General features: G+C 41.9%; 1 protein-coding gene across 1 annotated transcript; it reads right to left on the reverse strand.

Annotated features, from left to right (window-relative positions):
* Positions 1-4,531: 4,531 nt before the first annotated feature.
* DSG2 (desmoglein 2) lies at positions 4,532-54,824 on the reverse strand. The gene is made up of 15 exons (XM_057503982.1): positions 54,639-54,824; positions 35,736-35,771; positions 34,380-34,514; positions 31,973-32,134; positions 31,707-31,851; positions 30,776-30,942; positions 28,800-28,937; positions 28,497-28,682; positions 24,535-24,800; positions 15,511-15,653; positions 14,985-15,212; positions 11,129-11,356; positions 10,074-10,195; positions 8,662-8,979; positions 4,532-7,267 (listed from the first exon to the last, which is right to left on the reverse strand). The coding sequence occupies exons 1-15, from the start codon at positions 54,702-54,704 to the stop codon at positions 6,326-6,328; spliced, it is 3,282 nt and encodes a 1,093-aa protein (XP_057359965.1). The 5' UTR covers positions 54,705-54,824; the 3' UTR covers positions 4,532-6,325.
* Between the last annotated feature and the right edge of the window lie 12,043 nt (positions 54,825-66,867).

Here is a 66,867-nt window from a genome sequence, read left to right on the forward strand (position 1 = left end):
TTTTGTTGGATTTTCAGAATTCACAATTATTTATGTGATTATGTCATGAGAAGACAAAGATCAAAGAGCCATTCCTGCCCTCAGTGATCTCAATTCCTAATGAGGGTAAGAAGAAGAAACAGGAATAGGACATAGCAAGCAATGACAGAAATAGAGAAAATAACTTGCTTTTTCTTCTTTAATCTATATTTTGCCTTTTTCCAACAAAACATAAAATAAAATGCTATGGCAAAATAGTACTTTAAAAGTAAGGAAATTGGAGTGAAACAAAGGGGTTGAACCCAGGCAAGCACATCTTACAAGAAAATGAATTAAATTAAATACACTATTGCTACGTTTCCTAAACCATGTGTCCATTAAGCAATTGACTACTTTAAAAATTTAAAAATATTGATAATTTCTGCTAGTTAGAGATGTACAGGGGCTATACCAGATGTTTATTATGAAGGAAGCAAATATTAAACCAATTCCACTAAACGTACAAATATTTATTAGCAGACAGACATAAGAACAGCCATACAACCTGCTTTTGTAACTCAGGACATTTCCGATCTCTGCCCTACTCCCTTCCGACTGGCGGCTGACCAACACTGCAGGTGGGCAGATGGCAGGATGCTCCAGGAACCAGAAGGATGTGTGAGAACGCTGGACCACACGCGTTCCCAGGAGCTGTTGGGCTGGGTGCACCGGCGGCACTGTACCCAGTGCTTAAGCAGTCGCAGTCTCAAAACCATTCAATTTCTGATTAGAATTCTTCAGACACTAACCTCTCCTAGGGAATAAGTTAGAAATACCCTGTACACAAGTTTATCACACACCTTAATTTGATGACATTTTGAAGTCAATTACCTCATGGACATTATAGCAGAAGTTATAATGAAGAAGCAGATCAACATGTTTTATTTTAAGGTCTTTGTATCAACACTTTTTTTTTTTAACTAGAAGGAAAGATAGAGAATGAATAATTGGTACTGACTTGAAATTAGAATACGGAAGAAAGCCAGGAAAGGCCACTGGGTTTTTATGTATAGGAGCCTCAGAAACAGCTCAGAAAAACATCAGTCCTTAGCATGAGTTCCAAAGGTGGGCTCACGGTGTTCCGCTCAGCCCAGGTGAGGGCTCCTTCGTGGTGTGTGTGCTGCAGAAGCCTTGGAGGAAGTTAAAGAGTACACGGAGCACGTGGCTATTGCCTCTAAGCTGGGAAAGGTGCCCTGCCACCGGCCGATAGGTCCACGGCTTCCGAAGCCGTGCAGTGGGTGTGGGTTTGCTCTGTAAACCTTTGAGATGTCTCTGAAGCCCCAACAGATACTCCACAGTGTCCTCCTCGTTCAGGCTACTTCCAACACAGGTTTAAATTTTATTACTGTGACAGCCAATCTGTATTAATGTTTAACCAAACCACTGGATGAAGAAATTCATGGATTTGAAGGGAAAAAGCTTCCCAAGTTCAGTCCGTTTGTTTACTGGGTGTTAGGGGCTGACTTGTGTTCACTCCAAATTCACATGCTGAAATTCCAACCCCTAGTACCTCGAATGTGACTGTATTCGGGGATCTTTACAGAGGTAATTAACTTAACACGAGGCCACCAGGACGGCTCCTGCTTGGAAGCAACCAGGGCTCTCGTGGGGTCAGGATTAGGACGAGGGTCAGGATTAGCACTAGGATCAGAAGGAGGGCGTGTGAAGGTCCGGAGGCCACTCAGAGGGGCCTCGGGAGGCCCCGGCCCTGCCAGCACCTTGGCCTCGGACGTGTAGCCTCTGGAAGAGCGGGGGAACAAGGTCTGCTCTCTAAGCCCCCCAAGCTGGCCAATGTAACGGGATTTTGGAAATGGGAATTTCTTATGACTTTAAAAATGAGCTATGACTTAGCGGCTGACGGGTCAGTGGATGTCCAGGGAGGCAGGTGGGAGCCGAAGTTCAGCGGGTCACACACAGAAGGTGGGCAGGTGAGCCTGCAAGAGCCGGATGGGGCAGTTGCCCCCAAAGGCACAGAAGGGGGGTGGGGGGTCTGGCCTCCAACGGGGATTTCCGCAGGGAGACGCCCTGGGGACCTGACCTCGCTTCCCCCTTTCCGTGGGCAGGGGCCACCACGGGCAGAGAGAGCGCGCGGGGGCAGTGCAGAGGCGCGGGCAGTCTCCGGCCCGGGCCAGCTGGGGTGCTGGGAAAGGCGCACTGCCTTGCCTCACTTGCTCTGTCGGCTCGGGCGGTGGAGGCTCTGAGCCCGTGTTAGCTCACTCAGGGCCGGGGGTCGGGGCGCAGCGCGTCCGCGGCAGTCAGCGCGCCGCAGCCGCTGCCTTGGGCGCGGGTGGAGGAGTCGGCGCCCCAGGCGGCCCAGCGCAGGTCCGGCCAACGCGCACTGCGAGGCCGCGGGCGCCTGGAGGTGGGCTGGTGCGTCAGAGCGTGCTGTGATTTCTGGAGCTGTGCTGCCCCCAAACCCTCCCACAATGACAGAACGGTCTGTATGCGTGCTGCCTTGGGTGCCATTTGCCGCACACGCGCAGCTCTGGAATGTAAGGCTAAGTACAAATCTAAAAAGGAAACAATCGAATTTTTCCTAGTGCAGGAAGGGAGAGACTTTCTCCTCCCTCCCCCCTTCCTTAGGGCCCGCACTTGCCTAAACCTGCAGTTGTTAATTCTCCCTCTGCGCCTTTCAGATGGTGCAGAAATCCTTTAAAGCAAAACGACCTTTTTGTCAGCTCTACACGCAGGAATGTCTTCATCAAGGACCTGGGAGCTACCTCTCTGAATGACAAGGAAAATGGCTCCCCTATCCCCAGGCTCCAAGCTGCACCCAGCCGTCCTGTCGAAGATATGGGACATTTTCTTTGTTTGGAGAAAGGCAGTCCGCAAGCCGCAGCGGCCCCCTCAGGTAGCAGGTGACTTAGGAGGAGCTGTGTGGCCAATGGCACGGTAGGTGTTGCCTTGAGGACAAGCTCCCATCTGTCTGGTGGACACATATGCAATGGGTGGTGTGCACTGACTCTATGAAAAGTGAGTTTTCTTTCTGTCTCTGCAATTTCTTTACAGGTGGCCTGTGATGTACATCACATTCTGGCTTAATGTGTATTCAGTAACAAAGTAGTTTTCTCTTTTTCTACCTTTGTGGAGAGTTTTTCTTGGCTGGTAGGTTTTAAAAATTGTACTCTGCGACAAGAGCAACCAGTTAAAACATAAACATAAGGGGGGCATTATTAAAACGTCAGTAGAAGAGCTGCAGTGAGATCCCAGAACATGAAACACACGAGGGCGGGAAAGCAGCACAGGCGACGGAGCAGGTGGGGCCGTGGGGAGACACACGCCACAGTCCCCTCAGCGTCCACTGAGTGGTTGCTGTGCGCAGACTCAGAGTCTCCATTGGGGGTCAGACGTGTTTAAAATGGGTAAGAAAGCAAGACCTATATATTTACAAGAAACACATTATAAATATAAAGCATAGGCAGGTTAAGAGCAAAAAGGTAAAAAAAATACACCCCACAAACACGAAGCCTAAGAAAGCTTATGTGGCAATAGTAATGCTTAGCAGAGCAGATTTCAAGATAAGGAATATAATTAGGGATAAAGAGCCACTCCATATAGAAGGGTCAATATCCCAAATGTGTTTGTGCCGAATAACAGGCGAAACAGGTTTCATAAACAGGAAGCAGAGAGGAAAGATTAAAGAGGAAACAGCTAGAGCCACAATCAGCGGGAGATTGTAACATTGCTCTCAGCGAATAATAGGACAGTACATCCAAAAAAGTCAGACACAGATTTGCACCAAACTCGTGAAACCAGGAAATTTTGCGATGTTAACAAATTAAGATTTAATTATGTGAAACACCTCATTTCTAGGAGATATTTGATAAGCAACATCTTACTGTATAGTGGTGATTTTACGATCATTTTGATGCAGTGGTGATTGAAATATGGCTTGTAGGGATTTATGAAATCAAACAAAAATTGCTCCCATGGGCCACCTGGGTTGGGAGCCCTGGGGTCATGGGACTATGCAGTCTTCATGTTTTAGGACATCTGTGTGCCAGTGACGTGAAATATTCATTAATGTAACATTGTAGTATAGGCAGAAACTCTGATCTTTCCCCTTGTAACTGTGACAAGGGCCTAAACCGCCTCTCAACATTGGATGATTGTACATCTGGGTCAGAGATGCAAACCTTCTTCAGCCAAACCCAACAGACTCCTCCAGGGTCACTTTCTGGGCAGAGAGCAAACGACCATCCCTTAGGAACAAGGTAGCCAGACTTGGCAAAAAGGAATAGAGGCCAGCGACATTTGAATTTCTGATAAACAACAGATCATTTTTTAGTATGCGATATATTTACCCTAAAAAATATCTGAAATTAAACTTTCACCAGGCCTCCTGGAAATAATGCTCCTCTAAGGAGGCTGGCTGAGCTGGATGTAAGCAGTTCAAATTAAAATACCCCAGCCCGACGAATGCCTGCTCTTGGGGTCTCCCTCTGCCTCCAACACCCAGATGTATTGCTTATATGACAGGTGGGGGCAATGAAAAGATACGGGAAAGGGTTGCTCCGAAGGTCAACTTTTTATTTAAATATTTTATGATGATACACACACAGGTATGATCTCTCAAGGAACACATATAAAAACTAATACAATACTTTTCAGGTACAGAGAAAACCATTTAGAAAATGTGATTCCACTATACACAAGAGGCAGGTCTGGTTTCCAAGCCTGCCCAAGGAGGAATTTAAGATCAAATTTCGTTTGTCTAGAGTACTCAGGTCATACTAATATTTTCACACAGCAGTGATATTACTGTAACATGGTTGACAAAATATAACTACTAAGTCTACAGTGAAACAAACAAAAAAGCAACAATTACTAGTAGAGAGTAAAACATTTAGATCACAGAAGAGTGACCTTGGCCACAGACTTATGGTGTCTAAAAATATTTGCCTTTTACCCACATACAGTCAGTGGGAATGAAATGTATAAATCTTTTGTATAACACAATTCAAGTAAAAAGTATTTCTAAAAATGTGCTACAAAATGAACTGTTATTCATTTCCCTAGCAAAATATCTTGAAAAAAATCACAAAATTACATAGTGTTTAAAAGTTAAGAAAATTATTCTGTGGTGGGAATATTTATATAAATGATTACTGATGTGTACATCTTTGAAACATTAAATGCATTATTTTTTCAAGGAGCAATAAAAATACAACCTACTTAGGAGACAAAACAATTTTTCAAAAAGAAAAGGCAAAGATGTTATACAAAGATTCAGGTCCATTATGTGATATTTAATACTAACCAGTAAGTCAAGACTGGCCCATCAATGAATTGGTGACACAGAAAAAAAAATCATAATTTCAAACTCAAAATTATAGAAATTATAGGGTCTTTCAATATTATTTTGCAATTGTAGATAAGAGAATGGTTTTTAAAATTCAGTTTAATTCCACAAATATTTACTTGGCACCCATGTTAGGTAGTGACGATGTACAGCAGTGCAATAGGCACGTTTCTTTCCACAGTGGAGAGCAGAGCCTGGTGATGCATTTTGCTATCTTAAATTAGAACAGACTGTATCCTGAGTTTTGTTTTGTTCTTAATAGTATACTATTGCTATAAAAGTAAAGTGAGTTTCTATCTATGCATTTTGCCCTGGTGTGTTCAACTGAATCTGCAGTGTTCAATATTTTTATGATTATTCAGAGACAAAGAGAAGGTAATATTAGGCTGTTTTTAAGGCTGCACGACACACATACAGTCACATGCACAGAAACATACAGTGTGTATTCTTTACCATGTAAGTGTTCCAAAAGTCAACCACCCTGACACAGATGAAAAGGCCTCTAATCTTAAAGAAAATGAACAAAACTGGCCACCCAGCCTGCACAGGCACCTCTGGATGAATGAGTTGTTGATAACCTGCTAGGTGCAGTTGAGTGCAGAGTACAGGATGCAGCAAGGCTGAACATCAGCATGGGGTGCAGAGGCCCAAGCAGCTTCCTGGAGGCCCTCCTGCACAGCCGATGACCTGGATATTCTGTGCTAATGTGGCAAATTCTCAGAAGTCAGATCTACTGCCTACTTAACTTGCTTTGTGAATATTGTTTGGCCATGTCTCACTGAAAGGCACTTAGACGCAGAAGCATTAGGCCTCACTAAGTCCCAGGCATGTCTGAGGCCTGGGGCCTGAGACAGCGAGACCCATGTGTTCCTAGTGACTGGGAGAGACTTAAGTCCAGTGTGTATGTGTCTCCCATGTGCAAGGCTTATGGAAAGACAGGTCTCCTGAAAATATGAAACGGGTCACTGCTAGTTAAGCACGGGACAGAGTGTGGCTGACTGCTGGTTATGAGTAAGAATGCTGGACTGTGCTAAGCTTGGTGACCCTGGTGGACGATGTGGTTACTGCAGAGTTAGAATGACCAGACTCCTCTAACCCAAAATTTGGCAGAGGGTCAGGGATTCCGGCTCCAGAAACCAAGGTTTTTCTGGCCATCATGGAGGTTTCGGCGGGAATTTGGTAGCCGGACTGCAGAGAGGAAGCAGGTGTTAGCACATTTTCTGTCACTGTCACGTTCTGTCCTACTGCGCTGGGCACGACCAGCGAGGCCTGCACGCCTGAGCCAGGGGCCAGGAAACTCTCTCTTTCCCTCACTAGGACATAATGTGCCTCTGGCAGAGGGCCGGGTGCACCCCCGTTAGGCTGTATCAGTCTCTTGGTAACCGTGACGCGGCCCTCACTGGCGTAACGGTGGTCTAGCAGGGCGGAAGCTGGTGTGTACACCCGCTCCGTCACAATGAGGCCCTGTGGCTGACTGGGGCCCGGGGTCACAGCGCTTGGGGGCACGGAACCAGAGGCTGGTGTGGCTGCCTTCTGACTCTGCCTAGAAGTTACAGACCTTTCAGTAACCATTTCCTGTGTAACTCTCTCTGCGTTTGCTTCATGCAAAGTTTCTGGAACCTGAAAACTGCCAGAGGGGCAGGTCTTCTGTGACCTCCCCTCCGTTTGTTCCCACAGTGAATGTGAGGCTCCCTTCACACCTTCCCTCACAGGTCTTTGCCTCTGCTCAATTTCCACATCCATATCTATCTTTTGACCCAAGCAAACTTCAGCTAGTGTCTTAAATTTGAACCCCAAATCATCTAAGAAGCGGACATCTGGCTCCGCTTCAATAAAACTGCAACAGCCGATGGAACCATGCAGAGAATTGGTTTCTTCCTGAGAGTAAACCAGAAGGCAGTCTTTGGCTGTGTGCGTGTCATCTTCCTTGATGTAAGAGTCAGCTTTCTAAAATGGAAATAAACAGAGGTGTACCATTAGTGACACAACCTCACCTAGGGACAAGACTCTATTCCGGCCCCCAAATGCCTAATCTGAGTCCAATTACAAGGAAACATCAGGGAAACACAAACTGAAGGAGTCCTGCAGCACGACCGACCGGTGTCCCTAGAGCAGCGCCGGTATCGTGAGGGACAAGAAAGGCCGGACTCTGTACCGTCCCGGGCACAGTGGTGAGGAAAGGCGCTATGGTGAGGGCTGGTAATTGGAAATGTGGGGTATGTTGCTGTTAAATCTCTAAATTTGTTCACTGTACTGTGGTAATGTGAGAATCATGGGCGTGAGACAGAGAGAGAGAGAGAGAAAGAGAGGAAGGCAGGGAGGGAGGGAGGGAAAGGGAAATGGGAGGGCAGATAGGATAGGTGGCAAACTGTTAACGATTGGGTAACCTGGGCAAAGGGTATACAGTTTTCAAAATTTCTATTGCTCTTGCAAATTTTCTGGTAAGTTTGAAATGATTTCAGAATCACAAGTTGCACACACACACACACACAGCAACTGACTTGGGCTGGATCAGAGGACAGAGGGAAAGTGTCAGAATAAAACAAATGGCCCCGGAATGGAGCCTGACAGCGAGATGGGAAACAGACGAGGAGACGCGGCTGTAACCACGCCCGTTACACTGCACTTAGGGCGCGCAGACGGTCTGAAAGGAGGGTGGGAGGGGGCCCCGGGTGGGAGGGGGCCCAAAGCGGGCAAGCACCCCGTAACTGGCCGCAGGTGGGGGAGGGCGGGCAGAAACAGACTGGCCTCCGTGGAGCCCCTGCTCCGTCCCCTCGGAAGAGGATGCGGGGCCTGCCCAGCCGTGGCGGACACGCAGACCCTGTCCTCGAGCAGGCCGGCTGGCCTTGCTTCTCCTTCCCACTCCAGCGTGAGCCTGCTGCAATGTCCTCCCAGCTTTCTGTGAGCCCCTCAGGGGTGAGCCCAAGGGTGCTAGGGGACAGCACCTGACCGTGCACCACGGTTGGTTGGGGCCGTCCAGGCCCTCCGGCCTCGTGGGGGCCCTGGCGGGTCTGCCCTGCGGAGGGAGCGCACGGGCCGGCTGGCCGCGGACTCGCTCTCGGCAAGGCCCTGTGCCCCCTCGGCGCTGCCTGCTGTGCGGGCCCGCGCGGGGCAGAGCTGCCCGGCCGGCCAACACCCGCGTGTGGTGGGCAAGCCTTTGCGGGCAGTGCGAGGCTGGGGCCATAGCTGCTGCCACATGGCTAGTGGCCCGATGGTTCCCTGGGTCCCACCTCCCCTTCCTCACCACCTGTCAGCGTTCTTTTAAAAAAACAATTAAGTCCCATCTACATCTAATGCAACGACCCCCTAGCAAGCTTCCCCACACAGCGAGGCCAACCTACCTCCCGGAAGTAGCTCCCCAGGAACGCCTCGCTCAGCGCTGTGGCCACCCCTCTGGACGCCGTCGGGGCTCTTGCGGCCGCCCCGGCATCGGCGCCTCTCGTGGCTCCTGCCGACCCCGCAGCCCAGGCGGCCCCACCGGCCAGCAGGCTTCTGCGCTCTTCCCACCTGCCGTCCACCTGTGACACCTCGAGCCGCGCTCCGGTCAGCAAGGCGGAGCCGCTGCCCCGCACGCTGGTCTCCTCGGCTGCCATGCCTCCGGCCCCACTGCCCGTCGCCGCACTGGCTGCGTGACCTGCCACTAGGAGCGAGCGCACGGCCTGCGAGAGCGAGGAAGGGGGGAGCCGGGGCGTGGGAGGGGGTGGCCGGGGGTGGGGGTGTCTGAGCTATGCGGGCACGGCCAGGGAATGAGCTATTTCCAGACGCAGGTCAGAGTTTGGGTGGAGTGACTTCCTTCTGGTTCTGAAGACCTCCACGCCACCTTCGTGTTTGGGGAGCTCACTATGCCCCAGGGAGAAATGGCAGCCGGGGCACCTCAACTCTCCTGCAGTTTGATGCCTTCCCTCGCAGAACCCCCCCCCCACCATTTTTTCTCTAGCTGGACACACGGCCACCCACACAGAGACTACTTCGAAGCCTCCACCGTGACTAGGAGCCCCACCTACATTCTGGTTAGGGTGATTTAGGGCAGAAATGGGGTGGGGAACTTCTGGGGGGTGTTCTCAGATTCCTTCTTCAATTTTCTCCCCTCTGCCTGTTGGAAGGTGGGGGGCATGTGTGTGGAGCGCGAGACAGCATGGAGGCGGGCCTCATCCATGGGGGGGACCAGGAGGTGAATGGTCCTGGGGCCTGGACTGCTCGCAGATGTACTCAGGCCACAGTGACGCCGAGCTCCTGGACACGTGATGCTGACTCACATCCCACTAGACCCGATGCCCACTGCAGCCGGTGATGAAGCCCGGGGTGAAGGTGCCAGAGAGACAATGGGAGACAGCTACGCACTGGGAGGAGCGGGGATTCTGCAGCACCGCGCACCTGCTATGGGGCCGTGGGCTTATCTCCAGCCCTGTGTATCTCAGGCAGGGAAATGGAGAAGCAGCTGTTGTGAAGGCCTGCTTATCTGACACGGGGACAGAACTGCTCTCCTGAATCCCTTTGCCCTCTTGCTCTCTTTAACCCTTGTCCTACATTCCCTGTGTCACACATTCTCTGTGACACAGGACCTGTCACAGTAGGAGAAAACCATGTCAACCCTGTCCTGGCCACAAACACAAAATGTGTTGGCACTCAGATGCTCTGTTTAACAAAGGCATGTGAACGAATCTGAAATGACTGCTTTGCTCTCTCATGACCTAAAATATTAGAAACACCCCGAGGCCCCTTTAAAGTCAGAAGAGCAGACAGTCCCACTGACCTTGTCCTCAGGAGGCGCTCCTTCGTTGTTCCAGGGATGCAGCATCTCTATGGTGCCAGGGATGGGGGCAAAGCCTTTGGCACTCTCTCCACAGTGGCACATGAGCAGAGCAAGGGGTATAACTGCACAGGAGCGAGATGGCATACGGAGGTCAGCGCCCACAGGGCTAGGCTGATGCTGCATGATGCTGGAACTTGCCTGTCACCTCCTGGAGTCCAGCCTTCACTTATTTGCGGCCTCATTTTTCTATTTTTCTTGTCTTCATGCTGATCCAACCTTACCAGGCTTGTCTTGGGTGAGTTACACCAAAGCCTAAAGGTGGCCTGAGAGGGCCGCACAGATTCAGAGTATTCATTCCTCACCAACAGGCTGTGTGGGGCACCAAGCGGGGCGCCAAGACCAGATTCAATTCTATCCAGGTCATCAAAACCAATTTAAAGACTCAGATTTCTTGGTTGTTTTGTTAAACCCCTTCAATTTCAATATGAGATAATTCACTAGCCAGTAAAATACATGTGTTGAAAACATCAAAAGCTCTTAGGGATAGAAAAATTTTAGGATGTTCAAATATTCTAGAACACTGCAATGTCTATAATACTTCACCTGGAGTAGAATTTGGCAGAAGGCATGACTCACTGAGGTTCAAATTCATCAAATGTTGAATTACCTGAGTATTATTTTCTAAGATGATTCTACATTAAAAACCCTTAGGATACATACACCATTTCATCTAGAATTCAAAAAACATGCATGGCATGGCAAATCATACAATATCCCCCCAAAAAGAGCTTATCAAAATGGGGACACCCTAAGGTTTATGTTAAAAATTTGTTGAAAAGCATGTATAATAACCTTGGTTCTTTAAATCAGGAAAGGATGCATTTTATAAAACAAAATTTTGCAGAGTGCACAATAGCCTGGTAAGCGTATCAATGCTCCATTATCTCTCCTTACCTTTGAAAGAGCTCTAGTGTGACTAAAGAGTAACTGTAAAGAAGTCAACAGCTACTGCACTAAAATAATGAGAAGAGCTAGCGTGGCTGTCAGATACTCACGGAGCAAGAGCAGAAGGGCAAAAATTATCAGCGCAATCGCTGCAGGCCCCAGGCCGATGTAGGAGTCATGCAGAGCTTCCACACAGCCACTGCCGTCCAGACACTGGCAGACCGTGAGCTTAAGGACCTGATTCTCAGAGCAGCTGAAGCCCTGACTATCTGAAATCAGGAACTGGATCTCACTTCTCCCAAGCTGTCGCTCTCCCGGCTTCAGGAGCACACTGGTGCCTGTGAGGGTGGGAGGCAGAGGGGTAAAAACGAGTGATTACCACGGACACGGCCAGAGTAAATTACAGAAACATTAATTGCTAATAATTAGAAGCTAATAATGAAAAGGTTTCCCAGTTAGAAGCTTTATTCTTGCTTAACTTTTCTCTTGAATTCACACTGTGTGCTTATTACAATTAGTCCAGACACTCCAAATAGACAGGTTAACAGCATAGTGTTGGATCTGATATACCTTATTTTTATGATTAATTGTAACAAAAGAGTGTGGTCTAGCAAATGCAAGGGACTTCTGTGTAATGGGAACACAGTAACGAACGTGGCGGGTTAAGTGACCTTCCATTGAAATGACCTATATTTTACCATTTCCTAAAAAAACTTTATTAAGGTGATTTTCAAACAGACAATAATAGAAGAGCAAAATTAACCCCCCTGGTACCCATCCCTGGCTTTAATAATTTTCAACAATGAGCCAATCTTGTTTTATCTAGTCCCTTCTGTTTTTGTTTCCAACACTGTGTATTCAAAATTTTGAAAAATTTCAAATCTACAGAGTTGAAGGAATATTACAATGAATATCATCAACCCTTCATAAATTCTTTACATTTTGCAACATTACTTTCTCTCTCTGCACACACTTCTTTTTTTCTGAACTATGTGAAGGTAAGTGGCAGATATCATGACATTCCTTAGCATATACCTTCTAGGACCAAGGGTCATTAGCCCTCTTAAGAAATGTATTATTGATATAATAATACTGTCTAGTATATAACCCATAGTCAAACTTTTCAATTGTTATAATAAAGTCCTTCATAATTCTCTCTCTCTCTTTGGATCCAATCAATGATTATACACTGCATTATCCTACTGTCTGTTCAAAATTTAGGTCAGCCAGCCCCTCCTTTCTGACTTGTCAAGACCTAGCCTTTTTTAAAGGCCACTTATTTCAAAGGATGCTCCACAGTTTGAATGTGTCTGATTATTTTCTTATGATTGAAATCAGGTTATACATTTTTTGGCAAGAATATTACACAGGAAGTCTTGTGGGAATGATCTTTTTACCTTATTTTTAAAAAATATGACTGATGATTATTTAAAAGTTTTCTTTAACATGAATAAAAATAATGACCAGTTTTCACATTAAGTGAAAATAACAATAATAGCTTAAAATTTTTTCTGATGTATGCATAACATTTATGAAAAATAACTTGTAAGACATGTAAAGATAGATGAATACAAAGATAAAAATAAAGTCTTTTGTATTTTTTTTTGAAGTAAGACACAGCCTGTTCTCATTATAAGGTCCAAATTTTATAGAAGTTGATCTGCAATAGCTAGAAATAGACTTGTTAAATTATCCCCAAAGCTTTGGAGAAGTGAGGAAAGCATCTACCTAATCATTCATTTGAAGGAATAAGAGCTCATGAAAAACATCCATTTAAAGACAGCCTGGAAGAATACAACCAAACTTGTGATTGGTCCTGGGGGTGGGGTGGGGAGGGGAGGAGGGGAATAGTTTAATAATTGTCATAAAAAAGAAGCCTTACCCAAATATGACAAACTGTTAATATTCTTTTAATTCTGGGTCTGTAAAAGGGTGTCTGCCTTATTAGTCTGTGGGATTTTCTGTATTTTAAAATATTCCCAACTAAATCGAAACAGATAGGAGCAATTTATTATCATGGCCACTGGCTGATCATTTTACTATGTAACCAAGGAGAAGAAAGCCTGGATTATAAAATCCTCTCTCTCTAAATTGTCTAGATATGTAAAGTATAAATCTCAGTGATTCCTGTTATAATGCTCTAACATGCATGTCCTTAAGAGTTTTATGCTCCTAAGACTATGAAAAAGCCCATAGAATTCAAGAATGTTTTTATCTTTAGATAGAAAACCCATTTTTATACATGGAGAGGCAGGACAGCATAAAGGTTAGAAAGTAGAGGCTCCAGGCCAACTGCTTGGATCCAAATCCTAGTTCCAGCTCTTCATGAGCTGTGACCTTGAGAGGGTTGGTAAAACTCTCTGTGCATGTGTTTCCTCATCTGTAAAATGTTGGCAATAGTCATGCCAAACTTCCAGGGTTGTTAATATTAGCAAAGTGCTCAAAAAAGTGCTGGCATCTCTTAGAAGCCCAGCAAGTTCAATGCAAAACACATTTACACATGTTAGGCAAAGAAAGGAAAACTCCAGTTAAGCATTCAGCCTAGGCGGAGCCCCAGACTTCTGTGAGTCAGGAGTATATACTGTGAGCAGGGAGATCAACAACCTTACAAGTTTTGAAGCCCTTGACTTGATTACCTTAAGAATCATGTGGATGTCTGTCAGCTAGGGGTTCCTGCTAGCTGAATGCCTAATCTTTAAGTAAACTCAATTAATTGGGATGGGAAAATTGCTATTCTTAGTGGGGACACGCTACTTAAGTTAACAAAGGGTGTATCTATCTGTATCTATCTTCTGAAGTGGCCACATAAACCCTGAGATGATTTAGAATTAGATATGGGAATATCTGAGTAAATTAAAGACAATTTTAATATTTTTATATTGTAAGGAAATTATTTGTACTTGTTACTTATATAGTTGTAAGAGTTTTAAGAAAATTTGCCCCTATTACTGTGACAGCTTTGTAACTCCAACTTAACTATGTTACTTGTGCTTTTAGGTTGAAACATCACTGGTTTGTTCAGTACTGGACTAGGGTCCATGGATTTATAAGTTAAATCCACTTAACGTTTAGAATCTAGGGATCACAAGAAGGTTTTGTTAATTCAGATAACTGAAATACACAAAAAAGAAACCAAATATACTAAATTTATAAATATAATTTGAAATATTGAAGGTATTTATGTTGTAAATTGGATGAAACATTATTCAAAGCCCCTTAAAATGACTGCAAAAATTTTGTAGACTTTTAACAATGAATCTATAATTAGGAAAAGCTTGGGTATTATATTTGAAACTTTTCTGAAACAAAATAGTCTTCTGGATAGGTTTTTCAGCATTCAAAATACTCTGAAGGACACCCAAAAGCTCACATCAATGAGGGTTATGTCCAAGATAAGAGATATGCACACTGGCCATCTGGCATGGAGGGTCAGACAGATGCTTCTTCACGTTGTTATTGTTACTTACTAGTCTTGTGACTTTGAACAAGCCACTGAGCCCTAGTTAACCCAAGGTTTCCCCAGCTGTAGTTAAGGAATAACATTAAGTGGTAAGGATGAAATGAGATAAGATACCTGAAAGGCCAGCAGTGTCTGACACATGGTAAGCGAGTAATATTATTTTTAATGGAATTGCTACCACAGTTCAAGGTTTTTAGAAGGCACGTACTCTGATTGCTGCTCTTAGACAGCCCGGGTACTTGGCTCATGAGGCAAGGCTACTTCAAGAGCTATTTGGAGAACACTCAGCTATCTGTCAGACATGGGTGATTCCTCTTCTCTCCCTCTTCTAGATGGGTCTTTATTGTAGGCAGATAAAAGACACTATGCCTGATATTCAGAACCTCATTTAAACTCCTTTAAAAATGTGTATCAGAAATTTATGAAAAAAAGAACAAAACAGCTTGAAGAGTTTAGATTTCTGTTATGTTTAATATTTAAATATGTGGTCTGATGATCTCACTTACTTTCTTGGTGCACTATTTTCCATTTCTCGGTCATTCCTGCTGGTTTGTCAACAACAGAGAAGCCAAATGGCGCACTGTTCTGGCCCCCATCCAGGTCCTCTGCAGTCACGTTCACATACTGCGCATCTTCACAGACGTTCTGCACTGGGTTGACCAGGGTTGGGCAATGGTCATTGATGTCTTGGACTGTGATCACGACCGTGCCCGTGATGGTTTTTCTAGGATAATCTTAAAAACAGGGAGGAAAGAAACACGTATGTTCCGGCTACATTGCTGACAAGGGATACAGGTGAATTCTCTTGCCACTCTGGTAAGAAGGTATAACAATTAGGACACTTCCTTATCCTAGATATGTTTTCATGTTCAGACCAAGTAACATGTTTTAGTCTGTTAAAATAGGTAGAAATGAGAAGGTTTATCCATTGGAGAGATTTGGTTTTTCTACAAGATGAAAACAAATGTCGCTGATTTGGAAAATAATATCTAAATACAAATAACCAAGAAAATTATCTATGTATTAACTTACCTTCTGATATAGCCAAAATCTTTACAGTATATGTACCATTTTGGACATATCTGGATTCGAAATCAGGAATTTTTATAAGTCTAATTTCGGATGTGAGTGAGTCCACTGAGACCCAATTATCTTTATCTTCCAATTTGGTGTATCTGGTGTGAAACAAACAAAATTAATTTTGAATTCTGGGTAAACTGAGAATCTCTAATATCTACAACACTTTCAAGCTTTATTTTTGCTTCATTATATATGTTGTTGTTATAGGCATTAGTCTTATTTTGGGATGTTTTCTATTTCTTTTAACTATCCTAAAAGCTCTTCCCTTTACCACCCTTTACCACCTGTCACACTGATTCTGGAGCCTCCCTTATTCCTCCCTGTAACACACCCACGATGTATACGTAAGGGCACCATTCCCTGCCTACCGACCCAGGAGGTGGGCAAGTTGCCGGGAAGTCTATCCTTTAGCTAAAATCTGGGGTAAACCTTTGGAGAATAATGTTGTTACCTGATAAGAACTGGTGGAGAAAAGTGGTTTTACATTCTATTTTTCATTGGCATGTTACCAGTATTTTGAAAACATCCATTTAAAAATCAGTGTTTGCCATAAATGGAAGTATTTTAAAACGTGGAGATATTGTTGGTAGTGGGAGCAGCGGGTTTCTTTCCCCTGGAAATGGTTTAAGTGGAAACAAGGCTGATGCAGTGGTTTCTGGGTCTCTTCCATCAAAGCGAGGAGAATCCATGTGGAAAGAGATAGTTTTGGGAAGGCAAGGAGAATGTTTAAATTAGGTCTTCATAAATGTATAAAATTTAATACCGCTGAGGGGCGGAACCAAGATGGCTTCTCTACTCACGTAGAGAAGCAGAAATCTCCTCCCAAAACTATATATATTTTTGAAAATACAACAAATACAACTCTTCCTAAAAGAGAGACCAGAAGACACAGGACAACATCCAGACCACATCCACACCTGCGAGAACCCAGCACCTCGCCAAGGGGGTAAGATACAAGCCACGGCCTGGCAGGACCTGAGTGCCCCTCACCCCAGCTCCTGGCGGGAGGAGAGGAGTCGGAGCGGGGAGGGAGAGGGAGCCCAGGACTGCTGAACACCCAGCCTTAGCCACCCGCGCCAGAGCACAGACACATAGTGTGTGGTGTGCTGGATACTAGGGAAACAGGACAGTAAGACCTGCGAGCGGGTCCCCACAGCCAGCACCCCTGGGACAAAAGAAAAGCAAGTGCCCTTTGAAAATCTTAAAGGGACAGGGGTCTCACAGCTGGACGGAAGCGCGCCAGCGCAATCAGCCCAGTAACTGGGAATCCCAGGGAACTCCGGGCGCCCCAACGCCCTGGGTGGCAGCGCAGCTCGGAGGCCCCTCACGGTGATAAACAGCCTCCCGACAATTCCCCCTCCGGCACGACTCCACCATAGCAGCAGCAGCCACACCCACAGCAACCAGGCAGAGCTTCTTCCACAGTGGCCAGGCAAGAATCAGACACCCCATCTGCGCACAGCTGCCCAGCACAAGCCGCTAGAGGTCGCTGTTCTCACAGGAGAGGAAGGCCACAACTAGCAAGAAGGAATGTTCTCCCAGCCAACACACACACCAGCTCCCAACAACTACCTCTATTGCCATGAAAAGGCAGAAGAATTTGATCCAGACCAAAATCACAGAGTCAGCCCCTGAGAAGGAGACAGACCTAACCAATCTTCCTGAAAAAGAATTCAAAATAAAGGTCATAACCATGCTGACGGAGATGCAGAGAAATATGCAAGAGCTAAGGGATGAAGTCCGGAAGGAGATTACAGAAATGAAACAATCTCTGGAAGGTCTTAAGAGCAGACTGGATGAGGTGCAAGAGGCCATTAATGGAATAGAAATCAGAGAACAGGAACACGGAGAGGCTGATGCAGAGAGAGATGAAAGGATCTCCAGGAATGAAACAATATTAAGAGAACTGTGTGACCAATCCAAAAGGAACAATATCTGCAATATAGGGGTACCAGAAGAAGAAGAGAGAGAAAAAGGGATAGAAAGTGTCTTTGAAGAAATAATTGCTGAAAACTTCCCCAAACTGGGGGAAGAAATAATCGATCAGACCAAGGAAGCACACAGAACTCCCAACAGAAGGGACCCAAGGAGGACAACACCAAGACACATAATAATTAAATGGCAAAGATCAAGGACAACGACAGAGTTTTAAAGGCAGCTAGAGAGAGGAAAAAGGTCACCTACAAAGGAAAACCCATCAGGCTATCATCACACTTCTCAACAGAAACCTTACAGGCCAGAAGAGAATGGCATGATATACTTAATGCAATGAAACAGAAGGGCCTTGAACCAAGAATACTGTATTAAATGATAATCTATTAAATAGATTATCATTTAAATATGAAGGAGGGATTAAACAATCCCCAGACAAGCAAAAGATGAGGGAATTTGCCTCCCACAAACCACCTCTACAGGGTATTTTAGAGGGACTGCTCTAGATGGGAGCACTCCTAAGACTAAATAGATGTCACCAGAGAAAATAAAATCACAGCAAAGAATGCACACCAACCAAATACTAACTAAAGGCAAAAAATAAAATCAACTACCCACAAAAGCAGTTAAAGGAAACACAAAAGATCACAGAATAAAACAACCAACATATAAAGAATGGAGGAGGAGGAATAAGAAGGGAGAGAAATAAAGAATGACCAGACAGTGTTTAAAATAGTTCAATAAGTGAGTTAAGTTAGACAATAAGATACTAAAGAAGCGAACCCTGAACCTTTGGTAACCACGAATCTAAAGCCTGCAATGGCAATAAGTACATATCTTTCAATAATCACCCTAAATGTAAATGAACTGAATGCACCAATCAAAAGACACAGAGTAACAGAATGGATAAAAAAGCAAGACCCATCTATACGCTGCTTACAAGAGACTCTCCTCAAACCCAAAGACACGCACAGACTAAAAGTCAAGGGATGGAAAAAGATATTTCATGCAAACAACAGGGAGAAAAAAGTAGGTGTTGCAGTACTAGTATCAGAAAATAGACTTCAAAACAAAGAAAGTAACAAGAGATAAAGAAGGACATTATATAATGATAAAGGGGTTAATCCAACAAGAGGATATAACCATTATAAACATATATGCATCCAACACAGGAGCACAAGCATATGTGAAACAAATACTAACAGAACTAAAGGAGGAAATAGAATGCAATGCATTCCTTTTAGGAGACTTCAGCACGCCACTCACTCCACAGGACAGATCCACTGGACAGAAAATAAGTAAGGACACAGAGGCACTGAACAACACACTAGAACAGATGGACTTAATAGACATCTGTAGAACTCTACATCCAAAAGCAATAGGATACACATTCTTCTCAAGTGCACATGCAACATTCTCCAGAATAGACCACGTACCAGGCCACAAAAAGAGCTTCAGTAAATTCCAAAAGATTGAAATTCTACCAACCAACTTCTCAGACCACAGAGGTATAAAACTAGAACTAAATTGTACAAAGAAAGCAAAAAGGCCCACAAACACATGGAGGCTTAACAACATGCTCCTCAATAATCAATGGATCAATGACCAAATTAAAATAGAGATCAAGCAATATATGGAAACAAATGACAACAACAACAACACAAAGCCCCAACTTCTGTGGGATGCAGAGAGAGCAGTCTTAAGAGGAAAGTATATAGCAATTCAGGCATACTTAAAGAAGGAAGAACAATCCCAAATGAATAGTCTAATGTCACAATTATTGAAATTGGAAAAAGATGAACAAATGAGGCCTAAAGTCAGCAGAAGGAGGGACATAATAAAGATCAGAGAATAAATAAATAAAATTGAGAAGAACAAAACAATAGAAAAAAAATCAATGAAACCAAGAGCTGGTTCTTTGAGAAAATAAACAAAATAGATAAGCCTCTAGCCAAACTTATTAAGAGAAAAAGAGCCAACACACATCAACAGAATCAGAAACGAGAAAGGAAAAATCACGACGGACCCCACAGAAATACAAAGAATTATTAGAGAATACTATGAAAACCTATATGCTATCAAGCTGGAAAACCTAGAAGAAATGGACAACTTCCTAGAAAAATACAACCTTTCAAGACTGAACAAGGAAGAAACACAAAATTTAAACAAACCAATTACGAGCAAAGAAATTGAAGCAGTAATCAAAAAACTACCCAAGAACAAAACCCCCAGGCCAGACGGATTGGATTTACCTTGTAATTTTATCAGACATGCAGAGAAGACATAATGCCCATTGTCCTTAAAGTTTTAAAAAAAATAGAAGAGGAGGGAATACTCTCAAACTCATTCTATGAAGCTAACATCACCCTAATACCAAAACCAGGCAAAGAACCCACCAAAAAAGAAAATTAGAGACCAATATCCCTGATGAACATAGATGCAAGAATACTTAATAAAATATTAGCAAACTGAATTCAAAAATTTATCAAAAGAATCATATACCATGTTCAAGTGGGATTCATCCCAGGGATGCAAGGATGGTAAAACATTCGAAAATCCATCAACATCATCCATCACATCAACAAAAAGAAGGACAAAAACCACATGATCATCTCCATAGGTGCTGAAAAAGCATTCGACAAAATTCAACATCCATTCATGATAAAAACTCTCAACAAAATGGGTATAGAGGGCAAGTACCTCCACATAATAAAAGCCATATATGATAAACCCACAGCTAACATCATACTGAACAGCGAGAAGCTGAAATCTTTTCCTCTAAGATTGGGAACAAGACAGGGATGCCCACTCTCCCCATTGTTATTTAACATAGTACTGGAGGTCCTAGCCATGGCAATTAGACAAAACAAAGAAATACAAGGAATCCAGATTGGTAAAGAAGAAGTTAAACTGTCACTATTTGCAGATGACATGATATTGTACATAAAAAACCCTAAAGACTCCACTTCAAAACTACTAGAACTGATATCGGAATACAGCAAAGTTGCAGGATACAAAATTAACAAAAAGAAATCTGTGGTTTTCCTATACACTAACAATGAACCAATAGAAAGAGAAATCAGGAAAACAATTCCATTCACAATGGCATCAAAAAGAATAAAATACCTAGGAATAAACCTAACCAAGGAAGTGAAAGACCTATACCCTGAAAACTATAAGACACTCTTAAGAGAAATTAAAAAGGACACTAACAAATGGAAACTCATCCCATGCTCTTGGCTAGGAAGAATTAATATTGTCAAAATGGTCATCCTTCCCAAAGCAATATACAGATTTGGTGCAATCCCTATCAAATTACAAACAGCATTCTTCAATGAACTGGAACAAATAGTTCGAAAATTCATATGGAAACACCAAAGACCCCAAATAGCCAAAGCAATCCTGAGAAGAATAAAGTGGGGGGGATCTCGCTCCCCAACTTCAAGCTCTACTACAAAGTCATAGTAATCAAGACAATTTGGTACTGGCACAAGAACAGAGCCACAGACCAGTGGAACAGAATAGAGACTCCAGACATTAACCCAAACAAATATGGTCAATTAATATACCATAAAGGAGCCATGGACATACAATGGGGAAATGACAGTCTCTTCAACAGATGGTGCTGGCAAAACTGGACAGCTACATGTAAGAGAATGAAACTGGATCACTGTCTAACCCCATACACAAAAGTAAATTTGAAATGGATCAAAGACCTCAATGTAAGTCACGAAACCATAAAACTCTTAGAAAAAAACATAGGCAAAAATCTCTTGCACATAAACATTAGCGACTTCTTCATGAACGTATCTCCCTGGGCAAGGGAAACAAAAGCAAAAATGAACAAGTGGGACTACATCAAGCTGAAAAGCTTCTGTACAGCAAAGGACACCAATAATAGAACAAAAAGGTACCCTACAGTATGGGAGAATATATTTATAAATGACAGATCTGATAAAGGCTTGACATCCAAAATATATAAAGAGCTCACCCACCTCAACAAACAAAAAGCAAATAATCCAATTAAAAAATGGGCAGAGGATCTGAACAGACACTTCTCTGAAGAAGAAATTCAGATGGCCAGTAGACACATGAGAAGATGCTCCACATCACTAGTTATCAGAGAAATGCAAATTAAAACCACAAGGAGATATTACCTTACACAAATAAGGATGGCTACCATCCAAAAGACAAGCAACAACAAATGTTGGTGAGGTTGTGGAGAAAGGGGAACCCTCCTACACTGCTGGTGGGAATGTAAATTAGTTCAACCACTATGGAAAGCAGTATGGAGGTTCCTCAAAAAGCTCAAAATAGAAATACCATTTGACCCAGGAATTCCACTCCTAGGAATTTACCCTAAGAATGCAGCAGCCCAGTTTGAAAAAGACAGATGCACCCCTATGTTTATCGCAGCACTATTTACAATAGCCAAGAAATGGAAGCAACCAAAGTGTCCATCACTAGATGAATGGATAAAGAAGATGTGGTACATATACACAATGGGATATTATTCAGCCATAATAAGAAAACAAATCCTACCATTTGCAACAACATGGATGGATCTAGAGGGTATTATGCTCAGTGAAATAAGCCAGGCGGAGAAAGATAAATACCAAATGATTTCACTCATATGTGGAGTATAAGAACAAAGAAAAACTGAAGGAACAAAACAGCAGCAGAATCACAGAACCCAAGAATGGACTAACAGTTACCAAAGGGAAAGGGACTTGGGAGGATGGGAGGGAAGGGAGGGATAAAGGCAGGGAAAAAGAAAGTGGGCATTATGATTAGCATGTATAATGTAGGGGGAGGCACAGGGAGGGCTGTGCAACACAGAGAAGACAAGTACTGATTCTACGACATCTTACTACGCTGATGGACACTGACTGTAATGGGGCTTGGGGGGGAACTTCGTGAAGGGGGGACCCTAGTAAACATAATGTTCTTCATGTAATTGTAGATTAATGATAAAAAAAAGTCAAAAGAAAAAAAAATTTAATACCACTGAGTTTAAAATACAACCAAATACAAATGTAAGCCAAATGTGTGAGTATTTGGTTCAATCAGACTGATTTATTTTCTATTAAATGGACGTTTAGGCAAAGGAATGAGTGGCTAATTTATAGCAATGTTTATAGTGCTATTTAAAAAGTTTTAATTACATACTTCCATTAAAATTTTCCGCCTTTTAATGTTTCTACCAGTAAATGATGATAGTTTTTCTTAATTTGGATTTTCACAAGTGTGTCTGAATTTCTTGTCTGGAATTTTAAAGCCCCAATTCAGCTGCTGTCAACAGTCTCTCACATTCATACATATATAAACCACAGTCTTAGTCATAAGAATCACATTTCACACATTAACTCTGTGTGGTCTCATTTGAGGAATTTTCTAACTGTTCTTCTCCACTGTGAAAATTAGACGCCATTCAAAGTAGGGTGGCAGCTCGCATTATGTCAAATAACCATAAACAATCGATGCGAAGTGATTAATCACTAAAAAGCGAATTACGACAATGTCACAGGAATCATTCTTCTTGTAGCAAAACCTATCATTAGTCAGGTGAACACTGGAAAAATGTGTAACTTAGCTGTGCCTCCCATTCCTTATTTGTAAAATAATCAGTTTGACCTGATCTTTGGGATCTTTCCCATTCTAAAATTCTGTAACTATATGCCAAAGAATAAAAGGAAATGCTTTTGAGAAATAAAGAGACCATGGTTCATTATTTTCCCAGGCAGGACATACAATCTTTTGACATATTTATTGTCCTTAATAAAAATAGCAGCTGAAATTAAACAGTTAGTTGGGAAACAGAAGCTTTAAGGAGAACTACAGTATCTCTGGAAGATGTTTCCTTAGGATATGAGAGAGTAACTCACTGTGCGCAGCAGTGAGAAATGATCGGAGGGAACATCCCTCCTCAGCTCTGGGGACTCAGTTAGGGAATCCTAACACCTTGTGTCAAGTAGGGCCCTGGAAATAAAAACTGGACTACGAGACTCAGGAGGAGCAGCACTGCTTCCTACAGGTACGGTGGGTAAGAAAGGGTCACCAAGACATTGCAGAAGACACACTGTAAAGCTGTTTGTTAACATCGTTTTGGGAAAAGGTTATTTGCTATTATTGGTTGATCAATTCCACTTAAAAGGAGATTCCCTAAGATGAAAGAGACTGCTGAAGAACTTTCCTACCCTTACCAGGGTTGGCCATAAGTGTAAATATGATGTTTTATGAAGCAGGGATGCCCAGGGACACTAAGGTAAGTGTCCTCACCCAGGTGTAAGGACAGTTAATTAACTAAACAACTCTGACAGCAGGAAGACACCGAGGCTGTGTGTCTGGTGGCAGGGGGCTGTGACTAGAGCTCCCGCGTGCCTTCCCGCAGCGTGGCTCTGAGATCTAACATGTAAATTTACTTTGAAAGTTTAAACATATCATGCAAACCTAAGTTGTCACTACAGAGCGGGCACATCCGGTCCCTTCCAGCACTGCAGAGGCATCCAGTAGGTTCTCAGTATGTATACATTCTGAGTAAAGGTCACTCTGGCCAAGACAAACATTATAAAAGGTTCATCAATCCCTGAACAAAACAGCATGACCTTTATGTTTAAAAGAACGTTAATTTCTAGGATTTATGTACAAATAGAACTGGTCTCTCCATATTAAAATACATTATGCAACCAAACTTGTAGTAAAGTGGAATTTGCAATAAAATTTGCTTTTTTTTACCTCTAATACTTTTTCAGGAAATAACGCACATTTCAGTCTGAACTCTTTTTTTTGCTTTTTAGCTTTTTCTAGCCTGAGCTGCTTTGAGCGGAGGAACCCAGCCCTCCACTCAGATAGTGGTGAGAAGGGGGTCTGGGGAAAAGCCTCTCTGCCTCTCAGCTACAGGGACGACTCTGGGAAATTTAACCTACAGACCTCTGGGGATTCTAATGCTGGGAAGGGAAGAATAATGTGTTCAAGTTTCATTATGACTTTTTGAAAATAGGCATTTAAAGAAATTTAAAATGAGAAAGTATAACTGTCTCTTACTTTACACGGGCTGGCTGTCCAGTGTCTTCGTCAAAAGCTTGAAATTTTCCAATTATTTGGCTCTGGCTTGACTTGTCCATGCTCTCGCTGGTGTGAAATGAGATTGTGTTGCTCTTAAAATGAATGCCCTCTTTCACATTTTTCACCTTTACTTTGAAGGGAATGGACGTAGGTTTATATTTATTCTTAATAGATTTGTGAAAAGCTGCCTTATTAGTGACAATGATGCTGAAGTTAAGACTCTTCATTTCTTCATAATCCACCTCCTAGGAAGGCAGAATCAAAGGGAATTCTTGTAAGAGGGAAACCAACTGCAGCGCAGACAGAACAGACACTTATACGCACATGCGGGCTTTAAGGGCAGAGCAGTGATTTAACCCCCGGGGGATACAGACTTGTGCTGATACCATGCATTTACAAGGTGCTGTCAAACTGGATATTCGTAAATGTTAAGGATGACCAGAGCCCCCAATTTCTTTTTCAAGGATCAGTCATTTAACATATGGACATGTACTTCTATTTTTCAACAAGCTGAAGTTATTTTTCTTAACAAAAAAGTCAATATATTCAATATGGACTAATATTCCTTAAAATGTGCACCAGGGGGTTGTTCTGGTGAAAACGGCCCCACGCACAGTGGTAACCCTGGGCTTTCGTTGCTTGTTATCCTTGAAAAGCTGAGACCTCCTGGAGGAAAGACCCTGTTTACCTTTGTTAAGCCCAGGGGTTTTCAAATCTGTTTAAACAAAGAACCTACCCCATTATGCTCCTCCTTTTTAAGCATGATGTCTATTAATATCTGGCTTGCTATTAATGCTATAAAAGATTCACCTTCCTCCAAATCTGTTTTTTGTGAATTATGGTATTTATAAAGGACATCTGATAGAGTTAATCATTGTATACATATTTCATGTTCCAATTCGCCCACTTTCTTTTTATCAACATTTCTATAGTACTCTGTTATTCAGACTTACTTACTTTACTTAGCCATCCTGTCATCAGACCTTCGGACTACTTGCAATTTTTCAATATAATTAATACTGTTCTGAATGTTTCTATACAAATGTTTTCCCTTGGTGGAGCTACATCCTAGTACCAAAAGAAGTACCTAGTCAAAGTTCATGTAGGTTGCTTTTTATCCTAGTGGCCCTAACCACTTAGAGACATTGACTATTTTGCTTGTTTCTTCGGAATAACATTAGATATATTACGTGTTTACATGAATTACTGCAGAGCTGTTCACTTTTGTGTTTGGATGACTTACTATGAAATTTGTTTTCTTCTCTGTAGGGTTTTGGATGGCTAACAATTTTTCCTATTCCCTTTTTAAAATGAGTTACTATGGTGTTGGGATAAAGATACAATAGAAGGTAACTAGAGAAAATAGACTCCTTGTGATTGTAGAATCTTTGTGAAAATTATTTTCTTTTTACATTGCTCTTGCCCTTGACATCTTGTTTTGATGGCATGATATATGCTGGGTAAGAAAGGAAATCTTCCAGCCAGATGTCATTAGTATTCAAAGACCATGGAAGGCTAAGACAGTGTTTAAAGAAATGTGCGCTAAGTACTGGGCCCATAAAAACTGTTTCAGGGTGTTTGTTTCAAATAGCCATAATGCTCCAAAGAGAATGGGAAAATTTTCAGCATCACAAGCAACATACACCTCTATGTTTTTACATCTCTGCCAATGTTTTATCATTTCCATTCTTGCTAACATTAATAGCATTAAAGATTTTAAACTTATTTGTTAACTGTTACAGCAAAGCTGTGGCTTTCTCATGTGAAAATTTATTATCTCTCTTTCTACAGTTTAAAATACCTATTCTCCTTTTTCTTTTGGACAGTGTTATTAAGGTATAGCTTATACACAATAAAAATCACTCATTTTAAATTATACATCATGGTGACTTTTAGTAAACCTGTATGGTTTTGCAAGCATTGTTTTAGAACATGTCTATGATCCTAAGAAGTTCCTTTTTGCCTGTTAGCAGCCAGTTGCTACTCAAACTCACAGCCTGGAGCAACCACTTATTTGCTTTCTATATCCATTGTTTTGCCTTTTCTAGAAATTTCACATACATGAAATCATGCCATAGGTGGCCTTCTGTATCTGGTTCCTCCAGTCAGCATGTTTGCAAGGCCCATCAACCTGGGAAATGCTCACCCCAGTATGTATTATATGATACAGCACATTCCGTTTATTTGCTCACCAGGTGATGGACATGTTTATTGTTACCAGTTTTTGACTTTTGTTTTTGTGTAGATACCTTTAATTTTTCTTCAGTGGATACCTAGGACTACATCTTGGGGTCCCTGGGTAACTACTCTGGGTATGACTTTGAGACCGCCAAACCGGCTCTACCACTTACTACTTCCACCAGCAACACACAGGAGCTCCAGTTCCTCTATACTCTCGCCCATCCTTGGAACTGTCAGTCTTTGATCACAGCCCTTCAGTGGGTGCACAGCGGTGCCTCACATAGTTTTAATTGGCATCTTCCCTCATGACCAATGATGCTGAGTATCTCTGAGGTGCATGTTAGCTATTTATGTATCTTCTTTGTCTAGCTTCTTTTTAATAGAATCTTATTACTGCCCTTATAATTCAGACCCAATTCTTTATACAACTGAGGCAGTAAATTTGTAATTTTCTAAACCTTTTGCTGTCCTTTTGAAATTAATTTCACTGTTTTTTTGTCCACACCCCCTTTGGTAGGAATAACAACATCCCTTCTTGTGTGCCTATGGTGCGCAGAAATACTTCTGTTCTTCAACTCCCATCACTCATTCCTAAGTGACCTACTTATGTGTGCTCCTGGCTTTTTATCTCAAGCATCTAGCATGGCTGCGCCTATAATTTATTACTAAGAAGTATATTTACTTCTTTATAAGCAGATGAATCTATTTTGTCTGACACCATCATACATTTCTTCAATAATCATACAATGCACCTTCCTTCTAAACATGAGATAATCTCATTCTACTGTCCTCTGCTTCAAATAAAGGTATCTATGTGCATAGGGTGGCCTTGGACAAATGGCGCCTATAATTATTACCATGAAACGTCCAGTTAATTTTTCCCTATTCTCTTACATATATTATGTTATCATTGTTCCTCTTCCCACTGTTGGACTTTACCCACTTTGCCATATTAAGTTTTTGTACAAGTCTGAGAATCTCCGGAATCAATTTTTGTCTGTGTGCAACTTAATGGAAGAGTACTTTGAAAAAATAGAATAGCATTTAGAGAAAACTTTTGTTTAAAAATTTCTGAGTTTCAAATGTTTAAGACCCATACACTTAATGACTATTTAATTTTTCCTTCATTGATTCAATTAAGCACAAGAGGTTACAACACTGTGTTTCAAAATATGGCCCTCCTACTATTACTATTTACATTAGAATCACGAGTAGATTTTGTCATAAAGGCAAGTTTCTGGGTGCCATCAGACTTGAGGGGAGGCCCAGGAAGCTGCATTTTGGCTTGTAGGCTTACTGGGTTATTCTTAGGCACGTGGATATTCTTAGGACAGGGGAACAGAGCTTCATCAAGTTATTACTGCCTTTGCTGTTAGATGTTATCAGTGAGGTCTGGCTTTACTGGTAAGCTGGTTAAATAAGGGATGGCCAATGGGGGGATGTTCAGTAGAGGCAAGAGGCCATGATGTGAGTAAGCCATAGGGAGGCATGGGCTGCAAGCAAGCTGGGAGGTGGGCTCAGCAATGATGGTGCTGGGATCATGCTGTCAAGCAGGACTTGAGTCCCCTGATGGGAATATGAGCTGTAGTTTGACCACCTGCTAAGCACAGAACTTGGGCAGAGAGGGACGGCTCCTACCTGAAAGAACTGTGGTGCTGGCTGATTAAGTCTGTGGATCCCCCGTGTTTGGGGATCAAAACATATCAGTACCATCCTCTACACCAACTCATCCCATTTCAGTTTTGAACCGAAGTACTTACCTTAATAAGGGTCAAGATTCCTTCGTTAGTTTGAGTATCAGTTTCTATGTGGAAATAACTCTTTTCATTTCCTGATGCAAATGTAAAATTTGCTAACCAGTTATCAGAGCCTATTTCATCAGCATCGAACACTTTGATGCGCATAACTTCTACATTGGCCTGATTTTCTTCCACCATGCCTTCATACTGCAAAATAGGAACACATGATCTTTATTTTAATGTAACACAAACCTAAGGGCTATATTTTTAGGCCGGACTAAAATGGAGCAAGTCGATGCCATTTGTTGTAAGAATAACAGTTACCATTTGATTTTCCACTACAGGGATGTTGTCATTCACGTCCAAAATGCGAATCTGAACTTGCGCTTGACTCGCTCGCTTATCTGTTATCTGTCCATTGCCATCTCTTGCTTCTACAGTCAAAGTATAGATGTTGTGCTCCTGCAGGGTGATGAAAAATACCCAGCTCGGGTGAAAATGACTCACGCCCAAATTGTCTTTCTGTTCACTTTATCATCAAGGGAATGGACCACAGTATAATTCACTGATAAATGAATTGGTTCTTCTATTACTTGTGAGAAGGTGCTATCTGTCTGCTGTCAGCATTTTTCTAGAAGGGCAGAAAAGCCTAGAGGGGTCGTTGATAGTCAAATTCCTAAATACATTATTGGCAATGTCATCAGGAGATGAGTCTCTCCTTTAAGTAGTCTGCACAGGCAAGTGCCATTCAAAGTGCAGTGTGCTCTACCCTGGGAGTGAGGGTGGGGCTCCAGGACGGACCTCTGCCCCACCCTTCCTGTGCAGCTGAAGGTAGGCCTGGAAACCTGGCCCCTGAGAAAACCTGGCCAATGAAAGCAGCACCTGGTGAACTGTCAGACATGCCGAGAGAATGTGCCCAGAGACAGCCCCTCTTCCAAAGGGAGCCCTTCTCTTTGGAACAGTCCCCTGTGGATGGCACCGTTCAGTGGCTGGGGTTCAGGAAGCCAGTACCTGGTCTGGTGCAGGCCAGAAGCTCCCAGCGGAAGGCAGGCTGGCAGAGGCTCTGGAGCCAGCCGCGTGGGTTCCAACTCTGGCTTTATCGTTTACTAGCTGCACTGACACATACCTGGGCCCCCAGCTTCCTTCTGGGTAAACTGGGAGAGCAGCTGGACCTGCCACACAGGGTTTTGGGTGGGCTAGGTGGGTCAGGCTAGGTAAAGGGCTGAGCACAGCACCTGGCACATGCAAATGCCAGTACGTGGCAGCCGTTATTACGGGCTAGGCTGTCCACACTGCAGAGGAAGCCACTTGTTAAAAAATCAGACCAGTAATTCAAAATAATACTTTTCCATTCAAATTTTATGTGAAAAGGTATATGGTAGAATTTTAGGAGTGATAATATCCTTTCACAAAGACCTTGATAGGCATGCTGGGCATGATCTCCCCTCTGGACAGAAACCATTTTTCCAAGTCATACAGAATGTAATGCCTACACTTGGATATGACTTGTATTTGGTAATGACACAGTGTTCTTAGGATCATTTTTTTACTCATGCACTCTTAAAACCTTTTTCATCTAAAATTTTCCTGTTGAGTTAGAAATGCAAAAGTGAAATGTCTGAGAGAACAGACTTTCTAGGAAACCTATTCAAATTTTCCTCCAGTTCGGGATTTACAGAAATTCTTTCCTTTACAAATATTTCTATTACCCTAATGGGACTTCTATTTCAATCTTTTTTCCCTTTACATCTGCATTAGCAGTAGGAGAGACTCCTGACATTTCCCTCAGAACCCAAACGAAGTTCTAACGTGCTGCTTCAGGACTCTCTAGCCAGCAGCATTGTGACTGGACAGGCCAGAGGACAGTGCTGACCTTCTATAAACTTTCTGGAAGCCTGAGTTTAAAAGTAAAAACAGGCGATACTACTCTTAAACAAATACATTTTATTTAACTCACAGTATCCAAAATACTATCATTTTAATATGCAAGCAACAAAAAATTATCAAGGTGATATTTCACATTCTTTTTCATAAGACATCTTCCCCATCTGGTGACTATAGACACTTAGACATACATTTCAGTTTGGACCAGCCACATTTCCAGAGCTCAACGGCCACCTAAGGCTAGTGGCTACCACCCGGACAGCACGGGCCTACAAATGGATAATTCCAAGACTCACCTTATGAATCAGGAATATACAGCAAAGTGGGGAGCCAGGAAAGGAAAGAAACACAGAGAGGAGAACCTGGAAATATCGAGCAGAGTTTAAAAGGTGAGCAACAGAAAATAATCAATTTACCTCTCTGTCCAAGGTAATACTGGTTGTGAAAATCTCTCCTGTATCTTTGTTGAGGTGGAATACTGGTGGATAAGGAGGCTCCTGAGATACGAGTCTGTAAGAAATCTTAGAATTCAGAGTGTTGGGCTCGTCTGCATCTGTTGCGCTGATTTTCATCACAAGTGTATCTGGCATTAGGAACAAAGGTGTCCAAGATGAAGCTCAACTTCAAGCACATTTCCAGGTGTCACTATTTTCTTTATAGTATCTGCTTGTTCCAAAAAGGATTTTAGATGCTTATCAGAACTGCAATTTACCAAGATCAGAAAATGCAACGGGATAAAGAAATGCAAATGGAGAACAGAAACAGGGAAAATAAGATGCAGACAAGCTGAGGTCGGTGCACACAACCGTAGGAGTGAATCCCCAGTGACCAGCACAAAGAAGGAAGAGTGGACAGATACAAACACATGCTTATCAACACGCCAGCAGTTCAGAAGTATAGCTTTCCTTTGTATTATGATCAGAGAGAACCCTCTCCTGTAAGTCTTCACACAGAACACTGCACTGAACAACACTGTCAGTAACCCTTATATTAGAAATACTCTAAGTGAAGGTTGCAAGCTGCTTCCAGCGGGCCAGAGCCAGCCAGCCGCCAGTGTTTGCAAATAAAATTTTATTGCGACACAGCCTTGCCCATTTGATTACATACGCCTATGGGTGCTTTCTGGCTCTGAGACAGAAGAGCTGCTACAGACCTGACCGGTCACGTCAATCTGCCATGCAGGCCTTTGAACATATTATAAACAAGCAGGTCCAAAGCTACAGCGATAGTCTTACTGCTATTTGTCCTGTGGGTAATACGCAGCCTCCATTAAGGTATAGAATTTAGTGTTGTTACCTGATGGAGTTAAAATGACCCTGGGTATTCATGCATAAAATAGCTTCTTACGTTGTGCGCTCAACTCTTCAACAGACCCGACGAAGACGTCCTGTGTGAACACTGGCTCGTGGTCATTGACATCCAGGACTTTGATGCGGAGCTCTAATGGCTTCTCTAGGCTGTTTCCTTTTTCATCCAAAGCGTAACCAGTTAGCTGAAATCATGACATAATAGACGACATTAGATTTAAGCTAAACTACTTGGTGTCAAACAATAGCAAAATAAAACAGAACTATTACTAAACAACCTACTAATAAATGTAAAACTGTTCTTACCAGAAAAGCCGGTGTTTCTTCTCTATCAAGAATGCTGGTAATGTTCAATTCTCCTGTGTCTTTATTAAAGACAAATATACCAAAAGGCGGCTCTGTGATCCCCTTTCCAGTGTATCTGTAAGTAATTCTGAGTCCTCTTTCTTCTGCAACATCAGAATGTATCTGCCGTGAAACAAGAGAGCAGTGCCTCATGTTAGCCCCACGACTCCCATGGGGATGCTCTTCATGGGAGATGTCCCTCTGGGTTGTCACGTCACAGGAGGGAGGTGAGAGCAAAGGACTGCAGCAGAGAACCTGGGTTCTAATCCCGCCTCAGTCTCTCACTGATTACTGGCACCAGGTCAGTTATGTGTGCCTTGGTGTTCCTGTCTGTACAGGGCGGAGTCTATGCCTACCGCTGAGGGTTGTCACAAACTTCAGATACTGTTAGGGGCACATGTTCGGGCCATCCAATCATAAGAAAGAATAAATAAGGCCTCCTTCCTTGGGAGGATTATAATAGTCAAGCACCTTGCCTGCGTGGACTGCCTCAGCAGTTTCTCACAGTCTGATCTTCTGTAGTTATCAGCTTCATTCTTTATAAATAATGTTATTCTTATGTCTAACTCTTCATTGGAAAATACGTGTCCACGGCCCCCTCTGGATGTTGGCACTGCTGGGAGCAGGGCAGGAGCCGTGAGCTAAGGCTGTGCCCCTCCCCCCAGGAGCTTACATCCCACCAAGGAAGTCATAAGCTGAAAGGGAGTAAGGGGCAGAGAGAGTGGGGCTGAGGGAGGAGACGGGACTCTGTGAAGGTGACATGAGCACAGAGGCTCGATGCGAGGACACGGCAGGTATCTGTGGGGAGGTCATGCCAGGCCGAAGGGACAGCAGGTGCAAAGGGCAGGAGGCCGGGACAGGCTGGCGTTGGTTTATGGGTGTAGCAGAGTGGGTGACGGAGGGGACAGGAGCTGAGGTCAGAGAGGAGGTCGGGGCCAAGAGAGACTAAGAGCTCATGGAGGCCGGGGTAGGGCTCATTCTTGCAACAACAGCGGGAGGCCACTGAAAGGGCCTCCCTGAGGAGGGGGCATGATTTGATATGCTTTCTCAAAAGATGGCTCCGGCTACTTCCTGAGAACGGACTGGGGGGGGGTACAGACTGGGTGGGGGTACAGGAGTGAAAGCAGAGGCGGATCAGGGGCACTTTGGAAATGGGGGTCAGAGAGGACACTGACTTGGATGGGGGGGTGGCAGCAGAGAGAAGACCTGGGATGCACTTTGGGGTGGAATTGACAATATTTGCTACATTCAGAAAAGTTGGCTAGAGTTACATGGTCATTTACTGACATGGGCAGAGCTCACAGAGAGCAGCTTTGGGGACAAATCAGGGTTCATGTTTGCACATTCTAAGTATGAGATACATATTAGTAAGATTACCATACATTTATCTAGAAATAGGACACTTTGAGAGTAAAAGGGGGGTTATTAATTATTAAGCCAGGACAACGGACAGAAGACAAGATTGTCTCAGGCAGGAATGTACAGTCCCCCTGTAGGTAGGTAGGTATCTGTTCATTTTGAAAGTTACTTTTTATGTGTAGGGTGGCAGAATATTCTGCCTCAAAATATGCCACTTTGGTATAAGGATTATTTCAAGTTGAAGGTAATTAAGAAGCATATATAAGAAAAGCTCTGTACCCTCTATCTGCTAAAAGCTGGGGCTAGATCTACAAAGGTGTCCTCCCTCCTTACCTCTATCAGAAGCGCATCATCAGAGAAACCGTAGACCCTTATCAGCTTGCCCATGGCACCAGCAACCCACAAAACCGACTTTACTCACAAGCCTTTCTCTACCGCATTTCCCAGAGTTTGGTCCCCCTGGAGATTCAAGGTCCTTTTCCTTTGTCTATCACTTCTCTAAAAATTTACGGTCCCTTTAAGATGCTATATAAGCCCAATTCTAACCCAGCCTTCAAGTTACTCATCTCTGAGTACTCCTATGTGTTCAGGAGCCATACAAACACATTAGTGACCTTCTGTTTTTTCCTTGTTAATCTTTGTCAGTCCAGTTTACAGGCCTCCAGCCAGAGAACCTAGGAAGGTTGCAGGATGCTAATATCTCCTTTTGAGTATTATAACTCTGTCAAACAACTAGTGCCAGATCCCTTACCTCTTAGTTGAACCAAAGCCCCAAACTATGTGTATTTTCACCACTGATGCTGCGTCTTCCAGAATGGAAAGCAGACCTTCATGTTGGCACTCTCTGCTAAAAATTAAGGTCTGCTAATTTTCCAGCATTAGCAGATTGCTAAATAACTCAGTAAGCTCATTGTGTAATTTTCCTTTGGTAATTTAAAGTGAAGAAAGAAGTCCTCTTATACCATATTTTAGTAATATGCATATATCCCTGATCCTCACTAGAAGATACCTTGGCAATTGGATTCTTTTTGGACAGATCCTCTCCCTCCCGAAGAGCCACAGGGGCTGTGATCCAGGCGCGCTTCTGCCGCACTGAGTGAGTACGCGAGGGAAGCAGCTTATTTTCAAGTCCTGTGTTTAAGGCCTCAGCAACAAAATAATACCAGAGATTATTAAGTATCCTAAAACACCCATGTGGTACCCTGTAATTTACTAAAACTTTAAAAATAGTTGCACAAATTTTAAGACATAAATTTCATATTTCTTACTGGGCTTCATTTTCAAAGAGGAAACGTATACACCCTAGTAAATTTTATAGGCATTCAAGAAATTGTCTCCAAACAGGTAAACTGGTTTCGTTTTCATCAGTAAGAAAAGATTTCCCAGGATGAAGAGTTTAAAACGCTAAAGAGTAACTTTGTGATCTTACACACAAATTAAAAATAACATGTCAAAACTGAAAATGAAGTTACATTTTTCCATAGTAGCTTACAGTTTAAAAATGGATTATTAAATGTTTTAAGACTAAAGCTTAGTAACCTGTTGATATCAATTTGATGTAAAACAGTGAAAGTGTCAGCCAATGAATTTTAAGCCTGAGGTAATGGATTAAATTGCCTATCTTTTGTTTTTAGGACATTTAAGTGGAAAACTATTCTATAAATTTTCAGTTGAGCTTTAACAAGTATATATTTTAATCCAAAGAAAGTTTCAATACAGCTGGCTACTATCTTAAGGTCAGAACTGATTATTATACTAGGTTTATTATTTTATGCATTTTGTTACTCTACATAACAAGTATTTTATTTCAAAATACTTAGACTGGTTATTGCTAGGTCGCTAAATTTTTCTTTAAGTTGAAAAAATTCTTCTAAAAAATGAAATTATTTGTATTATTAAATAGCATTAAAGAAACACTAGAGTAACATTAAAATTTATAATATAAAAATGTAAAACTACTTTTTCACTCATACTTCAGAGCATTCACTGTTAACAGCTCGATAAATATCTTTTATCATCTTTCCTCATGACCATACAGTTGCACATATATAAAGGTCTTTTTCCCATAAAAACAGAATTATATTATTCATCTTATTCTTCCCCTTGATTTTTATTCAGTACCTCAGCATGGACATTCTTTCATGTACGAATTATTTTACCATTTGTCCACTGATGGACATTCAGACTGTCAAAGAATGGTGGTGCATCCAACATCTTGGATAAAGGTTCCCTGGGTGTGTTTGAGTGGCAGCTGCTGTGTCTCAGGGAATCTGCATTTTTAATCTGGTAAAATAGAGCCAAACTACCTTCCATGAAATTAAGCCTCTACACCCAAAAGACAGAAGTAATCCCCTTTGTTTCTTACCTCTAAATGGAGCCCATTTCCAAAGTTAATGCAGATCTGGAAAATAAAATGATTCATTTGCTGTTTAATACAGTCTTTCACTCAATTCAGTTTAAATACTTTGTTAATGAATAACCCACCACCTAAGATATTATAGACATTAAAAAAAAAAGTTTAACCCCCATTTCCATTCTCCTTGTTTGTCAAAAGGAAACACATTTTAACTTTCCTTTGTCCCCTTGCCACGACCAGGACCAGAGAGAAGAAGCTCCATTCGCTTTGGTCTCCCACTTCCAGGGAGCTCAGAACACAACTGACAGCAGGGAAGCAGAGGCAAGAGCTTTGCCCCTGGAATCTGAGCCGGTCTCTGGCCCTGTTCTGCGTCTCCCGCGGTTTTCTTCTTGGGGATCCGCTGACAGCCTTCCTCAAGGCCTTTGCTGTGAGATTCCCCTCCCCACCCCCCCAGCCCTGCCTTTGGCTTCTGAAGCTCTTGTAGCCCATTGATCTCCTCTGGGCCTCGCTTTTCTCTTGGCTGAATCTAAACCAGCACTTTCTAACGGTGGCCACACGTGGCTAATTACATCTTATTTCAAAATACTTACATTGGTTATCACTAGGACATGGACTTATTCTTTCAGATAAAAAAATTCTTCTAATGTAAAAAATGAAATTACGTAACAACATTAAAGAAAGATTAAGGTAACATTAAAGTTTATAATGTAAAAATGTAAAATGTCCTTCCTTGGAATAAGTTAGTATTCCAAATGATAACTTCCAAATTGTTATTTGATATTAATAATTCATTTGCTCAATAGCCATACAAGGTAAGTTGCTTAAGAACTTTATTTCCATCACTGCAGGCAAGTCTATTGGACGAAGCTAGTAGATTATTGTCCAAGATGTGAGTGACTCGGGGGTCCCTTATTCTCTTGACCTTCTAGCATTCCTGCCTGGCTTTTCCCTCAACTCTGCAAGCCAGTCACTGTCTTTGATTCTGACTCTGCTGACAACACCTCTAGGAGGGCTGGAGGCAAATGGATCCATCACACGTTCACGCTGACAGCTGCTTCCTCATGGGGTGGGGCTTGTTTCCAGGGTGACCATGTTTGCATTTGAGAGCCGCTCTCACCTGGAGGGCTGGCATTCCACCATTAGCAACCCTTAGTTCTGTGCTCATTCAGACCTGAAATTTCACTGTCCCACCCTTGTTTCTCTTATCGTGTCTCTATCATGCCATCCAAATTTCAGGAGAGTACCCGACCTCACCACTGACCTCTGAGCCTATTTGGAGATGTCCCTGTGTTTTATCTTGACTGTATCTGCGATCATCTCTCCCCTGCTTTCTCCAAGAGGTGTCCTGATTGCTTTCCAGTTAACTCTCATCTGGGCGATTTTTTCCTACTTATTCTCCTACACTTATCTTCTCAAGAACCTTGTTCCTCCTACTAATCTTTTATCTTCATTCGCCACTGGCTAATCAAACATGTTTATTTCCTTCCCATTGACTCACCAGACAGATTTAGAGGTCCCCTATCTTTAAAATAAACCTTGCTTCTGCTGACATTTTATCTACTGCTCTTTATCCTTTTTACTGTAATTCCAAACTGAAATGTCTGTGCTTTTTGCCTTCGTTTGCATACCTTCCATTTGGCATTAACTGGTTATAATCTGTCTTAACTTTGGATTTTCTTAGTCCTGCCTTTTCTCCTCTGCATGTCAGATCGCATGCTCCATGAAGTCCTCGTTAGTAAATCATGGAACATAGTGCTTCCTCTGAGGTTTTCAAGGCCCTTTCACTTATGCACACCCTTTGAAGGCTTCTGGAAGGTTCTGTTCTACATGTGGGTCTTTCACCTTCCTTCTTCCCTCTACCTTATACAGCTCTTGCCTCCACCTCTGCAAAGACAAAGTCAGGGATGGTGGACGTACAGCTTCTAGTGTGAGCCTCTCCAGGGCTGAGGAACAGCCATGGCTGATTTTCTACTTTACCGCCAGATGTGTTCTTTCTTCCTCGTCCCTGTATTAGCAGTTTACTTGGCTGGCAATGGCCACAGTAGTGTCCCCCAGATGCATGTATATCCAAAGGTGGCATGGCATGAAAAGCAAGTGAATGGATGACTTCTATCCACATGCTCCCCAGATGGGAAGTTTGAAAGGAAAGACTGCATCATCAGGAGACATCCTTAAAATGCAATATATTTCTTTCCCAGACATATTGTGCAGGCCGTATTGAGGGTTTGGCTAGATCAAATGTACACCACCTTTATTTTTCCTGAGAATCTTTGGGGCATAGCAGAAGGTATAATAATTACATGGTAATTTAAGTAGATATTATTCTGGCAAAGTTATCATCTGTTTTATAGGATATAAATAAAAGGGGGCAACTTACAGTCCTTTAGTCAAATGTAAACTCTTCATAAGAGTATCTTCATTGATTTTCATTGGAATGTAATTTCTAGAGTTATTTGCTAAGAAGCACAGAAAATAACATGGTTACAAACAGTGCTTTGTAAACTCAAATGTGTATTCTGCTCACTGGGGATCTTGCTAAAATGAAGATTTCAAGTCAGTAGGTCTGGAGTTCAGCTTACACTTTGCATTTCTAACTGACTCTTAGATGATGCTGAAATTGCAGACTCTTGAAGAGCAGTTTTGTTCTTGAAGAACAATTTTGCAGAACATGATAACAGAATATCGATAATTCGCTTAGGGGTAAAGACAGGGAATCACACTTGCTCATATTGTCTCAGCAGTCACCAGAAGAAACTTTGTCACTCGTTCGCTAATATGTTGAAAGCAGAGATATTTGGTTTCATTAACTTACTTATATTTAACTGAAAAATTTTTTTAAATTGTAAATATACACACAGAGTGAACAGTACAACGAACATTCACAAGCCTACAGACCACAAATACCTTGTCTCTATTACCTGGTACATGCTTTGTTAAAAATAGATTTTAAAATTCAGGAATAATTTTAGATCTACACAAATGTACAAAGATAGTGCAGAGTTCCCTTACACATTTCCCCTTAACAAATCTTAAGTAACTATCATGCATATTGTATTGAAATACTTATGATATTAACATTGGTATATTTATATAAGGCATGGTTAACTAAATTCCAGACTTTATTCAGATTTTGTTCTTTTTCTATTCCAGCATCCAAACTAGGACTCCATATTGCATCTGTCATGCCTCCTCTGGTCTCTGACAGTTTCTCAGTCTTTTCTTGCTTATGACCTTCAGTTTTGATAGTGGCCAAGTATCCTGTAGACTGTCCCCCAACTTGGTTTTATATGTTGTTTTCTCACAATTAGGCCAGGGCAATGTGATTTTGGAAAGAACACCATGGACTCTGATGTTTTCATCATATATCAGGGGTACATGACATCTGCATGACACTACTAGTTAAGGTAACCTTTGCAGCTTTCTCCAGGTAAAGCTACTACTTTCCTTTTCCTATTCTAGCCTTGCAAGTGCGTCACTAAGTATTCACCCTCAGGGCGGGAATGGGCCAGGGAGAGAGATTAAGCTGCATTTCCTGTGGGAGGGACATCACACAAATTACTTGAAATTCTTTGTAAGAAATATTTCTCTCTTCTTCCCTCACTTATTCATCCATTTAGCCATTTTATCAGGCTTATTTTAAGGACTCCTGCATATTTATCCTGTGGGTTATAAACCAATACTTTATTAAATTCTGTTGTTCAAATAGCACTAGTTTTGGCCATCAGAAGATCTTTTAGGTTGGTTCTGTGTCCCTTTGACATGTCCCCATCTTTCTGTTTTTTGAGCTCTTTCTTACCGTCCAGTATCACAAGATGATCCAGGCTCATCTTGTATGTCACCTAGCCTAGCTTTAGAACAAGCCGTTTCCCCAAGGAGCCAATTTCCAGGGTTGGAAAATGGTATGGAGAAGCCCAGATCTGGTGTGGGTGTAACACATACATATATAGGGCTTGTCTCCTCAGCCACTTTTTAGGGGAGGTCATAAAGGTAGAGCTTTTCTTAACTTTACTACCAGATACTCTGTTTCAATCATCATTTTGGAGTAGCAATATCATCTGGGAGGAAGTGACTTTGGAAATGATGTCTCGTCTCTGTACGCAAAGAAGTTGTGTTTTTAGAGGAACCAGAAAAATCCTTCAAAAGGTATTCCAATTTATTAAAGTTAAAAAATTAAAGAAAAATCTCTACCATTGGATCCTATTTATCTTCTAAGAACTGGCTTTCCTAGAAACTGGCAAGAAAATAATTTTATTTGGCTCAGGCATGAGAGAAGGTCAAACATTACTGCAAAAATATCAATGTTCTCTTTGTTCTCAAGGTTGCAGCTTTAGCAAAGGCTTCCTGCTCTGAATTCACCTTGATGAGTTTAATAAGCAGAACCCAGGAGGACTCATGAGTCACTGGGTGACAGCTGCTCTTGACTGACAGGTCCTCAATCTGAAGTTCACAACCTTGAAATGTTCTTCTGTGTTTCTGTGAGTCCATGGGGAGGTGACCCCATGCCATGAACTTTAATATCTCAGATGAATAGCTGTTTTATGACAGATGAGATTTAGAGGGCTACAAAGTAGTTTAAAAGCTGTTTCATCATGAAGGCATTCTAATGCTTACGATTTCCATTCAGCCAGAAGTAACTTTACAGAGAAGGTCGTTAGTGTGGCCAACGGACAATCTTGCAGACTCAAATAGAAATGACCTGCACAAGCCTGTTGCTGTTCTTGAAACTCAATCCACTTTTGGACAATCACAGAAATACCTGTGTTATTCCCTTTTTCACACAACCTTTCAACCAAGCAGAATTTTAAAAAATTCTTTGTTTTTCCATTTTACTGTATGGAAAGCAAAATCAGAAACTGTCCTGGGGCCCTTGGTTTATCCCCGATCAATTCTAACAGTGTTTTCAGCTCTGGGTGAAATAATCTAAAGAAAATAAAATGATATAAAGGCCATGGATGGCACTTGTTTATTTCTTCTGATTTTTCTAGTTGTATAGACAGAACTGGAAATCTGGTCCTTAGTAGACTCTGTAGGCCCCAGAAGGTCTGGCAAGACCTCTGTAATGGCAGAAATGCATACATTCAGAAGAGTTCAAGCATCCCAGTGCAGTAAGGGTGCACCCGTGATTTTGGTGAGCTACCGGATCATATGGTAGTCCTATTTTTAATTTTTTGAGAAACCTCCATACAGTTTTTTCATTCACGGTATCAATATACACTCCCTGCAACAGGGCACGAGGGTTCCCTTTTTTCCACATTCCTCATCGACACTTGTTATTTCTGGTCTTTTGGATAATGGCCACTCTGGCAGGTGTGAGGTAGTATCTCATTGTGGTTTCAATTTGCAATTCCCTGATGGTTAGTGATGTGGAGCGTTTTTTCATGTGTCTGTTGGTCACCTGTATGTCTTCTTAGGAAAAGTCTTTTCAGGTTCTCTGCCCATTTTTTAAATTGGATTGTATTTTTGATAATGAGTTGTATGAGTTCTTTATATATTTTGGATGTTAACTTCTTATTGGATATATCATTGGAAAATATCCTTTCTCACTCAGTAGGTTTTCTTTTAGGCTTATTGACGGCTTCCTTTGCTATGCCAAAAACTTTCTAGTTTGATATTTAGTCCATCTGTTTTCTTTTGCTTTTGTCTTGCCTTAAGCAAAATAAAAAAAATTAATTTTTTAAAAATAAATTAAAAAAGATTTAAAAAAGTATTACTAGGACTGATTCAAAGTGCCTACTGCTTATGTTTTCTTCTAGGAGTTTTATGATTTCAGGTCTTATTAAGTTTTTAATCCATTTTGAATTTATTTTTGTATACAGTCTAAGAAAGCGGTGCAGTTTCATTCTTCTGCATTTAGCTATTTAGTTTTCCCAACACTATTTATTGGAAAGACTGTCTTTTCTCCATTATATTTCTTGCCTCCTTTGTGAAAGATGAATTGACCATATATGTGCAGGTTTATTTCTGGGATTTCTAGTCTGTTTCATTGATCTATGTGTCCGTTTTTATGCCAGTACTATACTGTTTTGATTAAAATAGTTTTGTAGTATAGTTTGAAATGTGGGAGCATAATACTCCCAATTTTGTTCTTCTTTCTCAAGGGTCTTTTGTGGTTCCATACAAATTTTAGGATTCTTTAATCTAGTTTTGTGAAAAAATGCCACTGGTATTTTGATAGGGGTTGCATTGAATCTACAGATTTCTTTGGGCCGTACAGACATTTTAACAATTATTAATTCTTCCAATCCATGAGCACAGTATATCTTTCCATTTATTTGTGCATCCTCAATTTCATCAATGTCTTAGTTTTCAGAGTATAGGTCTTTCAGCTCCTTGTTAATTTCTAACTATTTTATTCTTTTTGATGCAGTTGTAAATGATAATGCTTTCTTAATTTCTCTGATAGCTCATTAGTGTATAGAAATGCAATCGATTTCTGCACATTGATTTTGTATCCTGCAACTTTACTGAATTAATTTATTAGTCCTAATAAATTAATTAGGTTTTGGTGGAGTCTTTAGGGTTTCTACCTAGAGTATCATGTCATCTGCACATAGTGACAGTTTTATGTCTTCCTTTCAAATCTGGACGCCTTTTATATCTTCTTGACTAATTGCTGGCCTAGGACTTCCAATACCATGTTGAATAAAAGTGGCAAGAATGAGCACCTTGCTTTATTCCTGATCTTAGAGGAAAAGTTTTCATCTTTTCACTACTGAGTATGTTAGCTGTGGATTTGTCATATATAGCCTTAAGTATATTGAGATACATCCCCTCTATACCCATTTTGTTGAGTTTTTATCATAGATGTTGAATTTTGTGAAATGCTTTTTCTGCATCTGTTGAGATAACTTTTATCCTTTGTTTTGTTAAAGTGGTGTATCATATTGACTGATTTGTGGATATCCAACAATACTTATATCTCTGCAATAAATTCCACTTAATTGTGGCATATGATCCTTTTAATATATTGTTTACTAATATTTTTGAGGATCTTTGCATCTATGTTCATCAGGGATAGTGGTCTATAATTTTCTTCCTTTTTTTTTTTTTTGGTAGTGTCTTGTCTGGTTTTGGTATCAGGGTAATGCTGGCCTTGTAGAATGAGTTTAGAAGCATTCCTTCCTCAATTTTTTGGATAGTTTGAGGATAGGTATAAACTTGCTGTGGAGCAGCTGTGTCTGGGGACGTCTCTCCCTGCCTAGGTGAAACCTCAACCTGGATGGGGAGGGTTCTTGACTCTGATCGAAGAAGAATTCTTGATGTCAAACAGACGAGTATAGGTAAGGAAGTAATTCATTAAAGTGACAGTAGCAGTGAATGACAGCAGCCGTGCAGGCAGCAGAGAGCAAGGAAGAAGAGAGGGAGGAAAGGGAAGCTCACTGAACTCCTGCTCAGTGTAGGGCAAATACCTTGCCAACTCCTGAAGCCAGGGTCACCTGGTGTCCAGTGCCCACTTGAATCTGCATGGTGTGGGAACTAAGCCCCTACCACTCCAGGATTTGGTGGAGCCACAGAGCACTGGATGAACTGAGATTATGTTCTGAGAACTTCCCAAAGCAAAGAAAAGAGATTTGGGGTGGGCTGCTAAAGAGTATGACTGTACAGCTATAGTCCTGTCCAGGTCACCCAGGCAACAGGAACTTGCAAGCCCAAATCTGAGATCTCAGGAGCCCTTCCTTTCTTTTCTGAAGTAGGACAGAGAGAGAAAAGACTTGTATTCAAGTCTAGAAAATTGAATGAAATAGCAAAGTAATGAAGATGCTTACTACTGGAAGAGCAGAGACAAAACATAGTAAGTTGAGCAGTGAGAAAGCTTTATTCAAGGCAAAAATACATAGTCAGAGACAGGGGAGTGTGGGCAACCTCAGAGAGGAGGCCCACTCAAGGGCTTAGGATTCTATCCTTTAAGGGTTTCAAGAATAGGATAAAGGGTGGGAGAGAGGGGTGCAGAGGCTTGACTTGTGGTCTCATGAAGTCTATCTCTGGTGAGTGACATTATGCCACCATCCATAGTCAGTTCTCTAGATATTCTGTAAGATAAACTTAACATAGCAATTTATTGATCCTCTTCTTTTCCAAGACAGTGGTTACCCTCAGACAGTGGGAACATGTCCTTTAGGACTGCTTGTCCTGCCTTAAGATAGGGTAGGTTATTGGCTGATAACCATAAAATATGTGAGAAATCTTACCTCCCAACTCCCTGGCTTTTAAAATGGAATCTTAGCCTTAAGAGAGAGTCCCTCCTGTTCTTACTATGCTGTTTATATCTTGGCATTTTTAATGATAGGCAGGACAAATTAATCATGCTGCTTGTCCCATGTCCCTGCCCTGCCTCAAACTCTTCTTTAAATGTTTGGTAGAATTCATCTGTGAAACAGTCTGGTAATGGCATGGAGTTTTTGGATTACTGATTCAAATTCATTACTAGTAATCTGTTCTGTTTTTATTTCTCCATGACTGGAAAATTGTATGTTTCTAAGAATTTATCCACTTTATCTAGGTTGTCAAATTTGTTGGCATATAACTGTTCATAGTAGTTTCTTGTGATCCTTTGTATTTCTGTATAATTGCTTGTCATTCTCTTTCATTTCTGATTTTATTTTGCTCTTCTCTTTTTTTATTGATTAGTCTGGCTAAATGTTTATCAGTTTTGTTTATCTTTTCAAAAAAACCAGCTCTTAGTTTTTTGCTACTGTTTTTTAGTCTCTATTTCATTTATTTCTCCTCAGTAATATTTGTTGAATAAATGAATGTGTCAAGGCTTAATCAACCAGTGAGGTATTTGCATTTTAAAATGATAGAGATAAGTGATAGACTTCAAGATGGTGGCATGAGAGGTGAGATGGAGAATTCCTCCCAAAACCACAGATAGTATGAAAATGTAGTTAATTGATATAACTAACCCTAAAACAACAAGGAAGAAGGCTGAACCAGACTGCACACAGACCTCATGAACAGAGGAGACCTCATGAAATGGTAACGTAGGAAAGCCTTAATCAGGCAGAACCCAAGCCCTTCCCCCACCCCAGCTCACTGGCAGGAGGAAGAGAAACGGAGCAGGGGAGGGGGTGGAAGCCTGGGACTGCTAAACACCCAGCTCTGGAGGTCTGCTTTGGGAGTAGAAACCTACACTGTGTGGTGCTCTGGACATTGGGGAGCTCAGACAGGTGGAGTGCCTTAGAGACAGGTGCCTGGAAGAAGGGAAAGGCAGGCGGTCTGAGAGGCTTCCTAGCAGTGAGAGGGCTGCTGAAGGAGCGGGGTTTGCACGGAGCTTGCTGCGCAGGGGAGGGGAGAGCTGGACAAGGTTTTCTGGGCGCGCTGTGCCCAGCTGGTTGGGAACTTTGAGGAACTTCAGGTGCCCCATCCCCCTGGCTGCCTACTCAGCTCCGAGGCCCTACACTGACATGCTGTCTGCTGCGCCTTCCTCCTAGCCTGCCGGCATCGGTTCACAAACCTGCAGTCACTGTGCTGGCATCAGGTCAGCCAGAGGGAGGCCCCACCTACAACAGCTAGAGACGCAAAGCACAGAGGCTTAACCTGTGTGCTTGGTCCACTGGCTCTGACACCAGAGACAGGCACCAGACAGGAATCAGGAAACAGATCTTTCCTCCCCCCAGGCACCAGCTCCGCTGCCCTACGAACCCCAACCTTACTCTAGGGGCGGAGCAGCTCCAGAGACTGGAGCTTCTGGGCACTAGTAGGCACCACACAGAAATATGAAAATGTCAAAAGAACATGTTCAGACCAAAATCTCACAAAACCCAGAAAAGGGTCAAATGAAACTGAATTCACCAATCTGCCTGAAAGAGAGTTCAAAATAAAAATCATAAACATGCTTATGGAAGTACAGAAAAATATTCAAGATCTCAGTAACAAATTTAAATCGGAGATTCAATCATTAAGAAATTCCATATCTGAAATGAAACATACAATGGAGGGATTTAAAAGCAAATTAGATGTAGTAGAAGAGACAGTAAATGGAATAGAAATTAGAGAAGAGAAATACAAAGAAGCTGAAGCACAAAGAGAAAAAAGAATCTCTAAGAATGAAAGAATATTGAGAGAATTGTGTGATGAATCCAAACAGAACAATATTCATATTACAGGGTTACCAGAAGAAGAAGAGAGATAAAAAGGGACAGAAAATGTCATTGAGGAGGTAATTGCTGAAAACTTCCCCAATCTGGGGAAGGAGATAGTCTCTCAAGCCATGGAGGTGCACAGATCTCCCAACACAAGAGACCCAAGGAAGACAACATCAAGACATATAAGAATTAAAATGGAAAAGATCAAGGATAAAGACAGACTTTTAAAAGCAGCTAGAGAGAGAAAAAACATCACATATAAAGGAAAACCCATAAGGCTATCATCAGACTTCTCAACAGAAACCTTACAGGCCAGAAGGGAGTGGCATGATATATTTTATGCAACGAAGCAGAAGGGCCTTGAACCAAGAATACTATACCTGGAAAGGTTATCATTTAAATTTGAAGGAGGGATTAAACAATTTTCAGATAAGAAAAAGTTGAGAGAATTTACCTCCCACAAACCTCCTCTACAGTGCATTTTGGAGGGACTCCTATAGATGGAAGTGTTCCTAAGGCTAAATAGATGTCACCCAAGGGACAGACAAAGAGTACAGAATATGATTCATAACATACAAAGAATGGAGGAGGAAGAAAAAGGAGGAAAAAAGAAAAGAGAGAGATCCTTTAGGTTGTGTTTGTAATAGCACACAAAGTGAATTAAATTAGACTTAGAGAGTAAGGGAATTACCCTTGAACCTTTGGTAACCATGAATCTAAAGCCTGCAATGGCAATAAGTACATACCTATCAATAATCACCCTAAATGTAAATGGACTGAATGCACCAATCAAAACACACAGAGTCACTGAATGGATTAAAAAACAAGACCCGTCTGTATGCTGCCTACAAGAGACTCACTTCAAACCCAAAGACATACACAGACTGAAAGTAAAGGGATGGAAAAAGATATTTCATGCAACTAATAGGGAAAAAAGAACAGGAGTTGCAGTACTTGTGTCAGACAAAATAGGCTTCAAAACAAAGAAAGTCAGAAGAGACAAAGAAGGACATTACATAATGATAAAGGGGTCAGTCCAACAAGAGGATATAACTATTATAAATATCTATGCACCCAACACAGGATCACCTACATATGTGAAACAAATACTAACAGAACTAAAGGGGGAAATAGAATGGAATGTATTTATTTTAGGAGACTTCAACACACCACTCACTCCAAAGAACGGATCAACCAGACAGAAAATAAGTAAAGAGACAGAGGCACTGAACAACATATTAGAACAGATGGACCTAATGGACATCTACAGAACACTCCATCCAAAAGCAACAGGATACACATTCTTCTCAAGTGCACATGGAACATTTTCAAGAATAGATCACATACTAGCCACAAAAAGAACCTCAGTAAATTCAAAAAGATTGAAATTGTACCAACCAGCTTCTCAGATCACAAAGGTATGAAATTAGAAATAAATTACACAAAGAAAATGAAAAAGCCCACAAACACACGGAGGCTTAATAACATGCTCCAAATAATCAATGGATTAATCATCAAATAAAAACAGAGATCAAGCAATATATAGAGACAAATGAAAACAATGATTCAACAACACAGAATCTGTGGGGTGCAGCGAAGGCAGTGCTAAGAGGGAAATATATAGCAATACAGGTCTACCTCAGGAAAGAAGAACAATCCCAAATGAACAGTCTAAACTCACAATTAAGGAAACTAGAAAAGGAAGAACAAATGAGGCCCAAAGTCAGTAGAAGGAGGGACATAATAAAGATTAAAGAAGAAATACATAAAATTGAGAAGAATAAAACAATAGAAAGAATTAATGAAAGCAGAAGCTGGTTCTCTGAGAAAATAAACAAAATAGATAAAATAGATAAGCCAGACTTATCAAGAAAAAAGAGAGTCTACACACATAAACAGAATCAGAAATGAGAAAGGAAAAATCACTACAGACACCATAGAAATACAAAGAATTATGAGAGCATACTATGAAAAATTACATGGTAACAAACTGGATAACCTAGAAGAAATGGACAACTTTCTAGAAAAATACAACCGTCCAAGGCTGACCTAGAAATAAACAGAAAATCTGAATAGACCAATTACCAGCAAAGAAATTTAATTGGTAATCAAAAAACTACCTAAGAACAAAACACCTGGACCGGATAGTTTCACTGTTGAATTTTATCAAACATTTAGTGAAGACCTAATACCCATCCTCCTTAAAGTTTTCCAAAAAGTAGAAGAGGAGGGACTACTCCCAACCTCCTCCTACGAGACCAACATCACTCTAATACCAAAACCAGGCAAAGACACCACAAAAAAAGAAAATTACAGACCAATATCCCTGATGAACATAGATACAAAAATGCTCAACAAAATATTAGCAAACTGAATTCAAAAATACATCAAAAATATCATCCATCATGATCAAGTGGGATTCATCCCAGGGATGCAAGGATGGTACAACATTCGAAAATCTATCAACATCATCCACTACATCAACAAAAACAAGGACAAAAACCATGATCATCTCCATAGATGCTGAAACAAGGACAAAATACATGATCATCTCCATAGATGCTGATCAAAGCATTTGACAAAATTCAACATCCATTCATGATAAAAACTCTCAACAAAATGGGTAATAGCGGGCAAGTACCTCAACATAATAAAGGCCATATATGACAAACCCACAGCCAACATCTTACTTAACAGCGAGAAGCTGAAAGCTATTCCTTCAAGATTGGGAACAAGACAGGGATGCCTACTCTCCCCACTTTTATTTACCATAGTACTGGAGGTCCTAGCCATGGCACAACACAAAGAAATAAAAGGCATCCAGATAGGCAAGGAAGAAGCCAAACTGTCCCTGTTTGCAGATGACATGACGTTGTACATAAAAAACCCTAAAGAATCCACTCCAAAACTACCAGATCTAATATCTGAATTCAGCAAAATTGCAGGATACAAATTTAATACACAGAAATCTGTTGCATTCCTATACACTAACAATGAACTAGCAGAAAGAGAAATCAGAAAAACAATTCGATTCACAATCACAGCCAAAAGAATAAAATACTTAGGAATAAACCTAACCAAGGAAGTAAAGACGTATACCCTGAAAACTACAGGACAATCTTAAGAGAAATTAAAGAGGACACTAATAAATGGAAATTCATCCCATGCTCTTGGCTAGGAAGAATTAATATTGTCAAAATGGTCATCCTGCCTAAAGCAATCTACAGATTCAATGCAATCCCTATCAAAATACCTACAGCATTCTTCAATGAACTAGAGCAAATAGTTCTAAAATTCATATGGAATGACAAAAGACCCCCAATGGCCAAAACAATTCTGAGAAGGAAGAATAAAGCAGGTGTAATTACGCTCCCTGACCATCAAGACAATTTGGTACTGGCACAAGAACAGACCCATAGACCAGTGGAACAGAATAGAGAGTCCAGATATAAACTCAAGCATATATGGTCAATTAATATATGATAAAGGAGCCATGAATATACAATGGGGAAATGACAGCCTTTTCAACAGCTGGTGTTGGCAAAACTGGACAGCTACATGTTAGAGAATGAAACTGGATTATTGTCTAACCCCGTACACAAAAGTAAACTCAAAATGGATCAAAGACCTGAATGTAAGTCATGAAACCATAAAACTCTTAGGAAAAAATATAGGTAAAAATCTCTTGGACATAAACATGAGCGACTTCTTTATGAATATTATCTCCCTGGGCAAGGGAAACAAAAGCAAAAATGAACAAGTGGGACTGTATCAAACTAAAAAGCTTCTGTACAGCAAAGGATCAGTAGAACAAAAAGACATCCTACAGTATGGGAGAATATATTCATAAATGACATATCTGATAAGGGGTTGACATCCAAATTATATAAAGAGCTCATGTACCTCAACAAACAAAAAGCAAATAAGCCAATTAAAAAATTGGCAGAGGAGCTGAACAGACACTTCTCCAAAGAAGAAATTCAGATGACCAACAGGCACATGAAAAGATGTTCCACATCGCTAATCATCAGAGAAATGCAAATTAAAACCACAATGAGATAACACCTCACACCAGGCGAGGATGGCGAGGATGTGGAGAAAGGGGGACCCTCCTACACTGCTGGTGGGAATGTAAACTAGACCAACCATTGTGGAAAGCAGTATGGAGGTTCCTCAAAAAACTAAAAATAGAAATACCATTTGACCTAGGAATTCCACTCCTAGGAATTTACCCTAAGAATGCAGCAGCCCAGTTTGAAAAAGACATATGCACTACTATGTTTATCGCAGCACTATTTACAATAGCCAAGAAATGGAAGCAACCTAACTGTCCATCAGTAGACGAATGGATAAAGAAGATGTGGTACATATACACAATGGAGTATTATTCAGCCATAAGAAGAAAACAAATCCTACCATTTGCAACAATGTGGATGGAGCTAGAGGATATTATGCTCAGTGAAATAAGTCAGGCAGAGAAAGAAAAGTATCAAATGATTTCACTTATCTGTGGAGTATAAGAACAAAGAAAAAACTGAAGGAACAGAACAGCAACAGACCCACAGAACCCAAGAATGGATTAACAGTTACCAAGGGGAAAGGGAGTTGGGAGGGTGGGTGGGAAGGGAGGGATAAGGGGGAAAATGGGACATTACGATTAGCTTACATAATGTATCAGGGGGACACGGAAAAGGCAGTATATACAGAGAAGACAAGTAATGATTCTGTGGCATCTTACTATGCTGATGGACAGTCACTGTAATGGGGTATGTGGGGAGGCCTTGATAATGGGGGTAGTCTGGTAACCATAATGCTGTTCAAGTAATTGTACATTAAGGATAGCAAAAAAGAAAAAAAAATGAGATAAGATGATCCCTAATTAGAATCTCTATTTGCTTACCACTATTTTTCAATGGGGGTGCTATTGGTAATTCCAAGAGGAAATATCTTCATGAGTGGCCAATTCTCCTTGAAGGATCTGCAGATCGCTGGAGGTTTAGCATCTCTAGATGTGGAGTACCAAGTACCAGTGGCATTTGCTACAACCAAAAGGCCCCTTATATACCTGTTCGCTGATATTTCCTCATGAACACTTGCTTCCAAAACAACCCTCCCTCCAGGTTGCACCCTCTGTCCATTGTACTCTGGGCTCTTCTGCTTGTCTTTGATCACAACATTCCAAGTTCTGGAATGCCAACTTAAAAAAAAGAAGTAATGAGGCAAAAGCACATCTAATCACTCAATTGCTATTTTTTCTTTCTCACTCCTTTCTTGACCAACTTGACCGAAATTAATTTTTTTATTTTCCTCATGATTGGAACACCTCCCTACAAAACTCACTTGTTAATTAGCCTTTTGTGGCTTCCCTTGGTAGGAAGCAACTCATCTTTCTGCATGTTGCTCTGCCTTCCATTCTCTGCCCTGTCACAAGGAACTCTGGGAGTTCTCCCAAGGAGCCACACACTCTTGTCCTTGCAAATGCTCTTCTCTCTACTTAGAACATTCTTTTCCTTCTTTCTCTTCCTATCATCTCACTAATTTCTAATTATGCTTAGATCTTGCCTGGGATGGTTGGCACTGGAGCTCCTTCTGTAGGCTCCACGGTACTGTGTGTCCTTCAATCATTACTCTTCTTTCTTACCCATTTGGAAATTCTTACTAAAACCTCTGCTTATTTACTAGACTGTAAGCCCCACGAGGGTAGAACATGTCTGGCTCTTCTGTGGTCTCCCAATGTTGAGCACATTTCTGAGAAGTCAATAAATAGTGGTCCTATGTGGCTAGTTTCTACATAGTTTTTTCCACTTGGGCATTACTCATCATTAGACTATGGTATAAATCCTGGTGTTCCATCTTCCTTCACCCTAACTGCCAAGTTTTACATATGATAAAACTCAATATTTCTGAATAATTTGAAATAAACAAAAGTAGTACCATGTCATATCTGGTATTATAAAGAACCAGTATATACCTGGTTACTTTGTAATAAACTGACAAACAATCTTTCCTCATACATGGACTATATGTTTGAAAAGTGTTATCAGCTGTTAAAATGTGTGGTAAACTAAAAGACAAACAAAAAAGCTGTGATTAAGAAATGCTCAGATTGATCTAAATTGCATTCATGATTTTAATTAAGGTTGCAGATTTTTACAATTTGGCAGTTTAAAAAATACTAATCCCTATTCAATGTGCAATTTTTTTCTACATAAATAGTATGCTTCTTTGATAAATAAACAGTTGTGCAAAATTTCTATTAATACATATTTCTCAACCAACCTCACCCTTGGGGATTTTAATTTAATCATCAGGTATTTCTGATATTCAGGGAGTATTTAGACCAAACAAATATCCATGTCTTTTTATAAAATTCTTTCCCCACGTTGATAATTGAAGAAACGTCTGTTAAGAGTTGCCCATTTCTTATTACCTGTTTATTTTTAGAAACAAAAAGAAATGGGATGTTTCCAAAATCCCTGGGCATGATAATGGATTATTCTGATAGGTTTCACACAGACTGGCTTGTGGCTAAATACAGTTCTCAATGCCACATGGCTCTGGAGCTGGCAGCAAGAAGAGCATTAAGACAAGGCAGTTTCCACATCATGGGAGTGGCAGTGCGAGTTCCTGTTACAGGAGAGGCAGCAGCTCCCTAGGAGTTTGTGTTCTGCTGTGCAGCCCTGAAGGCACTAATGACAACTCACTGCAGAGTCCGACACCTCAATCCTTCCCTCTACTATACAGTCAGTTTATGCCCTGAAATGAATCCCTTCTTGATTTAACCAGTTAAGGTGGGTTCTGTTATCTGAAACTGCACTCTGATTCATGCAGACTACAATTTATATTCCCTTCTATAAAACACCTGTTTCCTCAAGACTACTTCTGACCGATGAGTTGTTTTCCATTCTTTACCAGAGACTATATAGCGGACCTTGAACCCATGGGTTTGAACTGCATGCATCTACTCATGTGCAGTTTTTTCCAATAAATAAGTTGGAAAATATTTTTGGAGATTTGCAACAATTTGAAAGAACATTTTCTTTTCTCTAGTTTATTATAAGAATACAGTATATCATCATACATACACCATACAAAATATGTGTTAACTGACTGTGTTATCAGTAAGGCTTCCAGGTAAGCAAGGCTATTAGTTATGTTTCTGGGGAGTCAGAAGTTATACACAGATTTCTGACTGTGAGGGGGTTGGTGGCTCTAATCCCCATGGTGTTCAAAGATTTACTGTACTTTTAACTTCAAACACAGTAGGAACACAATGCTCAACTGCCCGCTGTTCTCTGATCAAGAATAAACATACTCAAATTTATATCACAAGAAGCATAATAGAAAATAAAAAGAAGAGTCTGAGACTTGGTTCCAATTAATTATAATCGCTTTTTAAAGGAGCAGGCAATTACTGTCCAGTAAATTAAAAATATTAAATTGCCAAAGTAAAAAATAAGCCCAAATTATTTATCTATTTCTCTATAAATGTACTTGAACTGGCCTGCTTGATATACCATTTGAGGATAAAGGTAATTTCTTTTCCTACATGGAAAGGATTTAGCACAACCCTCAAAACGAGCCATTTGCGATGTTAGCTGGTATTCTCCATAGCCAGTACGCTATCATGATGAGGGAATTAGCTGCTGTGTTATTCTGAAGGCCAAAAAGGAAACCAAAATTATCTTAGAAAAGTTTTATTAACAAAATGAACTTAAACTGAAAATTACCTCAATGACTTGGACAAAATGAAATGGATCAAAAGAGCATGAAAATGAACTAATGATAAAGACCTGGAGATCCTAATTATTGTGATTTTGTGAGTGAGAGTTCTCTGAAATTCTTAGATTGCATTAGTCATTTTTTCCCAATACACACAAATCAGGAAATATATAGATCAATCTGTGTGTGTGTGTGTGTGTGTACATATGTCCTCACCCCATTGCAATTCTGCGGTTGAGAGAAGGTAATTTTTGGAAGGTAGAACTTTTAAAACAGCATGAACTTGTAGTTTTTCTTTTAACCATTATATAAGAAAACTGCTTATGTCTTTGTCTCTAATCTGTTTGAAGACATGTTTGTTAACTCTCTGGAACCCATACCTATATCCCCAGGAAAAAGACACTTTATCAAACCCCATTTAGCAAAGCCCTAGGAGCCAGATACATTTCTTACTTATGGCAACTCTTAACAAACAGAAAGCAAATGTATTTAAAATCTGATCTGAGCACAGAAACCATGCCCCAAAAATGTAGAGACAGCATTACTTTCCAGCGGTGGCAGCCCTTTTCTTTAATAACCTGAAAAACCCCATTTGCGGCTCCGCACTTCAGTTTTCTGTTGCCTTTTAAAAGGCAGTCTCAAAACTATTACATGTTTATTCTCCTTAATACCAGGAAATTCTTTCAAAGCACCAAGTTTGTGAACCTTAAAAGAATCTTGATGCGGGTGCTGTTAACACTAACGTGGCTTTAACAAGAACAACAAAAACTTAGTGTGTAAACACATTTTTACGCTCTTTTTGCAGCCTGGGCATGCAGGCATCCCCCGGACTCCCCGGTCCCGGGCGGGGGCGGGACCCCAAGGCGGCCCGCGGCGAACTCGCGCCCCTGGGGGCGGGGAGACTCCCACTCTCCGCGCCCCCGCGCCCCCCGCGGCCGCGGCTCCCCCAGCGCCCGCGGCTCCCCCAGCGCCCGCCTGCCCAGGTCCGGGCTCCCGCCGCAGGCCCGCCGCACTGCCGGCCGCAGGGCCTGGGGCTAGGGCCTGTGGGGACCCCCGGCGCCCCCCGGTGCCCAGAGGGCCGCCCGCCCGCCCCGGCCGCACTCACCAGCAGCAGCAGCAGCAGCAGCAGCAGCAGCGGCCACCCCGCGGCGCCCCGCGCGCCCCGCGCCATCGCCGCCGGCTCTCCGCGGCCCGCGCGCGCCCGGCTCTCCCGCCGCAGGCCCCGCCGAGGGAGGGCCCCGCGCAGGGCGCCGCCCCCGGGCTCCCGCCCCGCGCACCTGCCCGCGGCCCCGCCCCGCGGAAGGCGTCGGTGGGGGGTTACCATCCGCGCCCCAGGGCCCAGCGCGGTCCCACGGCCCGGACAGCGCCCCCCGCACGAGCTGCCGTGAAGGGTAAATCAGAAAATCCGTGTACAGCGGCCTGCAGGTCAGGCAAGGGGTAGTGTTACCATTACCGGGGCGGGTGTGAATGCGCAGTCAGACCCGTCTTGGAAAGCTGAGACGCTAGCAACGGCACCAGATCAGGTAACTTTTAAGAAGGGTTAACTATTGATGTTGGAGTAGTGGAAAAGCCTATGAAAGTATAAAGGGTTGATTTGCTACGAGAAAGAGAAGTTTGGCATTAAGTCTGAACAAAATCCTGGAGTTCTGCGGCCTAAAGTGCCGTGCCTGCCTCGCTCCCCGCGGCTCCTGCCCTTCCCGCCCCAGTTCTGACCTCCAGATCCATCACAACTGCCAGCCCCTCCCTCGCCTTTCCTCCCGCCCAGGGCGGCCAAGGACTCCCCCTTGGAGCGGAGAGAAGCACCTTTGCTTAGGGGGCTTCCCTGCTGAGGGGCCTTTCTCACAGTGTTACCAGGTGCGAGTGGGTAAGTTAACCCAGGGCTTCGAATCCAGGAAGTGTGCGTAGTTTACCTTTCTGCTTCCTGCGCCTAGAGCCGCGCTGAGTCCCAGGGGAGACAGCAACATTGTCAGGGAGTTGAATCAGGAGGAAAGCAGTCTTCTACTTTCTGCTCATTTCTCTGGAGCTGGACGTGGGTGGTAGCACACTCCTCTTGTTGAGAATTTTCATTCCTTACCATGCTGAAAAAACTCCCAGTTAGGCAAGGCAGGCTTTATCAAAACATTTTCACATATCCTCCTTGGAAACTATATATGTCATGCCTAAAACTAGTAACTGAGTCCTATAGGCAGTATTTATGCATCATTTATCAAGGGTTTGGTTTCTGTTTAGTAACTAAGATAATTGTAGCTTCCAGAATGAGAACTAGCTAATGCAAATTTTTTTTCTATTGGATTATGTGGCTTCCCCCGAGGCTGTCAAAGGCAGTTTCAGGATGCTATTCCTAGAAAAGATATTATTCCAAGGCTTTAAGAGGTGTCAGTACATGCGCAGTCCAATGCTATAGTGTGTCATTGTTGAATTTAGTTCCTCTTTGGAAATTCAGTGAGTTGCAGGGACTTCTCTAGCTCCTGACTTCTTTGGGCTAGCATGGGAATAAATCTAGTTCATAAGTCTCTGTGAGCAAGAACAAATGACAATAAACTCATTACTTTAAAATAATTGAAATGTTAGCAAGATGTGAAAGATTTAACATATAGGTTTTCCCCTCTAAATTTGTTGAACATTACAGTTAATGAACTTTTCTTAAGATACATAGTTATAATGCATCAGTTCAAATTATACTCTTTGAAGTGCAAATAATCAGCTTTAATGTATAGATGGTGTCAAAATATCTTAGTTAAAGTTTCCCAGAATACTTGGCTTCACACATTCACACAGGTGAGACTAATTTAAAGTGATTTGCTCTTAGAATGATCTCTTAATAGTATCTAAAACATGAAATACCTGTATAAAAAACAATTTCACAAAGACCAACAAGAATTAATGTGTTTCTTTTCTACTCTCATTGCCTCCCGAATCCTAACACTTTCCAGCATTAAAGATCACTTTGTAAATGGACAGTTCTTGGCTAACAGTTTGCTAGATGGCTGACCACTTGACTCCATGGAAAATCCCAATGAGTGTATGTATTAGAATAATGTTGAAGAGGTGAGAGTTAAATCTGGTTGCTATCCTCCTGTCAAATGTCTTAGAAGCAAATCATAGAAATGTGTGGCTGTTAGAACAAAAAACTGGTCATTGTGGTCAGGAGGCTTGTCACAGAACCTTCATTAATAAAAGTTAAGTGGGTACAAAAAAAATATGAAATACCTCTAGGTAATGGGAAAAGGGCAATAAAAGGAGGAATTAGTTTTCCAGGTTAGGTCCTCTCAATTACTCCTTCACCTAGTCAACGTTTAGTTAATCCTCATTCAACAAACACTTAATTTGCATTTTATTGGGGCTGCAAAGGTAAATATTTTGTTTCATCCAAAGAAACAAAAATAGACACTTGGGAAATAATATACTTACATATTATAAACTTATAAATGCCATGGTAAAACTACATACAGGGCATGATGCAAATATAGGGAAGAGAGCCCTGACTCACATTTAGGACCATGAGATCAGAGAAGGCTTCTTTTGGTGGTGGTGGTGGGTGGTGCATGGGGACGGGTGGTGATCTGACTCTTAAGGAATTGTTAGGGAGTTGAATCAGTTGAACCTGCCAGGACTGAGGAACTCAAAGCAGAGACACCGCTGGTAAAGAGTCAGGGCATCAGATTTCTGTGAAGAGTGTTCTTTTCATCACATTCACACAAACAGGGAATCAGAAGAAAATTTCTTTTAAAATGAAAACTGAATTTGAGACATTAGAGCAGCAGCCAATGGAAAAGTCCAGCAAGCAGTTGGGAATGAGAACACAACTGCAGGGGATGCAGGAGGCAGAGTCACCTCATTTCCTCTTTCTTGCTGTTCTTTCTCAGTCCGTTCCTTATTCTCTGCCTGCCTGTTAAATGCTGTGCCTTTAGAGTTCTTTCCTTTACCAAGCACATAGCAGCTGCTCTCATGTGCAAACCCGAGAGCTTTTCCTTCTTGGCTGTAAATGTGGGACATTACCATCTGAGGATTTCATGGGGGCCCTCAAACTACCATAATAATTTTGTAGGGATATCAGGCTAACTACTAACAAAAAGCATTCCCCGTCCCTCTCCACCTGTCCCGTGCAAGCTCCCTCCTTTATGCCTCGTTCAGCTGCCCTGTCAGCCTGGCCCCCTCAGCCAGGAGTCGTCGTCCTTGCTCCCTTCCCCACACACCCCACGTGCAGACACCTGCCTTTCCGCTCAGTTCTCTGTAGTGCTGTTTGGAATGGCTCAGCCCACAGAGGTCACGCTCAGGTCACGCTGTGCTTCTGGTGATCTCATCCATGTTTGCTGCCCCACCCATTCTTCTTTCTCAAGGCGATTAGTACGTTAATGCAGAGGCCACGACTTATTGATAGGGTGCCCAGCCCTCTGATGCAGCATGTGTGTCATGATGGATAGTGATTTATTTATTGGTACTGGAAAGGACTAATAAGGAAAAAGTGGAATTGCAGGGAAGGTGTTTGGAATACGGGCTGTGGATGAGTTAATGATGAATCTGGACAGAAAATGTTGTTGTGGGATTGTGAGTGCATATCATGCATAGTGCACATTTTATGCATGCGCATGTGAACACGTGGGCTTGTGCTTATGGGTTTTCCCTAATTGCATGCAGCCTGGGAGCAGGAGGGTGGCAGGTGGTGGGTGTGAGTTGGGGTTGCAGAGTGGCCTGGCTATTAGTCAAGAGAGGCAAGTGTCCCGACAGATGTGGAGTTGAGTGTGGCTGGAGGGGATGGACAGGGAGCAAGTGGAGTTGTTCAGGGACCAGTTGAGAAGAGCTTGTGTGACACTGGGGATGGGGAAATGGGAGAGGATTGTTCTTTCAAGTAATCCTGGAGAAGGGGCCATGGTCCTTTTCCACAGATGCCAAGGCACAAGTGACACTGCAGACACTGAGTGTCAGGATGCTCCGATGCCCGCGGACTCTCCACTTAGGCCGAGAGCCGCCTGCAGCTTCGGCAGTGAGAGGAGAATTGGCACACTCGCGGGGGTCGGGTGGCGGAGGGAGGATGGCCTCTGATAAAGGGTGGGAAGAGCTTCACTGCCCTTCTGAGCGAGAACCTACAGGGCAGTAATCAAAGCCTGGCGGACTGCAAGCCCTGCGGCCTCCCACGCAGAAGCCAGCACTGCTTCAGGAACTGTCTGCACTTCGGGGGCAGCAGGAGCCAGCCCTGGGGAGAAGGACAGCCGCAGATGCGACACCCTGGGAGAGTGCGGGAGCCCCCGGGGCCGCAGCGCCTGCTCGAGCCTTCCCTGGGGGCCCCTCCTTGTGAGTCGGCGCCCGAGTTGGGGAGGAGGGCGTGCACGTGCTGGGACCCAAACAGCCATGCCATCGCCCACTCTGTTCAGGGGCTAGGGGCAGCCACGGTTGGGGAGGACACCACAGTTGCAAAATAGGGTTTGACTTAGCAGAAAAAACAGAATTGTCCATTTTGGGGTCTACTAGAGTGCTGATGGTAAATGAGATTTTTTCGAGGTAAGTCATGTTAGCTAAAAGGTCATAACGCCTCCGGCAGCGTGTGAAGCAGCAGTTGGTCAGAGACGCCAGCTGGCCCCTGGGCCGCGTCAGAATGCCCCACCCCCATCCGCTCTTGTCTGAGATCCTCAGCCGAGGGCCCCTTGGCTGCTCCTCCCCTCTTCCTGGGAGGGTGGCGTGGTAATCGCTTATCAGTTATTTGCATGGTGGCCTGATACTGCAGTGCGTGGCGAGCCCCACCTCAGCCTTGTACTCTCTCTTCCTCTTCCCTGGAAGGTTCTGCCCAAGACGTGTACAAGTTTACTCCCTCATTCTTCCCTTTTTTCCCCTCAAATATTCCCTTATCAGTGAGGTCTTCTTTGACCACCCATTTAAAAATTGTAATTACTCCCGCCCCCAAGCTGCCCATATTTCCCTGCTTCATTTTTCTTCTTGACACATCACACCTGGAGAGACTGTGCATTTACTTAGGTATCAACACAGCCAGTCCCTGGAATGTAAATATCACGGGGCCTGGGCTTTTTTCTGAGAACTGCTGTGCACCCAGCGCCTAAACAGTGCCTGGCGCGCCGCAAGTCTTTCCTGAATATTAATTGAATGTGTGAACGAATGAACAAGTGAGTACATTTGCAAGGTTATTTTGCAGGATAGGGTGTGTGTATGTGTGTGTGTGTGTGTGTGTGTGTGTGTGTGTGTGTGATGAGGTAAAGGAGAGAAGAGCAAGAGACCCTTATATTCCTGGAAGGATGTGAGTACATTTTCCCAAACTGAGGTGGGGGTGGGCTGGGAGGCCTGTGTCCCTGCAGACTAAATCCCTGCACCTCACAATCTTATCAAGGACAGGCTGCTGTCTGAAGAGTGTTAAGTTGGAGTTCAGAGGCCGGTGGAGAATATTGCTGTGTTCTTTCTCTCCTTTAAGACTCCCTGCCCTACAGGAGGAGCAAAGTGTAAAACCACAAACAATATGGAAAATCCCTTTCCCTCCCGAGTTGAACAAAGTGAGCATTCATTACAGGAGGTGACACTTGGGAATGTTGCCTTATCTGCCTAACTACATCTGCTGAAAGAAATTTCAGGATAAATCTCTGGCTTTGGTTTCACCTGAAGAATTGTTTATGGGAATTCTTGGAAAGATAAGGGAACAAGCAGTGGCTGGGGAAGAGAGGAAGAATGTTTGCTAATAGCAGCCCTGGGCTGGAGTCCATGGGCTACATGACAGGACCTGCAGGGCTTATGGGCAGACAGAGGAGTGTTTACAGAGGGTGTTGGAAGCCGCCACACTCACCCAGTGTGACCCATGAGCCGAGGGAGATATGCAGGGAAAACCCTCGGAAGACAAAAAAGAGTACCAGGTTCTTGGCAGTGATTTCATCCATCCGCATAAGTGATATTCTTAATGTGTAACAAAAGGTGACTTAGAAGGCATGCGAAATCTTTGGACAGCAAATCTGGAGTAGAACGCTGGCTTTAAAGATCTTTTAAAAATGATTCAGAATAATTATAAATACTTTAGTAGAAAGAAGCAGAATCTCAAATAACAGTCTCCATTTTGAAGAAGAAACAAGGATTGAAAGAAATTAAATTACTCATTTTAATTCACTTTGAAAATCTTGGTGGTCGTGGTTTGTATTTCTGTACCATACCAGTTGATGTAGTAATTTGTTAGTAATCAACTTCTGAAAATTGTAAATGATTTACTTGTTAAAATGATTAAAGCACATTTAAAGTTATTCAATATTGATGTTACTTGCATTTTGACATCCCGCTGTGGTGAGAGACAAGGTTGATTTCAGCTGGAGTCTCAGAGCTGGTCATGGGTTTGAGCTTGTCATTGTTGTCTGTCACACGTGTCTTGCAGAAAAAATATTTGGAGGACACACTTTCTTGAGTGGTCTGTCTAAAAGATACAACATAGTTACTCTTGAATCCCACATTAGGCATTATGAATGGCAAACTCTTTCTTTGTGGTAACCATACTTCTGTAACAGGAGTGATTGAAAATCTTTTAATATGATAAATAATAATTCAGTTAACTAAGTTACATCTATACACACCCAGGGAATTGGAGAATTGAAGCAGTCTGTTAGATATCATAAGAGAAGAGAATCAAAATATCTCTAGTGTCTGAGCATTTCAGTAAAACACTGATTTTTCAACCTGTTTTCTTTGAACTGTACATTTTTTGTTTTTGTGCAGTGGACCTTGAGTTTCATCACTTTCTCTAGTTCCCACTTAAAGTAGAGATTTTATTAGACAGACGTATGTTCAAACATTAAACAAATGGGTTAAGCAAAACTTGGATACAAAGCAAGCAATGGGAAAAAATTGCTCTTGGTAATTTAGTTTTAACAGTCACAGTGACCCTTCCCAGCTTATTTGAGGACATTTGTAGTTAAAGATTTTTAAAAATCCTATTGTTCATTATGAACATTTCTGTATGCTTTGACAGCAGACCTCTTATTTCACTGGACAACTGTCTGTTAATTTACTGTAACTTTTTTTCCCCAGGTGGACCTCTCTTAATTTGTACTGAAATAGTATCTGAGTGATGTCATACCTGTGGAGAGAGCCACACCCATTTCATGCAGAATCAGCTATAATAAAGGTAAATTAGTCAACAAAGACTTCTTGTGACTAATTCTCCTTTGTGTATGAAGCAGGAAGAGAGGGTATCATTGTGCTTCTTTCTTAGCTTCAGGATTAGAACATCCATCTAATCAGGACACTTGGTGAGCACAGCAGGGACGTCTTAGTGTTGAGTTAAGTGAGCGCCAAGTGGAGCTCCTGTGGAGGTCAGCTGATGGTTAGGGAAGTGCGATGCTGAGTCCCCGCTGTTGGGCGCTGTGGGAGAGTCAGCTAAACGTAAGGATTTTTAATAAGTGGAATCTCAAGTTTCATAGTATGGCTGGTTGGTCTTTATGCCTTGGATTTTCACTTTAGAAATAAGAATAAGCCATCAAAACCAATAAAAAGAAAAAAATTGGAGGAAGATCATGACTTCTAGGCTTTCAGGAATAACAAAATAATGAAACTGCTATAGAACATCTTCTTTACTTTTATTTCTTAGAGACTTAGATACATTAGGTCAGTTGGTCAGAATGTGAAACCTTAATCCTAGGTGTGCTCTGTGGTCCTGGACATGGACAGATGCCAAATTCCTTATTAGAGGGACACTGAAAAGTGTGCACAGAATACTACCTCCAGACCTTTGACCTAGTGGTAATAAAATTCCACTTTGTTTTCTGAGTCAACAGATATTCTAAGTACTAACAATATGTGTACTCCAAGGAGGGTAACATGGTGCTTTCTGTGATTTGTACTTTACTGTGAATTAGTTTATCGAGCAATTAAAACATTTAGCTAGTTTTGGTAGGTTTTTGAAGAAAGGAGGAGGTAGTGATTTTGAAAATATTCTAGAAACAAATTAAAAACATGCAAAGTTAAAGACAAATTTCAGGTCTATCCGTTTTGTGTTGCATCGGCTTCCTTTTGCTAATAAAACTCTTTTTCACCTGGCTAGCAGCTTGGCAACACAGATCATACGGAAGCTGAATGTGAAGTGTACTCCTTTTTTAAGTGCAGAAATTGCTATTCTACTGGTATTACCTGACATACGTTAGCAGGTCACTGGAGGCTGGGTCACTAGCATTATTCCTTTCATGCTTGTTTTAAAGTAACTATTTTCTTTTCTTCCAAAGCTACTTGGCTCCCTATTCTACTTGGGGAAAATTATGTAATTACAACTTTTAGGGAAAAAAGCCTCCCACTTTGTCCCTTTCTAAGGAAGCGCTCCTGAAAAATAGCAGCCATCTGGTGATTCTCAGCAGTTTGGCTACACAAGATAATAATTTGATCCGAATGCATTAATCTCTGTTTTCTTGCATATTCAGAGGAATTTCCAGTGTAGTTAGACTAGCCAGGATGAGCCCTGTGGCTAAGGCAAAAGAAGGGTGGAAAGAAATATCAAGGTGGCCTTTTGGAGTAGTAGAAGGAGAATCAACCTAATCGATTTCTAACTACCTTTGGTTAACAGTGACTTTTTAGTGTGTTTGAGCATCTGTAAAATGAGACTTTGGATCAGATAATACAGATGTTTTGAGTTTGTGTGGCCTCAGTAATTTGTGTATAAGTATTCCTGATTTTGAGTTGGGTTCATTTTGAAGAGTTAAATTGTAATAATAACAACAATAAGAATAGCATATCATCATGAGCACTTACTATGTCCTAAGTGTATCCTTGTACCTTTTTTACAGAAGCCTCATGAGGCAGAGACTGTTATTATCTGCATAATAGTAGTCCAGAGAGGTGCAGTGAGGTTAAGTGACTTGTCCAAAGACATGCATCTAATTAGAGGTGAAGCTGGGATTTGAACTGAAGTAGTTTGTCTCTGAAGGGTGAACTCTTAGCCATTAACTTAAAACACACAATTAAGAGACAAAACAGAATAAACACATTTTATCTTTTGCTAATCATTAAAACAACATACAGAGTGGAGGGTCTCCCGCCGTGTTGGCGGTGCCTGCCTTTGCTGTTGGTTTGCCTTAGTGAGAGGCATTCGGAGCCCCACCCAGGAGGGGACTGCCCACGGCCCAGGAAGGTGTGCACAGAAAGGGCGGCATGTTAGACAATGACTTAGAGTCGACTGTGAGCGGCCTGTTTTTCCTTCGGAGGAGAAATCCACAGCAATTTATAGCAGCTGAGAGGAAGAGGGACGATGCAGTGAAAAGGATGTTGTCAGAACTTATTATTAGGTGAAGGGCTTGTTACACATGAAAAAAGTTTGTGATGTTCAAAAATTTTGCATAATCAATGCATACAATTTTATGAGTTTAAGATAAGTATATGCTCATGAAACCATCACCACAATCTATATGATAAACCCATCCCTCACCTACCAAGTGTCCTCCCACCCTCTTTGTTTACTATTCTTGTTTTTTTTTGTGACAAGAGCACTTAACATAAGCTTTACCCTCTTAGCAAAATTTTAGTATGCAACACAATATTGCTGACTCTAGGCTCTCTGCTGGACAGTGCGTCTCTGGGACTTTCTCATTTTGTGTGACCCAGACTTGTACCCTTTGACTAATACCTCTGTTTCATATTACAGATTTTTTTCTTTTACTAATCAGAAGTTGTGGATGTCAGTCCTCAATCAGAATAATTGAAAGTTTGCTCAAACAAAGCGTCTTCATTGTTTCTTAGGTTAAAGAAAGGCAGAAAATCTAAGTGATTCTTTTCCTTTTAATATAAATCTGGAGAGCAGAGTCCCTGCATGCAGAAAGTTTGTATCTGGAACACCCTCCAGGCATTAGTGTCTGGTCTGTGGGTCTGATGATGGAAAGACATTCTCAGCTTTGCCAAAGTGTGTGGTTGCCAGAGGGAAATACGTATGCATGTGTGTGCACTCATGTGGTTATGTAAATTGTGTGTGTGTGTGTGTGTGTGTGTGTGTGTGTGTGTGTTACCTTCTGGTTAGGATCATATAAATCTCATTATCAATACAAGTCAGGTGGACATGGGAAGACATGACTGAAGTCAGGCTCACAGCTGGTGTCCAAATACTTGTGTTTGGCTTAGCGACATGCCTCCTCGCAGGAGTGGAAACCTTGTCATTATGCCATTTAAATAAATGCAAGATGATCTGATTCTGTACTGCTTTATAACTAAAAAGGTTCTTTGCTATCCACTCTTGGTTCCGAAAGAACATAAATGCTTCCTCTGCTTTCTGAAGAAATGAAGAGTTTTCTTTCAATATCAGTATTTTGCTTATATTATCATAATTTGATGTTCTGTTTTCACACAAAAGTTACTGTTTGCTAATTTAATAAGGACAAGTTCAGCATACGGAAAACATCAGAGATGTTCCAAGGCATAAAATTAAAAATGCAAGGATCCCATGTAATTCATGGTAATATAGGTAGAAATGGAAATGACTTTAAGGAGTAAATTAGTTATTTGGTTGTTAAAAATCTGTTGTTTCCCACACTTGAAGTAGGAAGACTGATTTGAAGTAGGAGGACTGATTTAAAGTCACCACTTAAAACAAAAGAAAAGCCAAGCTCAGAGGTACAGAGAACAAATCAGTGGCTGCCAGAGGCTGGGGGTTGATGGGCAGGCAAAATGGGTGAAGGGTGTCAAAAGGTACGGACTTTTCAGTTATAAAATAAAGAAGTCCTCAGGATGCAATGTACAGCATGGTCACTATAGTTCATTGTATTGAGTTGCATATTTGAAAGTTGCTAAAAGCATAGATCTTAAAAATCCTCCCAATAAGAAAAAAAATTTTTTTGTAACTATGTATGGTGACAGATGTTAACTAGACTTATTATGGTAGTCATTTGACAATATATACAAATATCAAATAAAAAACATGCAAGCATTTTTTATACCTAGACACATAACCTCTTCTAAATAGTGTGCTATCAAAGGAATTCTTAAGGAGTTTACCGAAAGAGATTCCATGACCCTAGACAGCTCTTTCCATTATTAAATGTGGGGGAGAACTGGTATTGTACCCTGAAAATTTATCTCCAATCTACTTCAAAATAGCAGCAAATCATGTATATTTGCATTCATTCTCTCTCTCTCTCTCTCTTAAATATATAGAGGAATACATATCCCTCTGTTCGTGCCCTACTGTCTCTCTCTCTCTCTCCTGTATATGTATTTGTCTACAGTGTACTATTTCTTTAATCTTCAGAACGATATCTAATCTTTTAAAATAATTTTTTTGTTTGTATTCTGTTTTCATGTTCTACTCAAGTCTTAGAGCTAAAACAGGTTATTCTGAGAGTAGTAATTGTCATTATTGCTGGATAGATAAATTGTTACATCTGTGTCACTTGGCTGTGTGACTTTGGGGAAGTGGCTTTGCCTCTCTGAGCCTCTGTTTTCGTGCCTGTAATCTCAGGGTCAGCGTGAGAATTAAGCCAGCATACATGACTCTGGGCCACCTGGTGGCCGTCGTCGGTTTCTCCTTGCTTCTTGCCTTGATACCTGGATCCATTCGCACTTTTTCTTTTCAACCATCACTCTCTTGAGTTGTAGCTACATCTACATTGTGATTAGATTTTTTAGTTTTATGTTTGCAAGGAAAAAAGTAAGTCAATGTATAAAGAAAAAGAAAGTCAGGGTACCCACCTGAGGGCTGCTGCCTTGCCGCGGAGGAGGCCCCAGTGTCCTCTGGATCAGGCACAGCCCAGGGAAGCTCAGATTCGCCGCGGAAAACGTGTCCTTTCTGGCACTTGGAATTTCAATGATTAGCTTCTTTCATCATTTATCATCCTTCTGTAAAAACCTTCTCAGTTTCTGTTGTTGAAGAAATGGGAAGTCATATCATCTCTGATTCAGGATCACTCCTGTAGACCCAGGGAAGGAGCCAGAAAATGCTGAGTGGCCAGCAAGGTGGGAAGATCCTCGACTTTCACTGGCTTCCCAGCAATCGGTCACCTGGAGGCTGGTCAGTGGAATGTGTTCCTTCTGCACTCTTACTTGATTTACCGAAGTTTAAATAAATTGGTTTTGATGTTTGGCTTCCTTGAACTTTCTGTTAATAGGAGGAACTAGTGATATTTTTGGGACTTACCTATATGCCTTTCATTTTCTTGGGATTGATTTGGAGCATCTGAGTTAAGCCATCCACTGTCCTGCGCTCCATGTCCACTTTCATCCAGTTTCTGCTCCCTAAAGCCCAGGTCCAAGTCCAAGTCCAACCGCCCACACTGAGGATGAGGAAAAAGCCAGAGAAGGTCCCGAGTTCCGAGGGGCTCTTTGTGAGGTGTCACTTTAAAGGAAGACATAAAAATGACAGCCATTTACTGGGAGACAAGCCCACC

Source organism: Manis pentadactyla, chromosome 6, assembly GCF_030020395.1.
Source record: "Manis pentadactyla isolate mManPen7 chromosome 6, mManPen7.hap1, whole genome shotgun sequence".
NCBI classification, from domain to species: domain Eukaryota; kingdom Metazoa; phylum Chordata; class Mammalia; order Pholidota; family Manidae; genus Manis; species Manis pentadactyla.

Coding starts and splice junctions, on each gene's coding strand:
- DSG2 (XM_057503982.1), bottom strand. CDS start 54,704: ATGGCGCGGGGCGCGCGGGGCGCCGCGGGGTGGCCGCTGCTGCTGCTG. Junction 24,801..28,496: donor GAATCTTGACCCTTATTAAG/GTAAGTACTTCG, acceptor CTGCCTTCCTAG/GAGGTGGATTATGAAGAAAT. Junction 10,196..11,128: donor TGCCCTTCTGCTCTTGCTCC/GTGAGTATCTGA, acceptor GCTCCTGTGCAG/TTATACCCCTTGCTCTGCTC.